The sequence below is a fragment of the Oryctolagus cuniculus genome, unplaced genomic scaffold (genome assembly GCF_964237555.1).
Source record: "Oryctolagus cuniculus unplaced genomic scaffold, mOryCun1.1 SCAFFOLD_129, whole genome shotgun sequence".
NCBI classification, from domain to species: domain Eukaryota; kingdom Metazoa; phylum Chordata; class Mammalia; order Lagomorpha; family Leporidae; genus Oryctolagus; species Oryctolagus cuniculus.
In genome coordinates, this window is record NW_027208247.1 from 34,739 (window position 1) to 106,827 (window position 72,089).

The 72,089-nt window shown below is 40.9% G+C and overlaps 1 long non-coding RNA gene across 1 annotated transcript; it reads right to left on the reverse strand.

Annotated features, from left to right (window-relative positions):
• Positions 1-16,121: 16,121 nt before the first annotated feature.
• LOC138848075 (uncharacterized) lies at positions 16,122-40,898 on the reverse strand. The gene is made up of 3 exons (XR_011385929.1): positions 40,544-40,898; positions 39,666-39,801; positions 16,122-16,253 (listed from the first exon to the last, which is right to left on the reverse strand). It is a non-coding gene; the product is annotated as an uncharacterized lncRNA (long non-coding RNA).
• Positions 40,899-72,089: the final 31,191 nt, after the last annotated feature.

Here is a 72,089-nt window from a genome sequence, read left to right on the forward strand (position 1 = left end):
TTGCTCAGTCATGATGACTTTTACTACCTTCAGTTCTTTTTCAAAAGATTTATTTATTGGAAAGACAGAAAGAGGAGCTGGTGGTTGTGGTGCAGTGGACAAAGTTGCTATCTGTTACATTGGCATCCTGTATGTGCACCAGTTCAAGTACCAGCTATTCCATTTCTGATCCAGCTCCTTACCAATGGACTGAAAAAGCAGGGAAAGATGGCCCAAGTGCCTGGGATGCTGCCACACACATCAGAGGAAAAGGTCCTGGCTTCAACCTGGCCACACTCTGGCTATTAAAGTCATCTCAAAAATGAATTAGGTGGTGGAAGATTTCTGTCTCTCCCTCTCTCTGTAACTCTTTCAAATAAGTAATTAAATATTTTAACATGATAAAAAAGGCAGAGAGACACAGAGAAAAAGAGAGAAGGAAAGAGAAGCAGAGAGGTCTCCCACCTGCTGGTTCACTTTCTATATGGCTACAACTGTGCAAGACCAGGTTTCAAATCCCCATTGAGTTACAGTTCTCCAAATTAGATGACAGGAAGGAAAGTATTTGAGCTATTATCCGTTGCTTCCTAGGGGTATTAACATGAAGCTGATTTGGAAGTGTAGTACCCAAAACTCAGATTAGCACTGCAATATAGGATGTGGGCATCTGTTGTGACTGCTAACAAATTGGAAATCCTAGAGGAAAAATCAACAGATTCCTGGACATATACAATATACCAAAATTGAGTCATGAAGACACATAGAAAAGCTAAACAAACCAAAAACCAAGACAGAGATTGGATGAGTAATAAAGACCCTCCCAACAAGCAAAAGTCCAGGATCAGACAGCCTCACTATTGAATTCTACAGGACTTTTAAAGAGCTAATGCTTCTCAAACTATTCAACTCAATTGAAAGAGAGACAATCCTCTCAAACTCCTTCTATTAATCCTGCATCACCTTAATTCTTCAACTAGAAAAAGATACAGTGGAGAGAGAGTACTATAGAAAAATATCCCTGATGGGGGCCAGTGCCATGGCACACTGGGTTGATCCTCCACCCGTGGAGCCAGCATCCCCTATGGGTGCCAGTTCTGGTCCCGGTTGCTCCTCTTCCAGTCCAGCTTTCTGCTCTGGACTGGGAGGGCAGTGGAGGATGGCCCAAGTGCCTGGGTCCCTGCACCCACTTGGGTGACCAGGGAGATGCTCCTAACTCTGGCTTCCGATTGGACCAGCACCACCTGTTGTGCCATATGGAGAATAAACAAGCAGATAAAATACTTATGTCTCTCTGCCTCTGCCTCTGCCTCTCCCTATAAGTAACTCTACCTTTCAAATAAATAATTCTTTGGAAAAAGTCAACAAACAATAAAGGATGGTGGAGAGGGAGAGAAAAAGGTACCCTAACCCACTGTTGGTGGGAATGAAGCTAGTACAGCCATTATGGAAGGCAGTATCAAAGTTCCTCAGAAATCTGAAAACAAACATACCATATGATCCTGCCATCTGACTCCTAGGAATTTATCCACATGAAATGAAATAGAATATGCATAGGCATGAGTTATCTGTACCTCATGTTTATTACAATTCAATTCACAATAGCTAACATGGAATCAACCCAGAAGTCCATCAACTGGTGACTGGAAAAAGAATATGAGCTATAAATACAGTGTAAAATACTATTCAGCCATAATTGTGAATGAAATCCTATCTTTTGTAACTAAATGGATGAACTGGAAAAAAGTATGCTTCATGAAAGAAGCCAGTCCCCAAAAGACAAATACCATATGTTTTCTCTGACTGGTGGTAATTAATATATAGACAACGAAAAGTAGCATATGAGTTAATATGACATTTTGAGATTTGAGTATTGTCCATAGCACTTTTCTGTACTCTTTCATAGAGTACACAACATATACTCATTGATATTTCTGCTACTACTTGCTGAATTCTTTACTTTGTAGAGGGTTAAAGCTTGTGATTCTAAAATAAAATCAAAGCATGCAGCTGTCAAAATTAAAAGAAAATAAAACGAGAAGGAGGGAGTTGGAAATATGAGACCAAGGGAAGATAGGATAGGATGTTATCAGTTTGCTCTTCAAACTGTATATATAAATTACATGAAATTTGTTCACTTAATATGCATTTAAAAATATAAACTTAACACTGGAAGAAAAAACCTGGGATCTGTGTTTTCTGGATCACCACTAATAAATTTTAGTCTTCATTTATGTCTGACCATATTTAATTTCTTATTTATTTATTTTATAAGAAAATTAACATCACCATTCCTAACAAGTCCATCCTGCTTCATCCATATCTATCAGTTCCCACTATGCTAATAATTTCTCATGAACTTAAATCCATATCATCTTAAAGTGATGTAATGTGGGGCTGGTGCTGTGGCATAGCAGATAAAGTTGCTGCCTGCAGTGCTGGCAAGCCATATGGGTGCCAGTTCAAGTCGTGGCTGCTCCACTTCTGAACCAGCTCTCTGCTATGGCCTGGGAAAGCATTAGAAGGTGGCCCAAGTCCTTGGGGCCTTGCACACATGAGAGATCCGGAAGTAGCTCCTGGCTTCGGATTGACACAGACCAGCCATTGCGGCCAACTGGGAGTAAACCAGCAGATGGAAGACCTCTCTGTCTCTGTCTGTCTGTCTGTCTGTCTCTTTCTCTACCTCTCCTCTATTTGTGCAGCACTTTCAAATAAATAAATAAATCTTTAAGAAAAAAACCTGATTCATGTTATTATTTATGTGTTTTAGAGGCTTTCCAGATGTTGATTACATGTGCCATGGAAACCCATTAAAATGCAAATCCTATAAGAGGCAACCCTTATAGGTAAAATCCAGTGGATGTGTTGAGAAAAACACACTAGCAATACATTTCAAAAAGCTGTAAAATGTTATAAGTTGCTGTCAAAAGCTAAAAATCTGACAATGACTCATTATGTCATTTAGTACATAATGCTGAGAAAATCAGAAGTATTTGTTAAAACTTCTGCTAAAATGCACTAGATTTATAATTTTTAAATGCATCTTTCCTAGATATAATGCAGTCCTGTACTACTTTAGAGTATCAGAAATTTAAAATGTTGGACTGGTGCTGTGGTGGAGCAGGTTAACACCCTGGACTGAAGTGCCAGCATCCCATATGGGGGCCGGTTCAATACTCAGCTGCTCCACTTCTGATCCTGCTCTCTGCTATGGCCTGGCAAAGTAGTAGAAGATGACCCAAGTCCTTGGGCCCCTGTACCCATCTGGGAGACCTGGAACTAGCTCCTGGCTCCTGGCTTCAGATCAGCACAGCTCTGGCAGTTGCAATCAATTAGGGAGTGAACATCAGATGGAAGACCTCTCTCTTTCTCTCTGGCTCTCCTCTCTGTCTGTAACTCAACTTGTAAATAAATAAATAAATGAATCTTTAAAACAATTAAGAAATTTAACATGTGAAAGGTTTTTAAAAAATGTATTTCTTTATTGTGAGGCAGAGTTACAGATATAGAGAGGAAGAGAAAGAGAGGTCTTCTATCGACTGGTTCACCCCTAAATGGCCAGAATGGCTGGAGCTGGGCCGTTTGGAAGCCAGATGCCAGAAGCCAGGAGCCAGCAGCTTCCTCCAGGTCTCTCACATGGGTGCAGGGGCCCAAGCACTCAGGGCATATTCCAGAGCTTTCCTAGGCCATTAGCAAAGAGCTGGATTGGAAGTGCAGGAGCAGGGACTCAAACTGGTGCCCATGTGGGATGCTGGTGCTGCAGGTGGATGCTTAATCTACTATGCCACAGAGTGGGCCCAGGGAAAGGTTTTAGGAAGACATCTTTCATGTAGACTAGGCTGCAATATTGCAAGGTAAGGTTTAGCTTTTATTTCCACACATCAGTATTCATCTTTTAGCAACTATAAATACTGAATATCATACATATAGCCATAAATATAGGTAATTGCAGATTTTGTTGTCATTCTTTCTAATTCTTTTTTTAATGTCTCCTAATAGGCCATCTTATGGATTATTATATTGATGTTACCTGTACACAACCATCAGGCATTTCCACTGTTGAATGTGTTTATGTGTACAGGTAGTTTTGTTTGTGTGTACATGAATGCACATTTGATGGAGATAGCAGACAGTAATACTGTGAGAATTCCTAACGCTGATTTTAAACTTTCTGTCCTCTGCAGAGATGGCTGTCATTGAAGTAGACCACAGGGCCCCTTTTGCTGTTGTGAACTGAAATGTAGATTAAATGATAGATGTGTCTGTCACATCGGAGAAATACTTCTGAAAAAATCGAGCCTATTTAAGCACCCTGATCTACATTTTCAACCTCCACAACTCTGAGAAGTAAAATTCCATGATTTACATCATATTTTCTGTGGTATTTTCTTAACAAATTTATATATCCTCATTTCTGCCAGCATTTTCTGCTGTCATCTAGAAGGTCCTTGTGAGTAGCAGAGAAATATAGAAACTAAAAACTGTGATTTTAGATTACCAAGTATCTACTAACACAAAAAAGATATCCCAGAAGCAACCTACTACCATCCTCCAGGACCCAGAAAAAAAAAAAAGGAATGAGTCAAGATGCAGGGCAGTAGAAAAAAGTGAATAATGAAAGATCACATCAGAAGTAAATAAGGAAGGGTTTGATGCTGTGGTGTAGTGGGTTAAAGCCTTGACCTGCTGTGCATGCATCCCATATGTTGCTGTTAGGAGACCAGGTGCTCCACTTCCAATCCAGCTCCCTACTAATGCACCTGGGAAATTGGTGGAAGATGGACCGTGTTCTTGGGTGCTGGCACCCACATGAGAGACTTGGAAGAAGCATCTGGCTTTTCCAATAAATAAATAAATCTTAAAAAAATAGAAGCAGTGTTAGCACTGTTGGAAAAACAGACACATAGTTCAATGGAAAAGAATAGGCAGCTGAAATTTACCGACTTTTCTACAGGCAACTCCTATTTAACAAAGGAAAGAAAACAAACAGGAGAAAGAAGAATCCCTTTCGCAAATGGTTTAAAGGAAAGTGATTATCCATATGTAGAAACCTGAAAAGATACCCCAACACCTTATACACTATGTAAAAGCAACTCAAGGTGAATTAAAAGTCTCAATATAAAACCAAAAACTAAGTAAACATATGAGAAGCTGTAAAACATTAGCATAGACAACAGTTTTGGGTCAGATTCCAAAAGCACAAGTAACAAAATAAAATATAGAAATTTGAGCATATCAAATTAAGATACATCTTCACAACAAAGTAATCAACAGAGTGAAGATACAATGGACAGAATGGCAGGAAACATTGAAAACTCTGACTATGACAAAAGATTGATAGCCAAAACATACTTATATAGAACTGGAAAAACTCCAAACAAGAAGCAAAATGTACAGTTCAGAAATGGAGAATGATCTGAATAGATGTTTCTCAGAAGAAGAAATCTCAATGGTCAAGACATAGATGAACATGCCCAATATCACTAGCCATTAGGGAAATGTAAATCAAAACCAATAGCAGACTCCATCTGTGGGAGAAGACAATGCTTGGGCTTTCATTTGTGCAACAAGTGGGTTTAGAGGACCCTGTTCACCATTAGAGGGCAGAGTCTACATGGAAGTAAGGAAACCTTAATGTTTTCCTAATGGGCTTGTTAACTTCTTGACCAATGCCTATTACTTTTGCCACAAACTTTCCAGTCTCACTACTTTCCTGCTTCTTCCTCTTCGCTGTGGCTTGCAAAAACAGTATACCTTCTATATACGGAGGATACTTTTGTTTTGTTTTATTCCTTCTGTCTCATGATGTTCCTCTAAGAAATCACAACCCTCCAAGTATTCATTCATTTATGCAGTCTGTAGTTTTCATGGGCTACTACATGGCAAAGTACTAGGTTAAAGGAAAGGTATAGGTCAGGAACTGAGCAAAGTTCACAATGATGAAGCCATTGGGGAAATGAACCTGATGGAAGACCTCTCTCTCTCTCTCTCTCTCTCTGCCTCTCCTTCTCTCTCTGTGTAACTTTGATTTTCAAATAAATAAATAAATCTTTAAAAACTAACTAAATATACTAATAACTTGGTGGCAACACCTTTCTATCAGAACATGTGAAGCACTCAAACACAGTTTGTCCCAGAAAGTCAGCCATAGTTTTCAAGGGCATGTCTTCTACTCCATTTGTGGACACCTCTGTGTGGCGTAAGGGCACTTATTTCTTCCCTTCTTCTTTCTTACCACTCTCACAGTTATAACTTCTATCAATGCTTCCACAGACCAGTCTCTATGAAATTGTAGAACTAATATCCTCCCATGTCAAAAATGTCATGGGTTTAAACACAGAACCCAAAATAAGACAAGTAACTGACCTTCTTATTTACACAGTGTGGAAAGTAAGATTCTCAGTGGATCACTGGGTAACTGTAAAGTACTGCGCAGAGAAAAACTGTAACTTATCTGTATTTATGATGCTGTAATTCTCCACTTTATGCATACTCAGATTAAATGAGCTCCCGTTAGTGGGCAGCACTGTTGCATAGTGGGTAAAGCTACTGCCTGCAGTGTCAGCATCCTATATGGGTGCCGGTTATGATCCTGGCTGCTGCACTTCCAATCCAGCTCTCTGCTGTGGCCTGGGAAAACAGTAGAAGATGGCCCAAATCCCTCATCTCCTGCACCCACCTATGAGACCTGGACAAAGCTCCTGGCTTCTGGTTGTGGATCCAAACAGCTCCAGCCATTGATCTCTGTTTCTGCCACTCTGTAACTCTGCCTTTCAAATAAATAAATAATTATTTAAAAAAACAGCTTCATCCCAGAAGAAGTTCCTGGCTACTGGCTTCAGACTGGCACAGCTCCAGCTGTTGCTACCAATTGGGGAGGGAACCATCGGATGGAAGATGTCTCTCTCTTTCTCTCTCTCTCTCTCTCCTCTCTCTGTGTAACTCTTTCAAATGAATAAATAAATCTTTAAAAAAGTAGCTCCAGTTATTGACAACACAGTAGACTTGCATTAATTTTAATTCCCTTCTCACTTTGCAAAGGGATCAGTGGCAGGTCAAAACAGTTGAGAGCCTTGCTAACAGGAGAAGAAATAGCTGAAGACAGAAAATGAAAAGCAGCCAAATACATCATCAAAGAAAGAGAAGTGGACCTCATCCAACACAAACCTTTAAAAGTGGATGCTCACAATTAACGAGTGAAACAGCTGCCCACTGAAATCTTATCTAGGGAGGGAAGATGTCCTAAGTTCTGCTTCTGTAAACTTCAGTCATAAATCTGTCCTAATAAATCTGTCCCCAGCATCTCTTTTACAATCATACTGGACCCACTGACCATTGGAAATGTGGTCCTAAGTCATGTAGGCTGCCATTTAAACCCACCAATGCTGTAACAGCTAAGAAACTTGAATTTGATGCTCAGTTCTCAGGAAATCATTCCAACTGAGCCTAGGGCCATTAATAGAAACTCCTTGGATCCTCCACTGTCTCTGTGCCTGTTTGAAAGAAGAGAGTTTTCCCACCCCAGGTTTCTGGAACAGCTTCAAATTCCACATTGGAAAAATCTGATAACTAATATGAGAGGGATCAACACACAAAGCAGCTATTCATGCTTCACACTGCTCCCCACCAGGAAGATGAGATGCAGGATGAGAGCAGTGGGGCAGATCCTAGTCAGATCCTTCTTCCCACCCCTCTGCTGCCCCAGGCTCCCTGCTGAAGGCCATCCTGCCCCACCCTGCAGAAACCAGCCCAGGAAACATCAAGAGGCCCAGCCCAACTGTATTCTAAGACCACCCACAGTGGGAACCCAGCTTATTTAACTGTGGAGAGCCAGAGTCTTTCCGCCTTCCTTCTCTGCGTGTGCAGGTTTCCAGAACGCTGCCCTCTCTCTCCTGTAACCACTAGATTAAGCACATTAGGGACAGTTTGGGTGAGGTTCTGCAGGAGAGAGTCCAGGCACTGGGAGCCTGAGAAGCAGAGGTGGGAGACAGAACAGCCCAGGTCCCAGCCCTGACCTCGGGGGAAACTGCCAGGATCTCTGGTGCCCTGGCACCCACCCTTCTCCCACACATGTCCCCACCCCATCCTGCACACCAAACCTGCAGCAGAAAGTCCCCGAGCAGGTAAGCTTTCTTCCAGAAACACGGGGAGCAAAGCAAGGAGTGTGGGGAACAGAGTCCCTGGTAACTGGGACCCACAGGTGGACAATGAAGAGGGAAGAAGCAGCAGGAGGCAGGCTCAGGTGAGCACTTGGAAACTGCCTGGGATTGCACGTGCAGAGCAGGTGATGCAGTAAATGAGAGAGAAGGAGCACCACAGCCCCCAGGGCTGACCCTGATCAGGGAATGAACTCCCTCTGGTCCAACTCAGACCCCCAGGGACTGGCAGTTTTACACACATGTGCACAGGCATTCGGGAAGCAGAATATGTTGGAGCTCCTGGGAACTCTGGGAAATGGAGTCCAGTCCGCAGCATCCATAGAGACACCAGCTGGCCCTCCCCAAAGGCTGCAGTCGGGGGTGGGTGCCCACAACCAGAGGGCATTTCCTTTTGTTCAGTCCCTCCTTCCTTTCCTTCCCAACCCAAAATCTCAGGGATCAGTTGCTGTTCTTCCTTTCCTGAATCAAATCTGAAAGAGTGACACTCACTGCTGCTAACTGACCCCAAGTCCTGGCTCCCTCATAACCTCTGTCTCTTCCAGAAAAATCTTATTTACTACTTTGGCCCTAGAAATCATAAATGACTATGATAGAATGTAACTTTTAACAGAAGTGAGGAAGGCATGGTTTAATATCCAGTTTTGAGAATACAATTTTCATTTGTGTTTTATTGATGTTTATAGTTCTTTTAAGATTTGTTGATTTATTTGGAAGTCAGAGTTACAGAGAAGGAGAGGCAGAGAGAGAGAGAGAGAGAGAGGTGTTTTCCATCTGCTGGTTCACTCCCCAATTGGCAGCAGCACCACAGCGCTGACCCCTTATAGTTCTTTTCAAATCATTTTACACTTTCTTTTTATTCATCTAGTACAGAGACAGAAGAATGGACACAGAGCTAACATAGCTGAGTATTCAAGGAGACAGGTTAAGGGGTTAAATGCCTCATATCATATCATTTATACCTTAGATTAATTCTGGGGACAGTATTATCTGGAATTTACAAAGTAGAAACTGAATGGAAAGAGCTTAGAAAAATACGGTGTTTTTTAATATCATTAAAAAGTCTAAGATAAAGGCTAACCAAGGGGCCAGCACTGTGAAATAGCAGGTAAAGCTACTGCCAGCATGGACATTCCATATGGGTGGAGGTTGAGCCCGGCTAGTCTGCTTTCAATCCAACTCTCTGCTATGGCCAGGGAAAGTGGTGGAAGATGGCCGAAGTCCTTGGGCAGCTGCACCTGTGTGGGAGACCCAAAAGAAGCTCCTGGCTGCTGGCATTGCAGCAGTACAGCTCCAGCCATTGTGACCAACTGCTGAGTGATCCAAAAGATGGAAGATGTCTCTCTCTCTCTCTCTCGCCTTCTACTCTGTGTAACTCTGACTTTCAAATAAATAAATAAATCTTTTTTAGAGAGCCAATCAACATATAACACTAGCATAAAAATGTTTCTTTTGTCTTGGGTCTCAGTTTTTATAATCTGATTTCTCAAATGGAAAAATGTGAGAGAGATGAAGTGTACCTACAAAAATAATTTACTATACTTATTTACTGTAATAATTTACTGTAATGATGTACTGTAATTTACTGTAATAATTTACTGTAAAGAACCACATAGGATTATAACTTGTCTAGAAAACAAAGGAGATTCAAAGTTGCTATTATTTAATGGTTATTTTTTCTTATTTTTAATATCAAGATAGTATATAAATATTATGCACTCCTGGGTATTTCTGTGTTGTTTGATATGTTTTATTTTTAAGCAGAAATTCAAAGAGATAACTGGGTAACATGGAGTTCTGTGTTTCTGATTACTTCTCTCAATTAGAGATCATGGGATTAGAGTTGGTGCTAGATTAAGAATGCTTCAATCTTTATCCACTGGCTTCACACCAGCATTTACTATGTTAAAAAGTATTCTTTGGGTAGATTGCTCTTTCTTGCCAGACTGTAAACTTCATGGGGTCTAGAAACATATTTGCTTTGACACTAAAACTCAGCATCTTGACAGTCAGTCTTTTAGTTGAATAAATACATGATATACAAAATAAATATTTCTGCCCCTCAAGAACTGCCTAAGAGAGAAGAAAATAGAAATCAATTTGATGACTCTCAGTATTAGGTGAATATATAATTTGTCGTTCTGACATAAGCTTGGTCATAAAAAGGGAATATGAATAATTACACACAGTTGAAGTGTATGAACACCTAGGGCCAGCGGGTTAAATGTTCACCCTAGCAATGTAAGGCATTCCATGTCAATAGGAGAGGAAGGAGGAAGAGGGGAGGGGGTGTAGGTGGGAAGGTGGTTACGGAGGGAAGAATCACCATGCTCATTACTTAGCAGCAAAGAGAGAATCTGTGATCATTTGTTGCTTAAGAAAGGGTGATAGGCATTATTTAATTATAATGCAGGCATCAGTGTTTTCCTGTCTCTGAAATAGGAAGTCTATAACTCAGAATTCCTTGCTGTTTCATCAAAAACAATTCAAAACAAAAACCTAATTAAGCATAAGAGGAAGTTACGCATTAGAAGTCTATTCTAATCTCTAGGAGGTTCAGGGGTTGGAAAATTCATCCAAAATCTTGCTGCCAAATGTCCCATACATTTTCCATGACCACTACCCATCAGCATAAGCTCTTTTAAAAAAAAGAAAGATTTATTTATTTGAAAGTCAGAGTTACACAGAGAGAAGAGAGGCAGAGAGAGAGAGAGAGAGAGAGAGAGAATCTTCCATCTGCTGGTTTACTCCCCAATTGGATGCAATGGCCAGAGCTGAGCTGATCCAAAGCCAGGAGCTAGGAGCTTCTTCCAGGTCTCCCATGTGGGTTCAGGAGTCCAAGGATGTGGGCAATATTCTAATGCTGTCTCAGGCCATAGTAGAGCTGGATCAGAAATGGAGCAGCGGGACTTGAACCAGTGACCATATGGGATGCTGGCACTGCAGGCGGCAGACTTACCTGCTACACCACAGCACCAGCCCCCATAAGCCCTATCTTCTGCAGAACCAGCACCCCAGACACCAGCCACCACATGGCATCCCATGGCACACTCACCCCTGGCAATGTGCTGCAGCTCCTGCTCCTCTCCACTTTCACTGGAAGAATCTGCAACTCCTTGTTTTCATGCAAGTAATTCTGATTCAGATGATGACCCTGACACAATTGGCTGGCAAGTGCCATGGCATGTGTCCATGGCCTAGCTAAATGCAAAGCTGGAACATTTTAAACTTTTCACTGCCATGGTGAGACACGGACTCCATCTAATGAAGTAGGGGATTTTTCAGGGAGTCTAGAGAATCAAATATGACAAAATGACAAATCTTAACCAAAGAGTGCCGTGGTACAGATGAAGAGAACCCAAAATGTATTTTTCTATCTTTTCTTTTCTGAGTTAAGTGCCTAAAAACAAAGCCAATGAGGGTTAAACAGACCCATTCTGAAAATTCCTTAACATCTTCATTTTCATCCAAATTAATATATTGCTTGAAGAAAATAAATTTTACATAAATGAAAATGCAGTACCACAGACAAGTGTACAGAACATAGGCCCTCAGTTAGCTTCAAACCATCTGGGTCCATTAATGTGTTCTTCCAGAATCAAAGCTGCAGTACAATAGAACCACAGCCTCTGACATTCCTCCTCCACCCCAATGGATCTTGGGTTTTCCTCCCACCTCCCCTCTCCTGTGAATACATCAGTAGCAGAACAAATGGAATCCAAAGATACGATGATGTTATTTAACATGGAATAAACACAGTGTTTTAGTCAGTATAATCCTCAATACTACACTAATAATTCCGAGTTCACTGATTATGAAAGTAAGTATAAGAAATCTCTTCCTAAGTAATCATAACATCGAGAGCTGAATGTAGACTTTCAAAGTGAAAGAGAGAATAGTGTAGAGATGTGTATCTCTATAATAGAGATTTACCGCTGTAATTTATAGACAGTACACCATGTTTGTATTTTTTTTTGTAGTCCTGCATATTTTATTACATGCAGCTTGTCACTTTGGAAATTTTATGATTAGACACTAATATGCAACAAATTTTGAATCCTTACAGATAATATAGAGCACCCTAGGCCCTCCCAAGGGCAGAAAACAGACCAAGAGCTCATAGACTGGCTGCAACTGCAAGAAGCAGATGAAGATATCGTCAGAAAGATACATATTCCTGCAGTGTGGCTGCTGAGCAGTTCTGCCCTTATGGATCTCATCTCTGTTTCAGATCGTTAAAGAAAGTTACATGCTTTCTGACATTTCTAAAGATTTCACTAATGAGAATCTAAGATATCTTCACTACGCTAAGAGCCTCAGAACAGCCCAAAGACTTGGGCCATCTTCTACTGCTTTCCCAGGCCATAGCAGAGAGCTGGATCAGAAGAGTAGCAGCCGGGACTAGAACCGGAGCCCATATGGGATGCTGGCATTCAGGCCAGTGCTTTAACCTACTGTGCCACAGCACTGGCCACAACATAGTATTTCTAATAGAAGAGATGGTTAAGTCATTAACTCCTCTAAAATACAAGTTAAGTATTAGTTTTGAAACTCTGATTCATTCATGAGAAAAACAAAAGGTTAATTTTCTCTCTTTGCTTCTGGGTATGTAAATTTTCTTCTAAGAAATTAATCATGACTTTTACATCTCAGACCCTATTATGAGTAAGTAGAGAATATTGTGGGGTCATACGCTCATTCTATCAAAAGAACATTTCTCCAATTAAAGAAAACATTATGGGAATCCCATATGGGAACTGGTTTGAGTCCTTGCTCCTTGCTGCTCCACTTCTGATCCAGCTCCTTGCTATGGCCTGGGAAAGCAGTAGAAAATGGCCCAAGTGCTTGGGCCCATGCACATGCATGGGAGGCCAGAGCTATGGCCCAGCAGATTAACACCCTGGCCGGAAGCACTGTCATCCCATAAGGGCACTGGTTCAAGACCGGGCTGCTCAACTTCTGATCAAGCTTTTAGCTTATGGCCTGGGAAAGCAGTAGGAGAAGGCCCAAGTCCTTGGGCCCAAGCCTAAGTGGGAGACATGGAAGAAGTTCCTCGTTCCTGGCTTCAGATCAGTACAGCTCCAGCCATTACAACCAGTTGGGGAGTAAACCATCAGATGGAAGACTTCCCTCCCTCTCTCTCTCTTTCTCTCTCTCTCTCTCTCTCTGTGTGTGTAACTCTTTCAAATAAATAAACAAATCTTTAAAAAAAAAAGCCAGGAGTCAGGGAAATTTCATCCAGGTCCCTTGCTTGGGTGCAGGACCCAAGGATTTACCATATTCTGCTGCTTTCCCAGGTATGTTAGCAGGGAGCTGGATCAGAAGTAGAACATGCAATTGGTGCCCATAGAGGATGCTAGTGCTGCAGTTGTTGGTATAACCCATTTTGCCACAGTGCTGGCCCCATAACAATTTATAATTCCTAGTAATTAACAGGGAAGAAAGAAGTATGGCAGGATACCTTTTTTTTAGAAAAATTATTTTATTTATTTGAAAAAGTTATATAGATAGGGAGAGAGAGAGAGAGAGAGAGAGAGAGAGAATCTTCTGTCTGCTGGTTCACTGCCCAAATGGCTACAATGGACAGAGCTGAGCTGAACTGAAGCCAGGAGCAAGGAGTTTCTTCTGGGTCTCCCACATGTGCAAAAGGTCTCAAGGACTTGGGCCATCCTCTACTGCTTTCCCAGGTGCATTAGCAGAAGGCTGGACTGGAGGTGGAGCAGCCGGAACTCTACCAGCACTCATATGGGATGCCTGTATTTCAGGCCAGGGCTTTAACCTGATGTGCCACAGTGCTGGCTCCAACAGGTGACCTTTTACTCTCAATAATCTCCTCTTGGTATTGGCAGCAGTTTGTAATTTTTTGTTTATTTGCCTTCTTCTTAATCTATATTTTTAAAAAATTACAAAATGTTCCAGCACCCTGAGAACCTCCATCACAAGGGCATACCATCAGATGTTTGTCCAGAAAAGGGTGGTGTAGATGCAAGGTGGAAAATGCAAGGTGAGTTGATTCATCTTTCTCAGGCTGTGGTTTCCATGGGCAACTTTTACAACCAACTGCCTTATTTGTTCCTCTTCCACAGAGTGGAACACATGTTAAGTCATCCTATTTAGCCAAAAGCCAGTGGCAGCACTTCAATATGTCATCAATCCAGGGACAGCATTGTGGTACAAAGAGGTAAGTTGCCAACTGCAACAGCAGCATGCCTTATGGCACTGCTTTGAGACTCACCACCTTCACTTCTCATTCAGCTCTTTGCTTGGGAAAGCAACAAAGATTGCCCAAGAGTTTGGGTTCCTGCACCCCCATGGGGGACTGGGACAGAGTTCCAGGGTCCTGGCTTCAGCCTGGCTCAGCCCCAGCTATTGTGGCCATCTGGAAGTGAGCCAGCAGATGGAAGATAGAGATCTCTCTCTCTATTACTTTTACCTAAGCATACATTACATACATAAATGAAGATGCATCAATATAGCAACTTGTTGAGGAAAAGTCTTCTGATTATTGCAGGTTTTGTTTGAATGCAGAAAAATCTTCAGACACAAAAATTATAAACTGATTTATATTTATATTTCTCAACCACATACTTTTCAGAAAAAATTGTCTGCCACTCAGCATCAGGTATCAGTCTGAAAGCATTCATTAAAAAATCAAGTAATTTTACTAAGCACAAAAACCTCTAGTATAGACTGCATATAAACCAGTGGCTTCCATGGGTATACACAGATTGATTTTTGTTAATTTACGGGGATCACTGCACTTCCCTGGCATGGAGCTGTCTGAAGAGTTTAAACACTGATGGGTGTGGCATTATTTCTGATATTTGCTTATTATCCAGAGTGCATTTATTAAATATCTATCTTGAACTCCACACTCTATAAATCTATTTCAAATATGTAGATATTTAATGGTACTTACACATTTACAAACTGAGCTAATCCTCCTAACTTCTCTCTGGAATAGCTATGCCTTTGACATTGCCTTTTTTCACACATATGGAAATGCATAATATGCTTCTGTATGGTACTTCAGAATTTATAAAAGGCTTTTCAGGTAAGATTTACATAACATCATGTGAAAGTGGCCAAAGGACACAGTCTTCTCATTACAGAGGGGAGAGGTATGAAGTCACTCTCTGAACAGTTACTCAGATTCTATCAGTCAGGTTCAGAATCTTATTAGGTATCAGATACACATCTAGATTTTTTTCCCTACTGTCTCTTTGTCAGAATTCCCAGCCTATGAGTGAACTTCATCTGAATGAATGCTAATATTCAAGGTTCTAAGTGAAAAAATTACTGAGGTTTGTATTGGTGAGTAAAGCATGTGTCTAAATGTTACATGTATTTAATAATAAATATTGAATCATATGAAACTGAATATAAGATTATGCAAATTTTTAAGATAAAGAGCATATATTTAAAACCACATTCTTACATTTTGCAAACGTGTTGAAACAGCTTACTGGAGCATGTGTTTGGCATAGTGGTAAAGCCTTCCACATCCCAGTCAGAATGCTCAGGGCTCAAGCCCTAGCCCTGCTTCTGCTTCTGGCTTCCTGCTAACAGAACCCTGGGAGGCAGCAGCTGATGGCTCAAGTACTTGAGTCCCTGCCACCTGTGTGGGAGACCCACACTGAGTTCCTGGCTTCAGCCTGACCCAGCTCTGGTTGGTGCAGACATTTGAGGAATGAGCAGGAAATGGAAGGGCTCTCTCTGCCTTGCAAATAAACAAAAATAACTATACAGACCTTTTCTTAAGGTGTCTTGTTCACATCTAAATGATTTCCCTTTTCACAGTAAAATGCCTAACTGTCCTCTTTAGTAACAATGCATGTTTTGCTCTCCATGTCCACTCCTGAGCTCCAAGTACTGGCAGCTCACCCTAGCATGCTGACTGGTTCCAATGTTCAAGTACTCATCTCCCATTCTCTTTTGGTGGGTCTACCAGAAAGAAAGGAGAGTATCTACAGTAATTAATATCTTACTGTGGCTCTTGCTGTCCACCTGCAGGCCTGAAGGATGACCACCTGAATACACACTGTGATGTTCTGGACGTAGTTTTCAAACTTCAGTCACTTTGCAGCTGAGGGACTCTGTCCTCGTCAATCACTTGAAAGCCTGCAGGAGTAGGGAGAAGCTGTGTTTGAAGAATTCACAAATACAGTGCATTGAAGCCAACCACTACCACCCCCACCACACCCCTACTTCAGGGTTCTGGCAAATCCCAAACCAGGAGTTTGGGACCAGCAGTGGTTCAGGAGGTGACCTCAACTCCTTACTCTGAACAGCTCCAAAGAGCCTGGTGCACCCAGCGGGAGCTCAGCACCTCGAACTCCCACCCTCCTGCCCTTGCCACCAGGATGCCCGGCTCCCAGAGCCTCCAGGAGGCCTGCAGCAGACCCGCAGGTCCAGGTGCACTGGGATGTGCGTCCAGAACTAACCCAAAATACAGGCCCAGCTTAAGTGTCACCTCCCCACAAAGTCACTGTCACCTACTCCCTCCCGGAAGGCTGCAGGCCAGCACCCGGTACCGGGTGTCATGGCATTTGGGGTTCACCCGCTCTCCCTCAAAGGAAGATGCCCCCGTGGGAACCCCGCTCCACCTGCGGCAGGGCTGGGGGTGGAAGGGCCGAGCCAGCCTCCACCCTAGGACTGCAGCCTGGGAAAGTCCAGGGCCCCAGTGCCCTTGCCAGGCATAGGGTCTCTCTAAGTGTACTCTGAGCCAGGGCCTCAGCCATCAGCAGCTCTCTTGCTTCCAGAATCTGCTGCAGGGCAGTTCAGGCTCAGTCCAGCAGGGGGCCTCAGGACAATCGTTGCTGCCCTGAGGCAGGACCAGTGCTGCAAGACCCGCCCCATGCTAGGCTGGGTATAGAGGCTGTGGACATTGGTGGGCAGCTGGTAGTTGCAGTGTGTGCACATGACATGGGTGGTGTTAGGTTCTTGGCTGTCCCGTTTCGTGCCTTGGGGCTAAAATGCCGGTGGTGGCCCCTGAGTCAGGAGGGGCAGGAGAAGAAGAGACAGACCTGGTGAGTGTGACTGCCCACCTCTCCTGCCAGCCCTGCTGGCTGAGGCTTGCAGCACGTGCTGCACTTGGGGAAGCAATGAAGGCCAAGTCTCAGCAGGAAAACCAAGTGCGCGGTGCTGATTTACTCACTGACACAGCATCTGTGTGGTCTGCATGGGCAGACAGGGGGAAGGGTTTGGTAGAAGGGTGCTGGAGGTGCACTGGGCCTTTGTGCTGCTGCCTGCTGTAGGCATCCAGGGCAGCAGAGTCCTGCGGGGTCCCTAGAGATCCTGGCCATGCTGTGCCTTCCATCATCCACCCTCCTGCACTGATGCTGGGGGAAGTGCTTCTGTGGTTGATATCTCATTGGAATCCATGGTCATTTTCTCATGATGGGCTGATCTCACACAGTGACAATCATGGAACAAATCACTGTTCTGTGGCATCTGCCTCCCAGGAGCATTGCAGGTGGACAGGGGGAAACGGGTGACTGGTGGCACCTCCTGTGCATGGTCTCTGTCCCATCCTGGACCGAAGGTGGAAAGGGAAGGAGAGGAGCTGGCTCAAAGCAGTCCCGCTGCGGGTTCCATTAGGTGCAAAATGTCTCCCGATTGCGGTTAACCTTGCAGAGAAACTGTCTCCTTTTGTGGGCAAGTGACAGCATCTGCTTTATTAGCTGTGCAGTGTATTGATAATTAAAATTTGGGCATCCCTATCTATAGTCCTCACAGCATAGTTACATTCTGAGGAAGTGATGAAACTGCTCAGTACTTCGGGGCTGAGTGTAATATTAGGTGGGCAAGCCTGTTGTTGGCTTTTGGTTTATAGCTATTGGGCGACTTTATTTGGTAAAAATGCATTCAGGCTCAGTAGTGTATTCAAGGATGACCACTTACTGAATTGTCTTTTTTTTTTTTTTTTGTAAGAATAAGAGTATTGAAGACTGGGTTGAGCTACCTATGGCAAAACTCCACCATTCCTGGGAAGGCCACAATTGGCAAGAAAAGCAGGTAGCAAGCTTTCACCAAGTAAGTTGAGATTCCTGTGTTTGCAATCTGAAGAGCTCACTGCTGAGCTGGGAGGGGAACTGCTCTGAGCACAACTCATTAGAGAACTGTTCTTGCAGACCTTCCCCGAAGGAAGCACTGTTGTGGTCAGAAGCATTCCAGGAGCTGCTGGCCAGCAATTGTGAATTAGGCTTGAATTGAATCCACTGCAAGTATCACAAGAGTGCAGAAAGGCTGTGTCCTCAAATCAGCAGCTCACCAAGGAGAATTTGACTTAACCTAGAAGGTCTGTTTATCTCCGCTTATTTCTCAACATATTCACACCAGGTGGGGAAGATAAATCACCCTTCAGCTCTGCAATGGCAGTGCTCTTGGTTGAGGCTGAGGATGCTTTTCATTGCATGCAGTGTTTGCAAGAGACTTAGTTCCCTGAGGATTTATGCCTCTCCTGTAAATACATTTTTGGCATTAAAACAAACTGAAGTATTTCTGTTTTAGTAGTATGGAACCAACTTAAGTATATTGCCTACTGGCATCTTTGTCTTTAAAGAGCTAAATCCACAGGATTACAGGATTGAGTAAAAACAAGAGAATAGCTAATCCTAGTACTAGAAAAGCACAAGGGAATGTTTGATCATTAGCTTCCTTATATTCCTCATGTTTCTTTTTATTTTTCTGCCTGCTCTTCCCTACATACAGATGGTCTGGCTGTATTGGAAGCTTTTTTAAAAACTGAATTCTGTGAAGAAAATATAGGCTACTGGCTAGCTTGTGAAAACTTCCAAAAAAATCCACCCACCCCAGAAGCTATCCTTATATGCAAGAAAAATATATACACTCTGCTTAGAAAAAGGCCCAAAAGAGGTTAGACACAATTCCTCATTTCAGCATAAAGTGTACACTCTTGACATCAAGAAGCAACAAAAGAAGTAAAGACATAAGACTAAAGCAAGGGCCAGGGAATCTGAAAAGCTTCCTCTCCTGATGCCCTGACTTTCAAATAAGTCTCCCCAGACCTGGCAGGTGGAGCTCATCACACATTACAGCTTCTGATTTCCACTTTCAAAGAGAAGAGCCCCCTTTTCTAACAAAGGATAATGAGTGATCTTTGTTTCAGATGAACATGCTTTCAAACCAAAACTCTTATTATCCAAAATATAAGAGAAGCTATGACTCCCAGCTTTACAACTGCCTCGAAAAGGGTGTATTGCTTGATGGAGAATAACTTTCTGAAGTTGTATTTATTGGCAAGGCAGAGTTACAGAGAGAAAAAGAGAGGGAAAGACAGCGGTCCATCTGCTGGCTCACTCCCTAAATGGCCACAATGGCCAGGGCTGGGCCAGGCTGAAGCCAGCAGCTTCCTCCAGGTCTCCCATGTGGGGGCAGAGGACCAAGCGCTTGGGCCATTCTCTGCTGCTTTACCCAGCAAGGAGTTGTGGAAGAAGTAGAGCAGCTGGGAGTCAAACCGGCATCCATGTGGGTTGTTAGTGCTGCAGGCAGCAGTGTAACTTGCTATGCCACAACACCAGCCCCCAGAAAGAACTCTTATCCCTGGTCTTTCTTTTGAGTCAGAATGCTCCCAGGACTTGTGTTGAAAACCACAGATCACCACAGAACCCCATGAGAAGAAAAAGGAGTCCCAGAGTAGAGGACATGTTCTGTTTCCTACGGCAGAAGTTTTTGACTGCCAGAGACGAACATTCAATTCAGCCTGGGTGTTTGGGAAATATACCTCGCAACTGGGGATTCCAGTTCAGGTAGTAAATCAGGAAGCTGGTGACTGTCCAGGAGATGCCTGTATGAGAACAGCTTCCACCACCGTGAAGACACAGGCAGGAAATACGTGGTCTGAGTGGGGTGGGTCTCACTGGAAAAGCAGGACTCTGAGATGGAAGATAATGCAATGGAATGCTGTTGTTCCAGACTCACTTAAAATCAATAGGTCTGGGATTCTGTAGCCTTAGCTACCTAGCTCTACATCTTTCCTTAAATCCATCCATATTACCACATGGTTTTAATTCTAGGTTTTAAGTCCAAACTAATGTAACATGTTTATTATGTAGAATCATCCATTCTATTGTTGTGTATTGCTGAAGCTGAAGTGATGTTTGAATTGTTAAATGGTATATAAAATAGTGAGTGCTCATGTGTAGAAAACCACAGTGGCTGTTCCAAGTGCCAAACACTCTTGAAGGCAGTTAAGCTTTGAAGTGGTCTTTGAATATTTGAATACATTTATTTTGATAACTAATGTCATTGAATACTCAGAGTCCAGGTGTGAGTTGATTTGATTTTTGTAACTGGAAATATGACCAACATAAGATCTTTGTAGTAGAGAAGAAGCATGCATTACTGAATCTGTGCAGGGAGAACTGACAGCCCCCAGAGCTGAGATGAGGGTGGCAAGGAAGATGCTCTTTTCTAAACCTAAGTCACAGCACATCTTTAGAACGACCCAGGGTTAAAATTACTAACAGAATCTTTAATTAAACATTAAGGTATTTGATGAGAATAGAACATTGACCTAAATCCCTTCTTGAGGATTAAGAACCAGCTAAATAGGAGGCTGCGGTGGTGACCTCGAAGGGGTTGGAGCCTGGGGTCAGAGGTCGTGGGTCCCAATGGCTGGTCCAGAATCATCACGGGCTACCTGGGTCGTGGGCCAGCACCATGGCTCGGGGCTCCAGAGGTCGGGGGAAGCCTGCTGGGCCCCTTCTTGCTTCCTTCTTTGGGCAGAAGTCAGGCATCACAAAGTGACCTAAAGTGACCAGTTTGGTGCCGAAATCCCTGAGGCACCACTGGAGCCCGGGGCCAGGCCTGCAGGCAGGGCAGAAGCAGAGGGGAGACACCGGGACCTGGGGGCCAAGGCTTCAGGTGTTTCTGTTGGCCCCCAGGCACCCACGGGGCCTCAGCCTCTCTCACAACAGAAATGTGCATGCACCTCAGACCATTTTTACCCTTAATTCCACTTTAAAGAAAGGTTCATCGAGGACGGACTCATGGCATGGGGGTGCAACCACAGCCTGCATGGCCCACATCATGGGCACCAGTTCCATTCCCTGATGCCCTACTTCCTCTCCAACTCCAGCCAACGAGTGCAGTGGTGATGGACAGGTGCTTGGACCCCACACCACATGGAGATGGGAGGGGGCTCATGGGCCTTCAGCCTCACCCAAACATTGGGGAATCAAACCAGCAGATCGAAGACCCCTGTCTCTATGCCTTTCAAATAAATCTCTTAAAATAAATAAAAAAGAAATGCAAATAAAAAGAACCAGCTAAATAGACATGAACTGTATGGAGACAAACACCAATATTACATTACTCAACTCTCCACTGCTCCAATGAACAAAGAAAACAAATAAGAGGGATATAGGCCTCCCCTTTTTTGTTATCCTTCCCTTGGTTCCAACTAGCATGGGCTTCCAGAAAATGCGCAAGGAATCCATTCTCTTCTATGGTCAATACATGATCTCAGAATTTCCCTTATTCATTTGCCTAACAGATTTTGATTATGTCACTCTAGGTAAAGGGAAGGCAAGAAAACTGCCCTTTTCCCCCATTTTTAAAATCTATTATTTATTTGAAAGGCAGAGTTATAGAGAAGGGGTAGAGACAGATCTTCCATCTGCTGGTTCACTTCCCAAATTGGCCTCAGCTGAGCCAATCTAAAGTCAGGCGCTTCTGCCAGGCCTCCCACATGAATGCAGTGGTTCAAGCACTTGGGCCACCTTCTGATGCTTTCCCAGGCACATTAGCAGGGAGCTAGATTGGAAGTGGAGCAGCTGGGACTTGAATCAGCACCCATATGGGATGCTGGCACAGCAGGCCATGGCTTTACCCACTGTGTTGGTACCGTGTGTTTGTGTGTGTGTATGTGTGTGTGTGTATGTATGCATGTATTTTTATTTCAAAGACTCATTTATTTATTTGAAAGGCAAGGTTAGAGAGGGAGAGACATAAGAAGAGAGATCTTTCAACCTCTGGTTCACTCCCCAAATGTCCACAACAGCAGAGGCTGGGCCAAGCCAAAGCCTGGAGGCTGAAAAGCAGATAATCTTTAGTTATTAATTTAAAATGAATAGGCTGTAGCTGGTACTGTGGCATATAAGGTAAAGCCACCACCTGCAGTGCTGGCATTCCCTATGGGCACTGGTTCATGTCCCAGCTGCTCTGCTTCTAATCTAGCTCCCTGCTAATGTGCCTGGGAAAGCAGCAGGAGATGGCCCAAATACTTGGGTGCCTGAATCCATGTGAGAGAGCTGGAAGAATCACCAGGCTTTGGATTAGCCCAGCTCCAGCTGCTTGCAGCCACATGGGGATTAAAACAGCAGACAGATCATCTCTATTTATGTGTCACTCTTTATAATGCTGTCTTTCACATAAATAAATAAATAAACCTTTAAAAAAGGTTTATTAATGTATGCTATAATCCAATCCAGGAACAGTAAGAGAAGCATTAAATATTGCTACCTATATTTTTATTTTTTAATTTTTTTAAACTTTTATTTAGTGAATATAATTTTCCAAAGTACAGTGTATGGATTACAAAGGCTTCCCCCCATAACTCCCCTCCCACCAGCACCCCGCCCATCTCCCACTCCCTCTCCCATTCCATTTACATCAAGATTCTTTTTCAATCATCTTTATACAAAGAAGATCGATTTAGTTTATATTAAGTTTTCATCAGTTTGCAGCACACAGAACATAAAGTGTAAAATACTGTTTGAGTACTAGTTATAGCATTACTTCACATTGGACAACACATTAAGGACAGAGATCCCACATAAGGAGTAAGCACACAGTGATTCCTGTTGTTGACTTAACAATCTGACACTCTTGTTTATGGCATCAGAAATCTCCCTGGGCTCTAGTCATGAGTTGCCAAGGCTATGGAAGCCTCTTGAGTTCACTGACTTCGATCTTATTTAGACAAGGTCATAGTCAAAGTGGAAGTTCTCTCCTCCCTTCAGAGAAAGGTACCTCCTTCTTTGATGGCCCGTTCTTTCTACTGGGATCTCACTCACAGAGATCTTTTATTTAGGTCCTTTTCTTTTCTTTTTTTTCTTTTTTTTGCCAGAGTTTCTTTCCATACCTAAAATACTCTCATAGGCTCTTCAGCTAGATCTGAGTGCCTTAAGGGCTGATTCTGAGGCCAGAGTGCTGTTTAGGACATCTGCCATTCTACAAGACTGCTGTGTATCGCACTTCCCATGCTACCTATATTTTATATAGTCTGAGTATTGTATAAACTAAAATATACAACACTAGGAGTATGCTATCAGTAATTACACTGCCAATCTCAGTGATTATAAATAAGAATTTTAGCAACTATACTGATTCTGAACAGTGATTCAATGATTCTGTTTTTAAATTTAAAAATGCCCATGAACTTGAATGTTTCTGTGTAGCTCCTCATAGAACTACAAGCTTTAGAATTTCTATGCTGTTTAGCATTTCATCTTCAGTGCGAACTTGATTATTACACTGCCAGTTTATAAAACACTTCACAGTCATGTGAGCCTAACCATAAGATAGGACTGTGTAGAATAAATCCTTTAACTATAAAGACAATCTTATCTCACAAGGGAGGAAGATCCAGAGGGGTCAAATGACTTGCTAATGTCACTTAGCTCTGTCAGCACAGAAACAAGGAAAGCTCTCAGCTTCCTGCCACCTCCCCTTACACCACCTGCCTCAACTAGATGAACCTGTAATTTTAAGGACACTCAGGCACCATGAGTTTAAATGAATTTTTCAAGGTTACATGACAAGTACCAAAGCCAGAAGCAAAAATTATTGCTTCCATCTTTCTCTTCCTTGTCCACAATGGAAGTCCGATGTACAGTTATGCATTATTCTAATATCACAACCAAGAAGCATTATTTTTCCCCAATTTAACAATGAAACTTTTTTTCCATTGAGGAAGTTATTTTAATGGATGATAGAAACATACTTTTTTGTTTTTTAATTGGAGATGCAAAGAAATGAACAAGTAGACAGAGAAGTAGTATTCACCCTCTAGTTCACTGCTGAAATGTCCCCAGTGGCCAGGGCTGTCCCAGGAGTAGGGAACCCAATCATCTGAGCCATTTCTTGCTAGCTCCCAGGGTCTACATTATCAGGAATTTGGAGGCAGGTACTGGAACCAGGAATCAAACCAAGAAACTCCAATATGAGACATAGGCATTTGAACCACAAGGCTACACCCTGGCTTCCAGACTTGTTTTTTCACCAGTCCTCTGAAAAGGAAAGTTAATTACAACCTGAAATCCAAGACTCTGGAGTCCTCAGGTGTGTGCTTCTATGCAAGTTGATGCATTAGAGTTACATATGTTGCCCAAGAGTCTGCAGTTTAGAGAGAACAGAAGAGTGAAACATGTGTCAGAGGATGTCAGCATTGGAGAGGTGGCTGTGCTCTAGTCAGAGGCTGAGGAGGACAAGTCCACAGGGAGCAGCAGCTTGATTTAGTCACAAGGAAACCGGCTGTTTCTGGATTCATCCACCCCTCCCAGCTGACTGGCTGTGGAATTCTGATTGAATTCACCTGAAAATCCCACTCCCACTCGATTTGGAGGGAATTAATATCTGTCCCCTAAGTAAAAGGGTTCCATTTCTTTTTCCAAACCACAAAAAATCATGTTGGTTGCGTTGCCTGTAAATTTCTAAGCATGAAACACCAATTTTTTTTTTTTAATTTCATAATAGCTACTCTGTCTGAACTCTTGTTTGTATTGCATCAGAATACAAAATCTTGGGAGGAAGAAGGCAAAACCAACTCAGACCCAGAAAACATTTAGAAAATTGCTGCTTAAGTACCAAAATTAGCAGAGGCACACAAAACAGTGACAGAAAGCCAGAATTGGAGCAAGCCAACAGCTATGCCCTGATTCAAAAAGACGGTTCCTGCTGTACCCTGAACTCCTTATTCCAGCCTCCAAACCAAAGCTAACATCAGAAAATTCATTACAAACCATGATAAATAAGAAAACTGTGAAAAAAGCCAAAGAAATGCAAGAGTCCTTAGTGATATTGGGCTTGATTTAGTCACAAGGAAACCGGCTGTTTCTGGATACATCCACCCCTCGCAGCTGACTTGCTGTGGAATTCTGATTGAATTAACCTGAAAATCACAGTCAAACTCGATTTGGAGGAAATTAATATCTGTCCCCACAGCAAATTGGTTCCATTTCATTTTCCAAAACACAAAAATTCATCTTAGTTATCCTGCCTGTAGATTTCTAAGCCTGAAAAGCCAATTTATTATGTTTTTTATTTCATAATGGATCCTCTGTCTAACTTCTTGTTTGTACTGCATCAGAATACAAAATTTGGGATGGAAGAAGGCAAAAGAAACTCAGACCAAGAAAACATTTAGAAAATTGCTGCTCAAAACCAAAAATTGGCTGAGGCACCCAAAACAATGACAGCAAGCCAGAATTGGAGCAAGCCAACATCTGTGCCCTGATTGAAAAAGACCATTCCTCCCGTGCCCTGGACTCCATATTCCAGTCTGAAAACTAAAGCTCACATCAGAAAATTCATTACAAATCATGATAAATAAGACAAATGTGAAAAAAGCCAAAGAAATGCAAGAGTCCTTTGTGATATTAGGCTTGATTTAGTCCCATGTAAACTGGCTGTTTCTGGATTCATCCACCCCTCCCAGCTGAATGGCTGTGGAATTCTGATTGAATTCACCTGAAAATCGCACTCACACCTGATTTGGTGGGAATTAATATCTGGTGCTGGTTCTGCGGGCTGGGGCTTTAACCCACTGTGCGATAGCACTGGCCCCTGTAAGTGGTTTTCTTAATTATTCCCAGCTTTCTGTCTGTTTTGTTTTTAGATTTATAATAATTTCTTAATGAAAATGGATGTAGGAAGGTAAATTTTATTCTCAGGGAATATATAGAAACAAGATGTATGATGAATTTGTCATGACTATCAATCATTGCATTTATCCAAGAAAAGGCAATGTCATCTCTCATTTTCTGTTGCCATAGCAAAATATATATTTGTTATATGATTTCAATTGAAGTCAAGGATAATATTCTAAATTTTGGGGTCATAATGTCCAACACATTCTTTAGTGTTATACAGATGATGTAGTGGGCAGTGTTTTAGTTCCACCCTGGAAATAAACACTTAGCATTCTGCAAGAGAATTACTTACCTAGGGCTAAACCACAAATCAGTGACATTTATTATTTTTTTTGACAGGCAGAGTGGACAGTGAGAGAGAGAGAGACAGAGAGAAAGGTCTTCCTTTGCCGTTGGTTCACCCTCCAATGGCCACCATGGCCGGTGCACAGCAGCCGGCCCACTGTGCTGATCTGATGGCAGGAACCAGGTACTTATCCTGGTCTCCCATGGGATGCAGGGCCCAAGGACTTGGGCCATCCTCCACTGCACTCCCTGGTCACAGCAGAGAGCTGGCCTGGAAGAGGGGCAACTGGGACAGAATCTGGCACCCCGACTGGGACTAGAATGAAGTGTGCCAGCGCCACAAGGTGGAGGATTAGCCTAGTGAGCCGCGGCGCTGGCTGCATTTATTTTTTTTAATTGTTAGAGTAATGCAGTCCTTAATAGTTTGAGGAGATGAACTTGATTCCCAGCTAGAGTAAGAACACTGTGGGGAAAATAATCTACTGCATGTTCTTTCACGTTTTAAGATTGTATTTAACAATTTATTTATTTATTTAAAAGAGTTACACAGAGAGAGGAGAGGCAGAGAGAAAGAGACAGAGGAGAGATCTTTCATTCAACATTTCACTCTCCAATTGGCTGCACTGGCCGGGCTGCACCCATCTAAAGCCAGGAGCCAGGAGAATTTTCTGGGTATCCCACACGGCTTCAAAGGCCCAAATCCTTGGGCCTTCTTCTACTGCTTTCCCAGGTCATAGCAGAGAGCTGGATCAAAATTAGAGCAGCTGGGTCTTGAAACGGTGCCCATATGGGATGCTGGTGCTTTAGGCCAGGGCATTAACCCACTGTGCCACAGTGCCAGCCCCAAGGTTTATTTATTAACTTATTTGAAAGGCAGAGTAATAGAGATAGGGAGAGATGGGTAGTGAGAAAGAGATATCTTCCATCTGCTGGTTCATTCAACAAATGGCCACAATGGTTGGCCAGGCCAAAGCCAGGAGTCTGGAACTCTATCTGGGTCTCCCATATTTGTGGAATTGGCCCAAATACTCAGGCCATCTTTCACTGCTCTTTCAGCCACTTTAGCAGGGAACTCAATTGGAAGTGGAGCACCAAGGACTCAAATTGTCTGTCCACATGGGATGCCTGAATTGCAGGTGGAGATCTACCTGCTGTACCACAATGCTGGTGCCTACTGCAGGTTCTCAAAGCTCTCTGTATTTCCCTCAGTCACAAATGCAGATTATAGTACAGAATTTCTCAGGTTCTGTTCTTGGGTAAATAACTCCATAGCTTTTACTTTAATTTGTTATCATGTTATTTCAGTTCTTTAAATGTTTATGAGTAGAATAATTATAGAAAAAGCAAAAGCTACTTTCTATTCTTTCTTGAATCTCCTCCCTTACTTAAAATATTTATGAGCCTGATAGAGAAAGAAATTGATGGAGTGAGAGAAAGCTAGAAAGCTCCCATGCACTTCTTCACTGCCTAAATAAAAATATCAAACAGAGGTGGGGCACAACTGAAGCCAAGAGTCAGGAATGGAATCTAGGCCTCCCTCTTGGTTGGCATCACCATTGCTTCCCCTGGTCTGCATTAGCTGGGAGCTGGAAACTGGAGCTGGCACTGAAATCCAACTTTGGAAATTTGATGCAGAGAGAGAGTATCTGAGCTGGCATCATAAACACTAAGTTAAATGCCTACTGTCTCTTTTAAAAATTTTTTTCTCTGCCATAATTGCATTGACTGTGTATAGTGTTTTTCTGGAAATTCTTCATTGTTCAATCCCTTCATAACTTCCCTGATGGTTTCTTGTCTTTTTTCCTGAATACTTCTACATTCTTCTGAACACTGCTCATTCCAGAGTGACTCTTGTCCCCCTTTCAGCCTACTGTGCAATTGCCCTTGACATAGTCTGGCCTTTGTGAACAGAAATTCCTGTTTCCCTCCAGCTTGGGCAATTTTCACAGCCTTTATACCATAGGTTTGATCCCCTGTGGAATGCTTCTGTGTGGCTGCCCAAATGCTCATAAATCTGAAATGAAATGGCATTCTTGCTTCTTCATCCATACCCATGTAGAAGATATACAACTGCCATTGTTTGTTAGGTGACAGAGTTGACATGTTGACCAGGAGTGTTCTGTCACAGGGGATGATAGCATTTGAAGACCTGGCTGTGTACTTTACCTGGGAGGAATGGCAGAACATGAACCAAGCTCAGAAAATCCTGTACAGGGATGTGATGCTGGAGACCTACAGCAGCCTGTTCTCCCTGGGTGAGTGACACTCATCACATGCCCAATGGTAACATTTTCTTGCTATTTGACAACTAAGTGAGCACTATTCATAAAGTTGAATGAGGGACAGGTATAGAATTTGAGTCCATGAAGAATCTGAATATCTATCACCTGGGAAGGATTTCACATTGGAACATTTGTTGCATAGCTCCTGGACCAAGCTGTACTCCTTTCATTAACCCAAGATAGTGATTTCACAAAGTCTATATTGTTTCCATTAGTAGGGCACTGCAGGACCAAACCTGACTTGATCTTCAAGTTGGAGCAAGGAGCAGAGCCATGGATGGGGGAAGAATGCCTACATCAGAGCCTTCCATATCAGTGTGTACATAACGGGCAGGGAGGCCAAAGCAGAAGCAGTGCAACAGATATTGACTGGTGTTCTTTCCACGAGTTTTTCCCAAGTCTTACTCCTGAAGACAGCTGGTCCTGTGATTCAGACACAGACATTCTACAGTATCTATGGAGATCAGTATCTCTGGTAAAGGCAAAGGAAATGAAGTTTTCTGTGAAAATCAACAAACCTCCAGAAACTCAAATTATCACAGAGGAGTGTTTATAGAAAGAAACAAGAGGAGGCAACCAGGGCTGATGTCTTCACAATGAGTTAGAAATCAATTTTCAATAATTGAGCAGACTCTGGGTTGCAGGAATAAATTATTTCAACTGGTGGGAATGTATAGCCAAGGTGGTATATTGGAACTTTCTGTAACTGTTGTAGTTATTAGAAGATTAGGATGTCAGGTTTCCTTAGAAATATGGGGAAACTATAATAGTGCAGATAAAACAGAGATTTTCATTAGAAAAATCCCACAAATGCTGTTTGCCTGGGAAGACAGAACACAAGACAACCACATATTCAAATCTTGTCCCATGAATGTGATCCTGCTTAGAGTATAGACACATTTCACTCTTTACCTTCAAGGAAATGATCTAGTAAAACTTCCCCATATTTATGGTTGAAATATCACAGAAGTACAAAACCCACAATTTTTCTAAAAATGAATTGAAAAAGGGGCTGGCACCGTGGCTCACATGGTTAATCCTCCCCCTGCAGCACCAGCATCCCATATGGGCCCCGGGTTCTAGTCCTGGTTGCTCCTCTTCCAGTCCAGCTCTCTGCTGTGGCCCGGGAGGGCAGTGGAGGATGGCCCAAATGCTTGGGCCCCTGCACCTACAATGGAGATAAGGAGGAAGCACCTGGCTCCTGGATTTGGATTGGCATAGATCCAAATGTATTTGCCATTTGAGGGGTGAGCCAATGGAAGGAAGATCTTTGTCTCTGTCTCTCACAGTCTAACTCTCACAAATAAAGAAATAAAAATACATTAAAAAATGAACTGAAGAAATGGACAGGGAAAAATTGGTTTCTAGATTACAGGTGAATATATTTATTAAATATTAGTCCATTCTGTGAAGTCTTATTCATTTTTGTGAAAGTAGAAAGTGAGAGAGAAACAGTGAGGAATAGATTTTCTATTAACTCTCTCCCCAAATACTATCAACAGTTATGACTAATCTGAAGCCAGAAGCCTGGAATTTCACCTACTCATCTCTATCACAGGGTCCCAAGCACATGAACCATTATCTGCTGCTTTCCAGTATCTATTATCTCAGAGCTGTATTGGAAGCAGAGTAGCCTCGGCTTAAACTGGCACTGTTTTGAGATACAGGCATCCCAAGCAGTGATTTAAGACATCTTACCACAAAAACCATTCAATCATACTTGGAAAAAATTCTGGTAGTAAACAGGATCATGGATGAACATTGGAAAATCTATGGATACAATTTAATATATTAATGTATAATGGAGAAAACCTGTATATTCATAAATATGTATCTTCTAATCATTTTTTGAAAATCTTATGATGGAATGAGGATATAAGCCTGAGCCATTCTCCCTCATTGCCCAAAGTAGATAAACTTTGGAATGTATTCCTTGCCCTTGAAACTCAATTGGGTCTCACAGCCTATTGCCTTCATACCCCACCCTGCATTATTTTCCAGGTTCCTAAGGCCCCCACCCAGTTCCTGGAATTCCCCTCCACTGCTGCCCCCTACCCTCATGCCCAGCCTTAGCCCTCCTCAAAAAGGTCTGGCCCCTGGGAATTGGGGCCTTCATGCTCCATCTTGTACAGGCAGTTGGTCACCCACCTCTGTGGATTAATTTTCTCTGAATAAATTCTGTCTGGCTGTAAATTCATACACTTTCTCCTCTATTCTACAACTCTTTTCCTAACATTTTGGTGCCCTGTGTGAGGAGGCACAAATGCAGAACTTTTCCTAACATCTTATCCCTCTTAAATACAAGTAACTTCATTCCTTTTACACGAGTATGCTAGAAGAAACAATTATATTTGATGTAGTGACATCATTTTTTTCGCACTTCAGTTGCCATGAAACTGGATGAACTGATTAAGACCAACCAGAAAAGTCTGGAGAAAAATCTGCATCAGGATGTTATGACAAATAATAAGACATTAACTCCCAAGGGAGTTGAATTCAGAAAAACACTTAATTTAAGTATAAGCCATATTCCAAAACTGAGTATCAAAAAGAGAAACTATTCAGGAATAAAACCTGAAGAATGCAGTATATGTCACAATATGTGTCCCCATTGTGGGCCTGATCAACTACAAGCTGGAGAGAAATTTTGTGCTACTAAGGTACCTGGGAACACTCTCCAGTTCTGTGAACCTCTTAATCAACAGCACAATATTCAGATCAAGGAGCAGGCACTTGAACAAATTGGACAAGGGAAAGTCTTCAAAAGCAAGAATATATTCTGTGAATCTGAGAAGCTTTTTATGGTAGAAACCTGTAATAAGTCAATTGCCACTATTGGCAAGACAACTCAAATAGTACAAGATTTCCATAAGAATTCTAACCTCAGTATACATCAACAAAGTCCCAAAAGAGAGAACGTTTATAAGTATATTGGGCCTGTGGAACCTGTTATTTACCAATCACATGTTAGACTGAATCATAGACCAAATATAGGGAAGAAATCCTATGCATGTAAACCTTGTGGGAAGTCATTCAGTATTAAATTCTGCCATACCCTCCATCACAGCACTCATATAAGTGGAAAACCCTCATGTGTGTAATGATTGTGGAGAAACCACTCACCAGAAGTCAGATCTCATTAGACATCAGAGAATTCACACAGGGTTGAAATCTTATAAATGTAATGACTGTGGGAAGTTCTTTGGCCAGAAGAAACACCTCATAAATCATCAGAGAATTCACACAGGTGAGAAACCTTATGAATGTAATGACTGTGCAAAATCCTTTGGCCAGAAGGCAAACCTCCTAAATCATCAGAGAATTCACACAGGGGAGAAACCTTATGAATGTAATCATTGTGGAAAAGCTTTTGGCCAGAAATCAACACTCACAAATCATCAGAGAAGTCACACAGGGGAGAAACCTTATGAATGCAATGACTGTGGAAAAACCTTGGGCCAGAAGTCAAACCTCATAAATCATCAGAGAAGTCACACAGGGGATAAGCGTTTATGAGTGCAATGACTATGGAAAACTCTTTGGCCAGAAGCCACACCTCATAAATCATCAGAGAATTCACACAGGGGATACGCCTTATGAATGCAGTGACTGCAGAAAAGCCTTTGGCCAGAAGGCAAACCTCAGAAAGCATCAGAGAATTCACACAGGGGAGAAACCTTATGAATGCAATTACTGTGGAAAAACCTTAGGCCAGAATTCAAACCTCAGAAAGCATCAGAGAATGCACACAGAAGACAAGCATTATGAATGCAATGCCTGCGGAAAAAGCTTTGGCCAGAAATCACAACTCAAAATGCATCAGAGAAGTCACACAGGGGAGAAACCTTATGAATGCAATAATTGTGGAAAAGCCTTTGCTGAGAAGTCAAAGCTCACAAAGCATCAGACAATTTGTACTGGGGGAAACCTTATGAGTGCAATGACTGTGGAAAAACCTTTGCTGAGAAGTCAAACCTCAGAAAGTATCAGAGCCTTCACACCATGGAGAAAGCTTATAAATGAAATGACTGTGGAAAAGCCTTTGGTCCCATCCTTGCATACCAAGGATAAATCCCACTTGGTCTGGGTGGATGATCTTTCTGATGCATTGTTGGATTCAATTGGCCAGAATTCTGTTGCAGATCTTTGCATGTATGTTCATCAGGGAAGTTGGTCTATAATTACTTTCTTTGTTGCACTTTTTTCAGGTTTAGGAATGAAGGTGATGCTGGCTTCATAGAAAGAATTTGGGAGAATCACCTCTCTCTCAATTGTTTTGAATAACTTGAGAAGAATTGCAGTTAGTGCTTTAAATGTCTGTTAGAATTCAGCAGTGAAGCCATCCAGTCCTGGGGTTTTCCTGGCGGCGAGGATCTTTATTACTGATATCATTTCCATCCGGTTATGTGTGTGTTTACGTTTTCTATATCTTTGTTGCTCAATTTAGGTAGGTTTTATGGATGGAAGGATGGTGGAAAGCCTCTTTGCTGTACTTCATAACTCATAAGATATCAGAGAATCCACACAAGGAATTTTCTACATGACCTTTTTGTGCAAGTTATATCTCATGAAATATTAGAGAATTCACCAAGGGGAGAAATGCATGAATGTAATACATGTGAATAAGCCTTTGTGGTGCAAATCAGACCTCATCAAACATAAAAGAATTCTCATGGGGAGCAATTTTATGAATGTAATGACTCAGAGCCTTTTACCATAATTCAGCCCTCATTGTACATCATCAAATTCATATAGGGAAAAACTCCTTTGAAAGTAAAATCCCTTTAATTAGAAGCCATACCTCATAAGACAACAGGGAATTCACATGGGAGAGAAACCTTATGGGTGTAATGAGTGTTGGAAAGCTCTGCCCAAATCTCTCCTTATATCAGAATGCACAACATATATATCTAATGAATGAAATAAATGTGAGAAAGTCATTTCACATAGGTAATGCCTCATAATCCATCATGGAATTTGAACAAGGGAGAGACCTTAACAATATAATGAATGTGGAAGAGCTTTTCTCCAAAATTCATGTAAGTATTGTGACAAAACCTTTTGCTGGAAATCACATCCTATCCAACAGAGACTCATGTAAAGGAGAAAGCTTATAAATATTATTAGTGTGAAAAGGTTGTTTGTCAGAAGTCAATGGTACATCAGAGAATTGACACAGGTGGTTTCTTAGGAGTATACCGATTGTGTAAAAACATTTTCTTTATTTCAGGCTTGTATAGATACAGAATTCACAAAAGGTGATAGTCTTTGCATGCTGTAAATACGATAAAACCTTTAGCCAGAAATTAGACATCAACAGACTTCAGAGAATTCATAAGGAACAAAAGTCTATGCAATGAATTTGGAAAAAGTATTTCTGCTATAAATCAGTCTTCAATTCCCATGAATAGACTCACAAATGAGAAAACATGCATGCATACAAAAGTTTTGTACCATAAATTATCTCTAGATGGTAAACTAATATATCACACAAAAGAAAAATCATGAGTATAATGGAATTGGGAATCGCTTTGCTATAAGGCAGAGTTCCAGAAAGCTTAGCAAGATTACAGAAAAGTCTCTGAAAATGTAACATGTCTGAAAGATTTGTTGGCATCACAAACTGGAGGATAGCTCAAGTGCATGTGTTTTTGTGACCTGGCATCCAAATTGATATCTCTTTTTCTTTGATGAATTCCTTGTTTATTTATTTAGCAGATTTAGAGACAAAGGATTCCTGTCCATTGATTTACTACTATATGCCCACAATTGCCATGGTAAGGTCTATGGCAAAAACTGAGTGCTGGGGGCTGTGAATCTGATTCATCACTGATAACATTGAAGACATTGGTTCCTGGTTCTTATGCTGCTATGCATGGAAATGTTTCTCTAATTTCATTTTCAATTAGTTCATTGTTAATATAAAGAAATGCTTCTAATTTTTAAAATTTCATTGAAATAATTTGTGATTAATGTGTCCTAGTCATGCATTATTACAGGGTGTAGTGCAATATTTGCACACATTTATGCAGTAAAAAGTGATCAAGCTAAGCAACTACAGTTTTATTAAGTTTTTAAAGAGTTATTTATTTGAAAGACAGAGTTACAGAGAGAAGTAGCAGCAGAGAGAGAGAGAGGTCTTCCTCTGCCGGTTCACTCCCCAGGTGGCCCAGTGGCCAGAGCTCTGCCAATCTGATGCCAGGAACCAGGAGCTTCTTCCAGATCTCCCACTTGGGTGCAGGGACCCAAGGACTTGGGCCATCTTCTACTGCTTTCCCAGGCCATAGCAGAGAGTTGGATCAGAAGAGGAGCAGCCAGGACTAGAACTGGTACCCACATGGGATGCTGGTGCTTCAGGCCAGGGTGTTAGCCCACTGTGCCATAATGCTGGCCCCCAAGCAACTACAGTTTCTAATTCTTCTCCATGATTTGAGACTACCAGTTCCTCTCTTTCAGTTCTTTACACAGAACCTAATATGGTTGAATGTAGTCATCTCATTATATTATGGGGCACCAGAAGTTCTTTCTGCCTCTTTGTATTTTGTTACCTATTATCCAATCCCCCTCTATCCCTAGCTGCTTCCCTTCTCAGCCTCTAGTAATCACAGTTCTGTGTTCAGATCCATTATTTTCTCTCACTTCCACATGTGACAAGGACCAGGTGACATTTGTGTTCCTGCTTCTGGCTTATTTCAATTAATTTAATAATATTTGGTCTTTTTTGAATCTAAATGAAGTTCCCCTGTCCATTTTTTTCATTGATGGATAGCTAGATTGGTTTCAAATCCTGGCTGCAGTGAACTGTGTTATAGTGGCTGTGTTATGGGAAAATTGCTGTATCTTTGATATGCTCTTCTCCTTTCCTTCTAATAAAAGTTCCTTATTCTATATAGCCAAGAGCAAGATAACTCTCACATGGTAGGTCAATTTTTATCTTATTTTAAATTTTTGTTATTTATTTGAAAGAGTTACAATAGAGATAGGGACACAGAGAGGTCCTCCATTAGCTGGTTCGCTCTACAGATGACTACAAAGGCCAGAGTTATGCCATTCTGAAACCTGGAGACAGGAGCTTCCTCTGGGTCTCCCACATGGGTGCATGGGCCCAAGGACTTGGGCCATCTTCTACTGCTATCCCAGGAGATAGCAGAGAGCTGGATTGGAAGAAGAGCAGCTGGAACTAGAACTGGCACCCAAATGGGATGCTGGCCCCTCAGGCGCTGCACAACAGCACCGGCCCAATTTTTATCCTTTTTAAGGAATGGCCATACTGTTCTGCATAACATCTGTACTAACTTGTGTTTTCATCCACCATATATGATGGTTTTCTTTTCCCATGTGCTCTCTAGCATTTGTTATTTTTTATCAGTTTGGCATCAAGATGATATAGTATTGTTCATGTTTTTGTGTATTTTGAAATCAGTTAATTTGTTTATTAAATCTTTGTTTATTTGAAAAGTGGATTTAGAGAGAGGAGGAAAGACAGAGATAGCTTTCATCTGTTGGCTCACACCCCAGAGAGTTTCAAAGTTGAGCCTGGGGCATGCTGAAGTCAGGAGCTTCATCCAAGTCTCCCACATCAGTGGCAAGGACCCAAGTCCTTCGTCCATCTTCTGCTGATTTCCCAGGTGTTTAGCAGTGAGCTAAATTGGAAGTGGAGATTCCTAAGCTCAAAGTGGAACTCACATGATATGCTGGCCTCACAGATTGCAGCTTACCCCACTTAGCCACAATGCCAGCCCCTCTATCAATTTAATTCCTCAAAAATAGGTCAGTAATGTTGGCATCTATCTCATTTTGTTTTTTCTCTGTTATTATTCAACTTATTGATGTCTTATTTTTGTTCACATTATTCCTCTCAATTGCTCTACCTGAGGTGAGTAGGGCTGCTGTGTTGCTTGAATGAAGTGTATGCTTTAGATTACTCATTTACTGAGTGCATGTCATTCACATAGCACTTCACCGAAATTCTACTATGTCCCAAATCCTCTTCTAGGCACAGAATTCAGACCACTTTTCTCTTAGGCCTAGATCTTGCCTTTAACATACTATTTGGAATTTAGTAGCTCATGAAATCTGCAGACTGCATAAATGAATGAATATTTTGAGGGCTGTGTTTTTGTGGAGGAACTTCATAGGAGACCGAAGGAATAAAATAAATCTAAAGTATCCACAGTATACAGAATGTATACTATTTTACAAGCCACAGAGAAGAGGAAGAAGAAGGAAAGTAGTGAGACTAGAAAGTTTGTGGCAAGACTAACAGGCACTGGTCAAGAACTTAATAAGCCCATTAGGAAAGCAGTAAGGTTTCTTTGTCTCCCCGTAGACTCTGCTCTCCAGAGGTGAACAGGGTCCTCTAAACCCACTTGCTGCACACACAAACACCTGAGTGTTGTATTCTCCCACAGGTGTTGGAGACTGATATGGTGTTCTGATTTATATTTACATAATGGCTAGTGACATCGGGCATATTCACATGTTTTGACCATTTACATTTCTTCTGAGAAATGTCTATTCAGATCCTTGCCTGTATTTTTTGGAGTTTTTCCAATTCATGTAAATGTTCTGGAAATCTGTAAACATTCAGAGTTTTAATTTTTCCTGCCATCTGTTCATTGTATCTACACTCTGATGTTTACTTTGTTGTGAAGAAGTATCTTAGTTGGATATACTCAAATGTCTCTGTTTTTATTTTTGTGACTATTGCTATTGGAATCTTACCCAAAAGCTATTGTGTGTTGACAATATTTAGAGTTTCCCTATGTTTACTTGGGTTTGGGTCTTATGATTAGATTTTTCATTCACTGTGAGTTCACTTTCACATAGTGTAAGTGATGTTGGAGTCTATTTTCAGGCTTCTACATTTGGATCATCAAGTTCCTCTGCACCACTTGTGAAAGAGATTCTTCTTTCTCCAGTTCATTTTAGTTCCTTTGTTAAAATTGAGTTGCTGGTAGAAATTTGGGTTTATTTCTATGCTACCTAGTTTTTTCCATTGAACTATGTGTCTGTTATTATATCAGTGCTAACACTTCTTCTTTTTGTGTTTTTTTTTTTTTTTGCAGTTTATTTATTTATTTGAAAGGCAGAGTCACAGAGAGGTAGAGGCAGAGAGAGAGAGAGGTCTTCCATCCACTGGTTTACTCCCCAAATGGCCACAATGGCCGGAGCTCTGTTGATCTGAATCCAAGTGTCAGGAGCTTCTTCCAGGTCTCTATGCAGGTGCAGGGGCCCAAAGACTTTGGCCATTTTCTACTTTTTTCTCAGGCTATACCAGAGAGGGGTATACGAAGTGGAGCAGCTGGGAAACATACTGGCACCCATATGAGATACCGGCACTGCAGACGGTGACTTTACCTGCTTTGTCATAGTGCTGACCCCTGTAATATGTCTTAAAATATGGTGTGATGTCTCCAGCTTTTTTTTGCTTTATAATATTTCTTTAGATGTTAAGCATCTCTCATGTTTCTATATGAATTTTAGCATCATTTTTTCTAGCTCTGAGAACATCGTTGGTATGTTGATTGGGATTGCATTGAATTTGCAAATTGCTTTTGGTAGTATGGACATTTTGATATTATTCTTCCCATTCACAAACATAAGTTTTCTGTGAGACTGTTAAAAAGCCTTGACAAAAATTGGACTTTATTACACAAAAATTCATCACTTTTTGGGATCATTTAAATCCATAATTTTGCACTAATATTTGATAAATAATGAAAGACTTTCTCTGAGCATTTTAGTAGGAGAAATTAAAATATTTATTTTATCAATTTCTTCAAATATTGTTTAGATGTGATATTCAAATATTGTTTAGAGCCATTGTCTGTATTCCCTCTAAATTACGATCTTTCTGCTTTTTGCCTGTTAAACTTGTCCCTTGATTCAACAACCCTTTTTAATGTAATGTAAATGGAAAATGTCATTTCATAAGCTAAAAAAAAATGACAAAGAAGGAAAAAGAAGGGAGGGAGGTTGAATATATAATTATGTTCTCTTAATTTTTTCTATGAACCGTACTGAATCTTTTAAAAGCTAATGAAAATTAAAACTCTAAATTGGACCATTATGACCAATATTTAAAACAAGTGATTAAAAACTGTAGATGTCTTCAATTTTGATTATCATTCTTATTTAGAATATCTGAAAGAAATCCGGCTTCTCACTTAAAATATACCAGTGTTTTAGAATTCAGTATTAAATGACTTTGTTTAAAAGTGTTATTTAATCTATTGCTTTAAGTGGTAATACTATGGCCATTGTAAAACAAAATCCTTATCATTTTCCATAAAACAGAAAGGGCCTTTAAAACATCATCACTAAAAATATTAAGAGACCTAAAATATAACATTCTTAAAACCCAAGTGATACCATTCAAAATTTTCAAATATGCAGGGATAGTTCATGTCAAGTAACTAAATAATTGTGAAGTGTATATATGGAATAGCTTCTATAAATTCTTTTGGCAAGGGCTGGCACTGTGCCATAGTGGGTGAGGCTGCCACCTGCAGTGCTGGTATTCCATAGGGGCATCAGTTCAAGACCTGGCTGCTCCACTTCCTATCCAGCTCTCTGCTATGGCCTGGGAAAGCATTATAAAATGGTGCAAGTCCTTGGGCCCCTGCACCTGCATAGGAGACCAGGAAGAGGCTCCTGGCTCCTGCCTTCCAGTTGGCACAGCTCCAGCCATGGAGGCCAACTGTGGAGTGAACCAGTGAATGGAAGACCACTCTCTCTGCCTCTCCTTCTCTGTCTGTGTAATTCTGACTTTCAAATAATATAAATAAATCTTTAAAAAATTCTTTTGGCAAATAGATGAAGCTACTTGTTGTACATTTCAAATAAATAGCAAACATACTAGAAAAATATATTGAATAAAATTTAAGCAACTCATAGCTATACACAGAAATTTCTCACCATAACAACATAGCAACCACTAAATTTCCAAACTTAATTTTCCACAACTTAGAATCTTTAACTCCAGAAGGAGTATGAAATTGACAGAACAGTGGCCTATGTATCAGGATACCTAATGCTAATACAGAATTATCCCTGCTACAACTTACCTGTGTGACCTTGAACAATTCACTTTACTTCTCTGGGCCTTGGCATTTAGCATCCTCATGTGATAAAGGAGGCTTGGATAAGATCAGTTGTACTCTATCTTGAGACTTCAACGATCTCTCAGTTTCGAACAGGCACCTTAGGGGAAAGTAAACCTTTAGATCAAAGCTTACATTTTTAAATCTAAATATATTTTAAACTCTTTCTACAACTAGTACAAAACAACACATTCAAATGTGTACCATGCCACTTTTCAATATTTGGGAATAATTAATGCATCATTTTAGAGCATTGTCTTGAGGCCAGTGCTGTGGTGTAGCCAGTAAAGCCACTGCATGCAGTGGGGGCATCCCATATGGAGGCTGGTTCAAGTCCCAGCTGCTCCACTTTCCATCCAGCTGTCTGCTATAGCCTGGGAGAGCAGTAGGAAGTTGGCCCAAGTCCTTGGGCCCCTGAATCTGCATGGGAGACCCTGAAGAGGTCCTGGCTCCTGGCTTCAGATTGGCATATCTCTGACCTTTTAGGCCATCTGGGGAGTGAACCAGCAGATGGAGGACCTCTCTCTCTCTTTTCCTCTTGTTCACTATCTGTGTAACTCTGACTTCCAAATAAATAAATAAATAAATCTTTTAAAAAATCAAAAGAATATTGTCTGGCACACAGTGAACCACTAAGTATAAGATATTATTAGTAATATTAGATTGAAATGTTGAAATAAACTAGGCAATAAGCCTTAAATGCAAATTAATACCAAGAAATATAATCTCAAATTTCTGTGTTCAACAAGGTAGTCTCTTTTTCACTACTAACTTTATACTGAATAAGATATTTTGATATTTTGTTAAAAGTAAATTTATCGGAGGCCAGCGCCATGGCTTACTTGGTTAATTCTCTGCCTGTAGTGCGGGTATCCCATATGGGCAAAGGGTTCTAGTCGTGGTTGCTCCTCTTTCAGTCCAGCTCTCTGCTATGGCCCAGGAAGGCAGTGGAGGATGGCCCAAGTGCTTGGGCCCTGCACCCAGATGGGAGACCAGGAGTAAGCACCTGACTCCTGGCTTTGGATGGGCACAGCTCCAACTGTGGCAGCCATTTGGGGAGTGAACCAACGGAAGGAAGACCTTTCTGTCTTTCTGTCTATAACTCTACCTGTCAAATAAAAAAAATTATTAGTTTTTCATAAAAACTGCAGTATTGAAAAGGTTCTAAAATCCCTCTAATTCTAAATGTCTGTGACTGCTAACTCATTAGCACATATTGCATTCTTTACATCTGGGTAATCATGATAATTCACTTTTAAATGATTAACAGATCTGCTGTTATATATAAATACATGCTTTTCCAAAAATCATACAATAAGCAGGCTACATAATTTACTTCAAGTAAAATTGCCATATCCAGTCCTACAATTGTAAATAAGACAGTTTCAATTGTTCAGCATTATCAATTATAAATTCCAATAGCGTAGCAATAGTCATAAAAATAAAGGATCCGATGCTGTGGTGTAGCAAGTAAAGCTGTGGCTTGCAGTGCTGACATCCCACATGGGTGCCAGTTCAAGTCCTGGCTACTCAAATTACTATCCATCTTTTTAGGCAAGTAAGACTTACTATCCAGCAGTAGAGGATGGCCCAGGCCCTTGGGCTCCTGCACCTGCATAGGAGACCCAAAAGATGCTGCTAGCTCCTGGCTATGGATCGGCACAGCTCCAGCCATTGTGGCCAAATGGGGAGTGAACTAGCGGTTGGAAGACTGCTCTCTCTCTCTCTCTCTCTCTCCTTCTCTGTGTGTGTAACACTGAATTTCAAGTAAAATAAATGAATCTTTTTTTTAAAAAGGACGAAATAAAAAGGAAGATGAATATTATAAAATTGTTTAACTTTTATTTAATAAATATAAATTTCCAAAGTACAGCTTTTGCATTACAGTGGGTTCCCCTACCCCATAACTTCCCTCCCACCCATAACCCTCCTATTTCCTGCTCCCTCTCATATCCCAGAATATTACAAAATTGTATAAAAGACATTTGTACAGTAAACAAATATACTGATTTCTAATGTAATATTTGAATACTTGAAGCAGCAAGGCTAAGTACTTCTTAGCCAAAATAACATGTTTTGTCCAGTGTAAAACCCATTTACCATCCCAATACACAAAGGGATTTGGGGCAATAAGGAAAAAAAGAAGTCCACACATGCAGAAATTTTAAGCAAAACAAAATAGAGAATGTATTTAGTTTCATGAAAATCACATGAGAATTAATAGTATTCCACTCATTTCCAATAAATATTTTTAAGTTTAATGAATGAATGAATTTTCAGTTACATAGCAGAAAGCTTCTACCCTCTCCCATAAAACTGAAAGAGAAACTTTTTAAAAGTAAAAACTGATGAAAGAATTCTGCAATACATGTTAATGTTAAGTAGCCCAGCAGAGTTTATTTAGAAATACAAACACACACACAGAAAATAAATACATTAAAATCTTACTGAATAGGTCAGTAATAGTTCAGGATCCAATATAGTGTGCAAAAGATTCTGGATTTCCCAGTCACTTTGTATAGGAAATGATGTGCTTTGCTATGTAGCATGTACCTGTAGATTCCTGAACACCTCCACTTTGCTTCTTACCCTGAGTCCTAGCAAATACAGGAACACAGCTGTTGAGTCATTCATTTTCTGGATTTGGGAATATCAAAGAATTAAGCAGTATAGAAAATTGTACAGCAGAGACCAAATATCCAAGGGAGTTCAGGAAAATGAATTGAACAAGTCAAACTACTATGAATGTATACTGAATGCTCTGTTTTAATATGTCTTACTTACCTAAAAAGACATGAGGGCTATTGCTCTCTCTCTCTTAATACAACTAAGGAGAAGATATCACCAATGCTCAAGAAAAATGAATAGACAGCAGAGCTAATACAAAATCCCAAAAATCTAAAATAGAAAAACTGGATATGCACTCTTTACACATACAATGAAGTGACAATGAAGTAGAACAAATCTAAAATTAGAAAAACTTCTTTTTTTAAAGATTTATTTATTTATTTGAAAGTCAGAGTTACACAGAGAGGCAGAGAAGAGAGAGGGGTCTTCCATCCACTGGTTCACTCCCCAGTTGGCTGCAATGGCCAGAGTTGCTCCGATCCAAAGCCAGGAGCAAGGAGCTTCTTCCAGGTCTCCCACATGGGTGCAGGGGCCCAGGACTTGGGCCATCTTCTACTGCTTTCCCAGGCTATAGCAGAGATCTGGATCCATATGAGATGCCAGCACTGCAAGTGGTGGCTCTACCCACTACGCCACACCGCTGGCCCCAAAAATTCTTGTCAAATTAAGAACATTTAACCTTTGTTTTAGAATGAATTATTAAAATATCTAAACTGGGGGAATACATAATTTCTTTCTTTAGAAATCAGAAGAGAAAAAGAACACTTCAAGGCTACTGTGACACCACACAGAAGGAATGGAGAATCATGACCTCAATTAGCCTAGGGACAGAATAAAAGGGAGGGAAACAGGAACAACAGAATTAAGATGAATAAGCTTTGACAGCTGAGAGAATCTGAATGTAAAGAAAAGGCATCCAGTTAACTGAACCAATAGAGATAAGTCTGAGAGGAAAAAACATTGTTAAGACATATTAATGGGGCCAGAGCTGTGGCTTAGTAAAGTCAAAAAAAATCAAAAATTTGTCGTTAAATTATATAATTAAAAAAGATAAAAAAAGATATTCAATCTTAAGTCTCTATAGCATAAGATATACATCAATTTTCCCAGGTTCTATTTGCATTTATTAACAACGTTACATGGGTATAATCACTACAGTGACTCCAATAGGTCTTTTTATAAAAATTATTTTTTATTTTGACAGGCAGAATGGATAGTGAGAGAGACAGAGAGAAAGGTCTTCCTTTTTTTCTGTTGGATTACCCCCCAGTGGCTGCTGCAGCCAGTTTGCTGGACTTGAAGAGGAGCAACTGGGACAGAATCTGGCACTCCCAGCAGGACTAGAACTCGGTGTGCCTGTGCTGCAGGTGGAGGATTAGCCTATTGAGCCATGGCACCAGCCTCCAATAACTCTTAACCTGAGATGCAACTAAACTTAACAAGGATACTCAATAGGAATTTTAGAAGAATTCCAAAATATGTATCAGAATAAAAATAAATACTTTTCTTGGTACATCTCTTTTTAACTATACTATTGTCCAAATTTCCAATTGTCAGAATTACAAAAAAAATCCCAGAAGCAGCAGAGTTGGTCCAACATGATGAGGAATACAATTAAGTTTTTCAGTTACAACTTACCTAGAGAAAATGAGAATTCTCAGATCCCAGATTAAAATAACCAAGAAGGCCCAATAAAAGAAAACTCAATGTCTTCATACACTAACATTTATTACCCCAGATGTGTTTAACAAAAAGGTGATTATTCCAGCTATATCCCATTAGGTAACCCAATTTTAGCTGCTAAATCCAATTAAAAAAAAAGCACCTCATGATATATTACTAAAATCATATTGCTATATACCATCCACAATGTCCACTGAACCTTGTACCTAATGTTAACAGATCTGATGAAAATCAATAGATAAATGATGTGTCTTAACCAAGTGTGGCAAATGCGTTTTGTTCAAAGTTTTTCCAAAAATCCTGAGTCTCAGTTTGCCTTCACCTTGAAAAGAAACTTTTGAGGTTTACAAATCAGTCTAGCTTCTTTGGGCCTCACTCCAATGCAAGGGGCTAAAATCCATCAAAATAAACTCTAGGCACTGTCCTTGTGCTCCCAGTGACTTTTTCACTCTAGGGGCTCACAAACCTTCTAAATTCTTTAGATCACCTGTGATGTCCATTAGTTCTCAAAGACTACGATGCAAGTAATTTCCCCTCTTGGAACCTTGTTATTAACTGTGCTGTATGAGAAATGAAGTCTCCTACACACCTTGTGCTTACGATTCTCCAAACCATGTTGTCTGCTAGGACTTTGGCCATGAATATAGGACAGCAATACCTGAACATGATTACTGAGATCTCCTTAATAAAGGATAGACTGGGGCCAGCACTGTGGTGCAGTGGTGTAATCCTTTACTTGCAATGCTGGCACCCCATATGAGCACCAGTTCTAGTCCCCATTTCTCCTTTTCCCATCCAGCTCTCTGCAATAGCCTGGGAAAGCAGTAGAAGCTGTTCCAAGTGCTTTGGTCCCTGCCAAAATATGGGAGACCTGGAAACTGCTAGCTCAGATTGGCCCAGCTGCAGACATTGCAGTCATTGGCGGAGTAAATGAGCATATGGAAGACCTTTCTCTCTGTCTCTTTCTCTCACTGTCTGTAAGTAAACCTGTCAAATACATAAATAAATTCTTTATATATATATTTACATTTATTTATATATATTTATGTATATAAATATATTCATATATAAAATATATTATAATTTAGCATATAATATCTTATATGTGTTAATTAAAAATAGATAATATTATATAATTTATTATAAGTATTATATATAATATATATTTTTTAATAACTATTTTAACAAAATTTCTCAGAACCCATCTAATCCAAACCTAGGACAATTGGGAGCTGTTGTACTTGGCCCACCCATAATTGAAATGGATTCTAAATCCTTCAACTGCAAGGAGAGTATCATAGACATTAATGCTCCAAACGGATCCAGTTCCCTGCTAATGTGTCTGGAAAAGCAGCACAGGGTGACTCAAATATTGGGGCTCCTGCACCCTTGTGAGAGACCTGGAAGAAGCCCCTGGCTCCTGATATCAGTCTGGCCTAGCCGCAGTCATTGCAGCCATTTGAGGAGTGAACAAACCAGGAGGAAGATCAATCTCTCCCATTCTCTCTTACTAGTGCTGCCTTTCAAATTCATAAAAGGATCTTTAAGAAAATAGATCACTTCAATAAATTTGCCATTGCTCAGTCATGATGACTTTTACTACCTTCAGTTCTTTTTCAAAAGATTTATTTATTGGAAAGGCAGATAGAGGAGCTGGTGGTTGTGGTGCAGTGGACAAAGCTGCTATCTGTTACATTGCCATCCTCTCCGTGCACCAGTTCAAGTACCAGCTATTCCATTTCTGATCCAGCTCCTTACCAATGGACTGAAAAAGCAGGGAAAGATGGCCCAAGTGCCTGGGATGCTGCCACGCACATTGCAGGAAAAGCTCCTGGCTTCAACCTGGCCACACTCTGGCTATTAAAGTCATCTCAAAAATGAATTAGGTGGTGGAAGATTTCTGTCTCTCCCTCTCTCTGTAACTCTTTCAAATAAGTAATTAAATATTTTAATATAATTAACAAAAAGGCAGAGAGACACATAGATAAAAAAGAAGGAAAGAGAAGCAGAGAGATCTCCCATCTTCTGGTTCACTTTCTATATGGCTACAACTGTGCAAGACCAGGTTTCAAATCCCCATTGAGGTTACAGTTCTCCAAATTAGATGACAGGAAGGAAACAATTTGAGCTATTATCCGTTGCTTCCTAGGGGTATTAACATGAAATTGGTTTGGAAGTGGAGTACCCAAAACTCAGATTAGCACTGCAATATAGGATGTGGGCATCTGTTGTGACTGCTAACAAATTGGAAATCCTAGAGGAAAAATCAACAGATTCCTGGACATACACAATATACCAAAATTGAGTCATGAAGACACATAGAAAAGCTAAACAAACCAAAAACCAAGACAGAGATTGGATGAGTAATAAAGACCCTCCCAACAAGCAAAAGTCCAGGATCAGACAGCCTCACTATTGAATTCTACAGGACTTTTAAAGAACTAATCATTCTCAAATTATTCAACAAAATTGAAAGAGAGACAATCCTCTCAAACTCCTTCTATTAATCCTGCATCACCCTAATTCTTCAACTAGAAAAAGATACAGTTGAGAGAGAGTACTATAGAAAAATATCCCTGATGGGGGCCAGTGCCATAGCACACTGGGTTGATCCTCCACCCGTGGAGCCAGCATCCCCTATGGGTGCCAGTTCTGGTCCCGGTTGCTGCTATTCCAGTCCAGCTTTCTGCTCTGGACTGGGAGGGCAGTGGAGGATGGCCCAAGTGCCTGGGTCCCTGCACCCGCATGGGTGACCAGGGAGATGCTCCTAACTCTGGCTTCCGATTGGACCAGCACCACCTGTTGTGCCATATGGAGCATAAACAAGCAGATAAAATACTTCTGTCTCTCTGCCTCTGCCTCTCCCTATAATTAACTACACCTTTCAAATAAATAATTCTTTTGAAAAAGTCAACAAACAATAAAGGCTGGTGGAGAGGGAGAGAAAAAGGTACCCTAACCCACTGTTGGTGGGAATGAAGCCATTATGGAAGGCAGTATCAAAGTTCCTCAGAAATCTGAAAACAAACATACCATATGATCCTGCCATCTGACTCCTAGGAATTTATCCACATGAAATGAAATAGAATATGCATAGGCATGAGTTATCTGTACCCTCATGTTTATTACAGCTCAATTCATAATAGCTAACATGGAATCAACCCAGAAGTCCATCAACTGGTGACTGGAAAAAGAATATGATATACAGTGTAAAATACTATTCAGCCATAATTGTGAATGAAATCCTATCTTTTGTAACTAAATGGATGAACTGGAAAAAAGTATGCTTCATGAAAGAAGCCAGCCCCCAAAAGACAAATACCATATGTTTTCTCTGACTGGTGGTAATTAATATATAGACAACGAAAAGTAGCATATGAGTTATATTGATATTTTGAGATTTGAGTATTGTTCATAGCACTTTTCTGAACTCTTTGATAGAGTACACAACATATACTCATTGATATTTCTGCTACTACTTGCTGAATTCTTTATTTTGTAGAGGGTTAAAGCTTGTGATTCTAAAATAAAATCAAAGCATGCAGCTGTCAAAATTAAAAGAAAATAAAACAAGAAGGAGGGAGTTGGAAATATGAGACCAAGGGAAGATAGGGTAGGATGTTATCAGTTTGCTCTTCAATCTGTATATATAAATTACATGAAGTTTGTTCACTTAATATGCATTTAAAAATATAAACTTAACATTGGAAAAAAAAGACCTGAGATCAGTGTTTTCTGGATCACCATTAAAAAAATTTAGTCTTCATTTATGTCTGACCATATTTAATTTCTTATTTATTTATTTTATAAGAAAATTAACATCACCATTCCTAACAAGTCCATCCTGCTTCATCCATATCTATCAGTTCCCACTATGCTAATAATTTCTCATGAACTTAAATCCATATCATCTTAAAGTGATGTAATGTGGGGCAGGCGCTGTGGCATACCAGATAAAGTTGCTTCCTGCAATGCTGGCAAGCCATGTGGGTGCCAGTTCAAGACGTGGCTGCTCCACTTCTGAACCAGCTCTCTGCTATGGCCTTGGAAAGCAGTAGAAGGTGGCCCAAGTCCTTGGGGCCTTGCACACATGAGAGATCCGGAAGTAGCTCCTGGCTTCGGATTGACACAGACCAGCCATTGCGGCCAACTGGGAGTAAACCAGCAGATGGAAGACCTCTATGTTTCTGTCTGTCTGTCTCTCTCTCTACCTCTCCCCTATTTGTGCAACTCTTTCAAATAAATAAATCTTTAAGAAAAAAGCCAGAATCATGTCATTATTTATGTGTTTTAGAGGCTTTGCAGATGTTGATTACATGTGCCATGAAAACCCATCAAAATGCAAATCCTATAAGAGGCAACTCCATGTGCACTAAACTGGTAAAATCCAGTGCATGTGTTGAGAAAAACACACTAGCAATACATTTCAAAAAGCTGTGAAATATTATAAGTGGCTGTCAAATGCTAAAAATCTGACAATGACTCATTATGTCATTTATTTATACATAATGCTGAGAAAATCAGAAGTATTTGTTAAAAATTCTGCTAAAATGCACTAGATTTATAATTTTTAAATGCATCGTTCCTAGATGTAATGCAGTCCTGTACTACTTTAGAGTATCAGAAATTTAAAATGCTGGACTTGTGCTGTGTTGGAGCAGGTTAACTCCCTGGCCTGAAGCACCAGCATCCCATATGGGGGCCGGTTCAATACTCAGCTGCTCCACTTCTGATCCTGCTCTCTGCTATGGACTGGGAAAGTAGTAGAAGGTGGCCCAAGTCCTTGGGCCCCTGTACCCATCTGGGAGACCTGGAACTAGCTCCTGGCTCCTGGCTTCGGATCAGCACAGCTCTGGCAGTTGCAATCAATTAGGGAGTGAACATCAGATGGAAGACCTCTCTCTTTCTCTCTGGCTCTTCTCTCTGTCTGTAACTCAACTTGTAAATAAATAAATAAATCTTTAAAACAATTAAGAAATTTAAAAAGGGAAAGGTTTTTAAAAATGTATTTATTTATTGTGAGGCAGAGTTACAGATATAGAGAGGAAGAGAAGGAGAGGTCTTCTATCGACTGGTTCCCACCTAAATGGCCAGAATGGCTGGAGCTGGGCCGATCTGAAGCCAGGTGCCAGAAGCCAGGAGCCAGCAGCTTCCTCCAGGTCTCTCACATGGGTGCAGGGGCCCAAGCACTCAGGGCATATTCCAGAGCTTTCCTAGGCCATTAGTAAAGAGCTGGATTGGAAGTGCAGGAGCAGGGACTCAAACTGGTGCCCATGTGGGATGCTGGTGCTGCAGGTGGATGCTTAATCTACTATTCCACAAAGTGGGCCCAGGGAAAGGTTTTAGGAAGACATCTTTCATGTAGACTAGGCTGCAATATTGCAAGGTAAGGTTTAGCTTTTATTCCCACACATCAGTATTCATCTTTTAGCAACTATAAATACTGAATATCATACATATAGACATAAATATAGGTAATTGCAGATTTTTTTGTCATTCTTTCTAATTCTCTTTTTAATGTCTGCTAATAGGCCATCTTATGGATTATTATATTGATGTTACCCGTACACAACCATCAGGCATTTCCACTGTTGAATGTGTTTATGTGTACAGGTAGTTTTGTTTGTGTGTACATGAATGCACATTTGATGGAGATAGCACTGACAGTAATACTGTGAGAATTCCTAACGCTGATTTCAAACTTTCTGTCCTCCGCAGAGATGGCTGTCATTGAAGTAGACCACAGGGCCCCTTTTGCTGTTGTGAACTGAAATGTGCCTCCCTAAAACTCAAACACTGAAGTGCTAATCACCAACATGACTTTACCTGAGGAAAGTAGTTTTAAGCAGATCAAATGATAGATGTGTCTGTCACATCGGAGAAAGGCTTCTGGAAAAATCGAGCCTATTAGCACCTTGATCTGATATTTTCTACCTCTACAACTCTGAGAAGTAAAATTCTATGATGTAAATCATATTCTCTGTGGTATTTTCTTAGCAAATTAATATATCCTCATTTCTGCCAGCATTTTCTGCTGTCATCTAGAAGGTCCTCGTGATTAGCAGAGAAATATAGAAACTAATAACTATGATTTTTGATTACCAATTGTCTACTAACACAAAAAAGATATCCCAGAAGCAACCTACTACCATCCTCCAGGACCCAGAAAAAAAAAAAAAAAAAAGGAATGAGTCAAGATGCAGGGCAGTAGAAAAAAGTGAATAATGAAAGATCACAGCAGAAGTAAATAAGGAAGGGTTTGATGCTGTGGTGTAGTGGGTTAAAGCCTTGACCTGCTGTGCATGCATCCCATATGTTGCTGCTAGGAGACCAGGTGCTCCACTTCCAATCCAGCTCCCTACTAATGCACCTGGGAAATTGGTGGAAGATGGACCGTGTTCTACAGTTCTGGCACCCACATGAGAGACTTGGAAGAAGCATCTGGCCTTTCAAATAAATAAATAAATCTTAAAAAAAATAGAAGCAGTGTTAGCACTATTGGAAAACAGACAAATAGTTCAATGGAAAAGAATAGGCAGCTGAAATTTACCGACTTTTCTACAGGCAACTCCTATTTAACAAAGGAAAGAAAACAAACAGGAAAAAGAAGAATCCCTTTCGCAAATGGTTTAAAGGAAAGTGATTATCCATATGTAGAAGCCTGAAAATATACCCAACACCTCATACACTATGTAAAAGCAACTCATGGTGAATTAAAAGCCTAAATATAAAACCAAAAACTAAGTAAACATATGAGAAACTATAAAACATAAGCATAGACAACAGTTTTGGGTAAGATTCCAAAAGCACAAGTAACAAAAATAAAATATAGAAATTTGAGCATATCAAATTAAGATACATCTTCACAACAAAGTATTCAACAGAATGAACATACAATGGACAGAATGGCAGGAAACATTGAAAACTCTGACTATGACAAAAGATTGATAGCCAGAACATACATATATAGAACTGGAAAAACTCCAAACAAGAAGTAAAATGTACACTTAAGAAATGGGCAATGATCAGAATAGATGTTTCTCAGAAGAGGAAATCTCAATGGTCAAGACATATATGAACATGCCCAATATCACTAGCCATTAGGGAAATGTAAATCAAAACCAATAGCAGACTCCATCTGTGGGAGAAGACAATGCTTGGGTTTTCATTTGTGCAACAAGTGGGTTTAGAGGACCCTGTTCACCATAAGAGGGCAGAGTCTACATGGAAGTAAGGAAACCTTAATGTTTTCCTAATGGGCTTGTTAAATTCTTGACCAGTGCCTATTACCTTTGCCGCAAACTTTCCAGTCTCACTACTTTCCTGCTTCTTCCTCTTCTCTGTGGCTTGCAAAAACAGTGTACCTTCTATATACGGAGGATACTTTTGTTTTGTTTTATTCCTCCTATCTCATGATGTTCCTCTAAGAAATCACAACCCTCCAAGTATTCATTAATTTATGCAGTCTGCAGTTTTCATGGGCTACTACATGGCAAAGTACTAGGTTAAAGGAAAGGTATAGGTCAGGAACTGAGCAAAGTTCACAATGATGAAGCCATTGGGGAAATGAACCTGATGGAAGACCTCTCTCTCTCTCTCTCTCTCTCTGCCTCTCCTTCTCTCTCTGTGTAACTCTGATTTTCAAATAAATAAATAAATCTTTAAAAACTAACAAAATATACTAAAAACCTGGTGGCAACACCTTTCTATCAGAACATGTGAAGCACTCAAACACAGTTTGTCCCAGAAAGTCAGCCATAGTTTTCAAGGGCACGTCTTCTACTCCATTTGTGGACACCTCTGTGTGGCGTAAGGGACACTTATTTCTTCCCCTCTTCTTTCTTAGCACTCTCACAGTTATAACTTCTATCGATGCTTCCACAGACCAGTCTCTATGAAATTGTAGAACTAATATCCTCCCATGTCAAAAATGTCATGGGTTTAAACACAGAACCAAAATAAAACAAGTAACTGGCTTTCTTAATTACACAGTGTGGAAAGTAAGATTCTCAGTGGATCACTGGGTAACTGTAAAGTACTGCGCAGAGAAAAACTGTAACTTATCTGTATTTATGATGCTGTAATTCTCCACTTTATGCATACTCAGATTAAAAGAGCTCCCGTTAGTGGGCAGCACTGTTGCATAGTGAGTAAAGCTACTGCCTTCAGTGTCAGCATCTTATATGGGTGCTGGTTGGGATCCTGGCTGCTGCACTTCCCATCCAGCTCTCTGCTGTGGCCTGGGAAAACAGTAGAAGATGGCCCAAATCCCTCATCCCCTGCACCCACCTATGAGACCTGGACAAAGCTCCTGGCTTCTGGTTGTGGATCCAAACAGCTCCAGCCATCTATCTCTGTTTCTGCCACTCGGTAACTCTGCCTTTCAATTAAATAAATAATTATTTAAAAAAACAGCTTCATCCCAGAAGAAGTTCCTGGCTACAGGCTTCAGACTGGCACAGCTCCAGCTGTTGCTGCCAATTGGGGAGTGAACCATCGGACGGAAGACGTCTCTCTCTCTCTCTCTCTCTCTGTCTCTCTCCTCTCTCTGTGTAACTCTTTCAAATGAATAAATAAATCTTTAAAAATGTAGCTCCAGTTATTGACAACACAGTAGACTTGCATTAATTTTAGTTCCCTTCTCACTTTGCAAAGGGATCAGTGGCAGGTCAAAACAGTTGAGAGCCTTGCTAACAGGAGAAGAGATAGCTGAAGACAGAAAATGAAAAGCAGCCAAATACATCATCAAAGAAAGAGAAGTGGACCCCATCCAACACAAACCTTTAAAAGTGGATGCTCACAATTAACGAGTGAAACAGCTGCCTACTGAAATCTTGTCTAGGGAGGGAAGATATCCTAAGTTCTGCTTCTGTAAACTCCAGTCATAAATCTGTCCTAATAAAGCTGTCCCTGGCATCTCTTTTACAAACACACTGGACCCACTGACCATTGGAAATTGTGGTCCTAAGTCATGTAGGCTGCCATTTAAACCCACCAATGCTGTAACAGCTAAGAAACTTGAATTTGATGCTGAGTTCTCAGGAAATCATTCCAGCTGTGCCTAGGGCCATTAATAGAAACTCCTTGGATCCTCCCCTGTCTCTGTGCCTGTTTGAAAGAAGGGAGTTTTCCCACCCCAGGTTTCTGGAACAGCTTCAAATTCCACATTGGAAAAATCTGATAACTAATACTTGAGAGGGATCAATGCATAAAGCAGCTATTCACGCTTCACACTGCTCCCCACCAGGAAGATGAGGTGCAGGATGAGAGCAGTGGGGCAGATCCTAGTCAGATCCTTCTTCCCACCCCTCTGCTGCCCCAGGCTCCCTGCTGAAGACCATCCAGCCCCACCCTGCAGGAACCAGCCCAGGAAACATCAAGAGACCAGGCCAGACTGCATTCTGAAAACACCCACAGTTGGAACCCAGCTTATTTAACTGTAGAGAGTGGGAGTCTTTCTGCCTTTCTTCCCTGCATATGCAAGTTCCCAGAACGCTGCCCTCTCTCTCCTGTAACCACTAAATAAAGCACATTAGGGACAGTTTGGATGAGGTTCTGCAGGAGAGAGTCCAGCCTGAGAAGCAGAGGTGGGAGACAGAACAGCCCAGGTCCCAGCCCTGACCTCAGGGGAAGTTGCCAGGATCACTGGTGCCCTGGCACCCACCCTTCTCCCACACATGTCCCCACCCCTTACTGCATGTCAAACCTGCAGCAGAAAGTCCCTGGAGCAGGTACGCTTTCTTCCAGAAACATGGGGAGCGAAGCGGGCAGTGTGGGGAAGAGAGTCCCTGGTACATGGGACCCACAGGCAGAAGATGAAGAGGGAAGAAGCAGTAGGAGGCAGGCTCAGGGTGAGCACTTGGAAACTGCCTGGGATTGCACGTGCAGGGCAGGAGTTGCAGTAAATGCCAGAGAAGGAGAAGCACAGCCCCTAGGGCTGACCCTGATCAGGGAATGAACTCCCTCTGGTCCAACTCAGACCCCCAGGGACTGGCTGTTAGCAGGCACATGGGCACAGGCATTTGGAAGGCAGAATAGGTCGGAGCTCCTGGGAACTCTGGGAAATGGAGTCCAGGCTGCAGCATTCATAGAGACACCAGCTGGCCCTCCCCAAAGTCTGCAGTCGGGGGTGGGTGCCCACAACCAGAGGGCATTTCCTTTTGTTCAGTCCCTCCTTCCTTTCCTTCCCCTCCAAAAATCTCAGGGATCAGTTGCTGTTCTTCCTTTCCTGAATCAAATCTGAAAGAGTGACACTCACTGCTGCTAACTGACCCCAAATCCTGGCTCCCTCATAACCTCTGTCTCTTCCAGAAAAATCTTATTTACTACTTTGGCCCTAGAAATCATAAATGACTATGATAGAATGTAACTTTTAACAGAGGTGAGGAAGGCATGGTTTAATATCCAGTTTTGAGAATACAATTTTCATTTGTATTTTATTGATGTTTATAGTTCTTTTAAGATTTATTGATTTATTTGGAAGTCAGAGTTACAGAGAAGGAGAGGCAGAGAGAGAGAGAGAGAGAGAGAGGTGTTTTCCATCTGCTGGTTCACTCCCCAATTGGCAGCAGCACCACAGCGCCGACCCCTTATAGTTCTTTTCAAATCATTTTACACTGTCTTTTTATTCATCTAGTACAGAGACAGAAGAATGGACACAGAGCTAACATAGCTGAGTATTCAAGGAGACAGGTTAAGGGGTTAAATGCCTCATATCATATTATTTATACCTTAGATTAATTCTGGGGACAGTATTATCTGGAGTTTACAAAGTAGAAACTGAATGGAAAGAGCTTAGAAAAATACGGTGTTTTTTAATATCATTAAAAAGGCCAATCAAGGGGCCAGCACTGTGAAATAGCAGGTAAAGCTACTGCCAGCATGGACATTCCATATGGGTGGAGGTTGAGCCCGGCTAGTCTGCTTTCAATCCAACTCTCTGCTATGGCCAGGGAAAGCAGTGGAAGATGGCCCAAGTCCTTGGGCAGCTGCACCTGTGTGAGAGACCCAGAAGAACCCCCTGGCTGCTGGCATTGGAGCTGTACAGCTCCAGCCATTGTAACCAATTGGTGGGTGAACCAAAAGATGGAAGATGTCTCTCTCTCTCTCTCTCCCTTTCTATTCTGTGTAACTCTGACTTTCAAATAAATAAATAAATCTTTTTTTAGAGAGCCAATCAACATATAACACTAGCATAAAAATCTTTCTTTTCTTTGACCTTGTCTAAACAAGATAAAAATCGGAGAACTCAGAGGGCTTCCATAGCCTTGGAAACTCATGACTGGAGCATAGGGAGATTACTGATGCCATAGACAGGAGTGTCAATTGGTAAAGTCAACAACAGGAGTCACTGTGCACTTACTCCTCATGTAGGATCTCTATCCTTAATGTGCTGTACATTGAGATTTAATGCTATAACGAGTACTCAAACAATATATTTCACTTTTCACTTTGTGTTTCTATGGGGGTGCAAACTGTTGAAATCCTTACTTAATGCATACTAAACTGATCCTCTGTAAAAAAAAAAAAAAAAAAAAAAGAAATTATCAATTCCCAACTTGACTCTCACTGGGATTAAACATGACAATAGGTCTGCTCTGATTTCATCATCATTTTAAAAAATCATCTATTATTTTTCACTTTATGTTTCTGTGTGGGAGCAAACTGTTGAAATCCATACTTAATGTATACTAAGCTGATCTTCTGTATATTAAGATAATCGAAAATGAATCTTGATGTGAATGGAAGGGGAGAGGGAGTGGGAAAGGGGAGGGTTGTGGGTGGGAGGGACGGTATGGGGGGAAAGCCATTGTAATCCATATGTCGTACTTTGGAAATTTATATGCATTAAATAAAAGTTTAAAAAAAATAATAATAAAGTAAAAAAAAAAATCTTTCTTTTGTCTTGGGTCTCAGTTTTTAAAATCTGATTTCTCAAAGGGGAAAAATGTGAGAGAGATGAAGTATACCGACAAAAATAATGTACTGTAATTATTTACTGTAAATATATATTGTAATGATGTACTGTAATTTACTGTAAAGAACCACATAGGATTATAACTTGTCTAGAAAACAAAGGAGATTCAAAGTTGCTATTATTTCATGGTTATTTTTTCTTATTTTTAATATCAAGATAGTATATAAATATTATGCACTCCTAGGTATTTGTGTGTTGTTTGATATGTTTTATTTTTAAGCAGAAATTCAAAGAGATAACTGGCTAACATGGAGTTCTGTGTTTCTGATTACTTCTCTCAATTAGAGATCATGGGATTAGAGTTGGTGCTAGATTAAGAATGCTTCAATTTTTATCCACTGACTTCACACCAGCATTTACTATGTTAAACAATATTCTTGGGGTAGATGGCTCTTTCTTGCCAGACTGTAAACTTCATGGGGTCTAGAAACATATTTGCTTTGACACTAAAACTCAGCATCTTGACAGTCAGTCTTTTAGTTGAATAAATACATGATATACAAAATAAATATTTCTGCCCCTCAAGAACTGCCTAAGAGAGAAGAAAATAGAAATCAATTTGATGATTCTCAGTATTAGGTGAATATATAATTTGTCGTTCTGACATAAGCTTGGTCATAAAAAGGGCATATGAATAATTACACACAGTTGAAGTGTATGAACACCTAGGGCCAAGCGGGATAAATGTTCACCCTAGCTATGTATGGCACTCCATGTCAATAGGAGAGGAAGGAGGAAGAGGGGAGGGAGTGTAGGTGGGAAGGTGGTTACGGAGGGAAGAATCACCATACTCATTACTTAGCAGCAAAGAGGGAATCTGTGATCATTTGTTGCTTAAGGAACGGTGATAGGCATTATTTAATTATAATGCAGTCATCAGTGTTCTCCTGTCTCTGAAATAGGAAGTCTATAACTCAGAATTCCTTGCTGTTTCATCAAAAACAATTCAAAACAAAAACCTAATTAAGCATAAGAGGAATTTATGCATTAGAAGTCTATTCTAATCTCTAGGAGGTTCAGGGGTTGGAAAATTCATCCAAAATCTTGCTGCCAAATGTCCCATACATTTTCCATGACCACTATCCATAAGCATAAGCTCTTTAAAAAAAGATTTATTTATTTGAAAGTCAGAGTTACACAGAGAGAGGAGAGGCACAGAGAGAGAGAGAGAGAGAGAGAGAGAGAATCTTCCATCTGCTGGTTTACTCCCCAATTGGATGCAATGGCCAGAGCTGAGCTGATCCAAAGCCAGGAGCTAGGAGTTTCTTCCAGGTCTCCCATGTGGGTTCAGGGGTGCAAAGACGTGGGCCATCTTATATTGCTTTCTCAGGCCATAGCACAGCTGGATCATAAGAGGAGCAGCTGGGACTTGAACCAGTGACCATATGGGATGCTGGCACTGCAGGAGGCAGCCTTACCTGCTACACCACAGCACCAGCCCCCATAAGCCCTATCTTCTGCAGAACCAGCACCCCAGACACCAGCCACCACATGGCATCCCATGGCACACTCACCCCTGGCAATGTGCTGCAGCTCCTGCTCCTCTCCACTTTCACTGGAAGAATCTGCAACTCCTTGTTTTCATGCAAGTAATTCTGATTCAGATGATGCCCCTGACACAATTGGCTGGCAAGTGCCATGGCATGTGTCCACGGCCTAGCTAAATGCAAAGCTGGAACATTTTAAACTTTTCACTACCATGGTGAGACACGGACTCCATCTAATGAAGTAGGGGATTTTTCAGGGAGTCTAGAGAATCAAATATGACAAAATGACAAATCTTAACCAAAGAGTGCTGTGGTACAGATGAAGAGAACCCAAAATGTATTTTTCTATCTTTTCTTTTCTGAGTTAAGTGCCTAAAAACAAAGCCAATGAGGGTTAAACAGACCCATTCTGAAAATTCCTTAACATCTTCATTTTCATCCAAATTAATATATTGCTTGAAGAAAATAAATTTTACATAAATGAAAATGCAGTACCACAGACAATTGTACAGAACATAGGCCCTCGGTTAGCTTCAAACCATCTGGGTCCATTAATGTGTTCTTCCAGAACCCAAGCTGCAGTACAATAGAACCACAGCCTCTGACATTCCTCCTCCACCCCAATGGATCTTGGGTTTTCCTCCCACCTCCCCCTCCTGTGAATACATCAGTAGCAGAACAAATGGAATCCAAAGATACAATGATGTTATTTAACATGGAATAAACATAGTGTTTTAGTCAGTACAATCCTCAATACTACACTAATAATTCCGAGTTCACTGATTATGAAAGTAAGTATAAGAAATCTCTTCCTAAGTAATCATAACATCGAGAGCTGAATGTAGACTTTCAAAGTGAAAGAGAGAATTGTGTAGAGATGTGTATCTCTATAATACAGATTTACCGCTGTACTTTATAGACAGTACACCATGTTTGTATTTTTTTTGGCAGTCTAGCATAGTTTATTATATCCAGCTTGTCAGTTTGGAAATTTTATGATTAGACACTAATATACAACAAATTTTGAATCCTTACAGATAATATAGAGCACCCTAGGTCCTCCCAAGGGCAGAAAACAGACCAAGAGCTCATAGACTGGCTGCAACTGCAAGAAGCAGATGAAGATATCGTAAGAAAGATACATATTCCTGCAGTGTGGCTGCTGAGCAGTTCTGCCCTTATGGATCTCATCTCTGTTTCAGATCATTAAAGAAAGTTGATGCTTTATGAAATTTCTAAAGATTTCACTAATGAGAATCTAAGATATCTTCACTATGCTAAGAGCCTCAGAACAGCCCAAAGACTTGGGCCATCTATTGCTTTCCCAGGCCATAGCAGAGAGCTGGATCAGAAGAGGAGCAGCCGGGACTAGAGCCGGAGCCCATATGGGATGCTGACACTTCAGGCCAGTGCTTTAACCCGCTGTGCCACAGCACTGGCCACAATGTAGTATTTCTAATAGAAGAGATGGTTAAGTCATTAACTCCTCTAAAATACAAGTTAAGTATTAGTTTTTAAACTCTGCTTCATTCATGAGAACAACAAAATTTTCTCTCTTTGCTTCTGGGTATGTAAATTTTCTTCTAAGAAATTAATCATGACTTTTACATCTCAGACCCTATTATGAGTAAGTAGAGAATATTGTGGGGTCATACGCTCATTCTATCAAAGGAACATTTCTCCAATTAAAGAAAACATTATGGGCATCCCATATGGGCACTGGTTGGAGTCCTTGCTGCTCCACTTCTGATCCAGCTCCTTGCTATGGCCTGGGAAAGCAGTAGAAAATGGCCCAAGTGCTTGGGCCCATGCACATGCATGGGAGACCTTGAAGCTCCTGGCTCTTGGCTTCAGATGAGCCCAGCTCCAGCCGTTGCAGCCAACTGGAAAGTGAACCAGCAGATGGAAGACTTCTCTCTCTCTATGCAACTCTGCCTTTCAAATAAATAAATCAATCTTTGGGAAAAAAAAGATGTCCAAGTCTTACATCAGAGTACTGGGCTTCAGTGCCTAGCTCTGGTTCCTAACTCCAGCTTCATGCAAATACTGATCCTATAAGGCAGCACTGATGGCTCAAGTATTCAGGTTTCTGCCCACACATGGGAGATTAAGAATGAGTTCATGGGCTGGCGCCATGGCTCACTTGGTAAATCCTCTGCCTGCAGCACCAGCATTCCATTTGTGTGCCGTGTTCTAGTCCTGGTTATTCTTCTTCCAGTCCAGCTCTCTGCTGTGGCATGGGAGGGCAGTGGAGGATGGCCCAAGTGCTTAGGCTCCTGCACCTTCATGGAAAACCAGGAAGAAGCACCTGGCTACGGGCTTTGAATTGGCATAGTGCCAGCTGTAGTGGCCATTTGGGGAATGAACCAGCAGATGGAAGACCTTTCTTTCTGTTTCTCTCACTGTCTTTATCTCTACCTGTCAAATAATCAAAAAAATTGAGTTCACACTCCTGGCTTCAGCCTGACCCAGTTCTGGCTGTTGCAGGCATTTGGGGGAGTAAAGCAGAGAATCAGAGTGCATTTTCATTCTCTCTCCCTCTGCCTCCTAATTAAGTAAAAAAAAATTAAAGACACTCAAACTGGACTAAAGGAAATAATATAGGTAAGTGTCCCACTTCTTTCATATGACCAACAACTAGGTACTAAAAGTTTTCAGTTTTTCCACTCACCACATCCTTTGCCCATGGCATTTAATTTCCTAGGTTTTAATTTTTCTTTTCCCTAGGTAAAATGTGACCACTTGGTGCCAGTGCTGTAGCATGAGGTAAGACACTGCCTGCAATGCCGGTAACCCATATGGGTGCTATCTGAGTCTCAGCAGCTCCCCTTCCAATCCGGCTTCCTGCTAATGGTCCCAGAAAAGCAACAGAAGATAACTGGGGCCCTGCCACCCACATGGGACACCCAGATGAAGTTCCTGTCTTCAGTCTGGCCCAGCCCAGGCCACTGCAGCCACCTGAGGAGTAAACCAGCAGATAGATAATCTGTCTCTTCCACTCTGCTACATTTTCAAATATATGCATCAATCTTCCTTTAAAAAATAAAAACAAAAACCATTTAAGCTTTCAAAGGTATACAAGAAAGAAGTTTACAGCACTGATAAATTCAGGACCTAAACCATCTTCATGAGTGAAAAAAGCAAAGCAAAGAGCAATATACAGAATGATACTGAGTGGGTTTTTAAAAGCATATATTTTGATCCCTAAATTTCTAAACCATGAACATGATTATTACATAAATATATTTATATATTTTTAAGAATTGTTTTATTTACTTGAGAAAGGTCTTCCATCTGTGGCTTCACTCCCCAAATTACTGAAAACCTGGGGCTGGGCCAGGGCAAAGCCAGGAGTAGGGGCCAATGCTATGGCACAGCAGATTTACAACCTTAGCTTGAAGCACTGGCTCCCATAAGGGTGCTGGTGAAAGACGGGGCTGCTCCACTTCTGATCAAGCTTACAGCTTATGGTCTGGGAAAGCAGTAGGAGATGGCCGAAGTCCTTGGGCCCCTGCACCTAAGTGGGAGACCTGGAAGAAGCTCCTGGTTCCTGGCTTCAGATCAGCACAGCTCCAGCCATTGCAACCAGTTGGGGAGTAAACCATCAGATGGAAGACCTCCCTCTCTCTCTCTCTCTCTCTGTGTGTGTGTGTGTGTGTGTGTGTAACTCTTTCAAATAAATAAACAAATCTTTAAAAAAAAAAGCCAGGAGTCAGGGAAATTTCATCCAGGTCCCTCGCTTGGGTGCAGGACCCAAGGATTTGTACCATATTCTTCTGCTTTCCTAGGTATGTTAGCAGGGAGCTGGATCAGAAGTAGAACATGCAATTGGTGCCCATAGAGGATGCTAGTGCTGCAGCTGTTGGTATAACCCATTTTTGCCACAGTGCTGGCCCCGACAATTTTTAATTCCTAGGAATTAACAGGGATGAAAGAAGTATGGCAGGATACCTTTTTATCAGAAAAAATATTTTATTTATTTGAAAATGTTATATAGAGATGTAGAGAGAGAGAGAGAGAGAAAGAGAGAGAGAATCTTCTGTCTGCTGGTTCACTGCCCAAATGGCTACAATGGACAGAGCTGAGCTGATCTGAAGCCAGGAGCAAGGAGCTTTTTCTGGGTCTCCCACATGAGCAAAAGGGCCCAAGGACTTGGGCCATCCTCTACTGCTTTCCCAGGTGCATTAGCAGGAGGCTGGACTGGAGGTGGAGCAGCTGGAACTCTACCAGCTCTCATATGGGATGCCTGTATTTCAGGCCAGGGCTTTAACCTGATGTGCCACAGTGCTGGCTCCAACAGGTGACCTTTTACTCTCAATAATCTCTTCTTGGTATTGGCAGCAGTTTGTAATTTTTTGTTTATTTGCCTTCTTCTTAATCTATATTTTTAAAAAATTACAAAAAGTTCCAGCACCCTGAGAACCTCCATCACAATGGCGTACAATCAGATGTTCATCCACAAAGTGTGGTGTAGATGCAAGGTGGAAAATGCAAGGTGAGTTGATTCATCTTTCTCAGGCTGTGGTTTCCATGGGCAACTTTTACAACCAACTGCCTTATTTGTTCCTCTTCCACAGAGTGGAACACATGTTAAGTCATCCTATTTAGCCAAAAGCCAGTGGCAGCACTTCAATATGTCATCAATCCAGGGCCAGCATTGTGGCACAAAGGAGTAAGTTGCCAACTGCAACAGCAGCATGCCTTATGGCACTGCTTTGAGACTCACCTCCTTCACTTCTCATCCAGCTCTTTGCTTGGAAAAGGAGCAAAGATTGCCCAAGAGTTTGGGTTCCTGCACCCACATGGGGGACTGGGACAGAGTTCCAGGGTCCTGGCTTCAGCCTGGCTAGCCCCAGCTATTGTGGCCATCTGGAAGTGAGCCAGCAGATGAAAGATAGAGATCTCTCTCTCTCCCTCTCTCTCTCTCTCTTCCTTTTACCTAAGCATACATTACATAAATAAATGAAAATGCATCAATATAGCAACTTTTTGAGGAAAAGTCTTCTGATTATTGCAGGTATTGTCTCAATGCATAAAAATATTCAGACACAAAAATTATAAACTGATTTATATTTATATTTCTCAACCACATACTTTTCAGAAAAAATTGTCTGCCATTCAGCATCAGGTATCAGTCTGAAAGCATTCATTAAAAAATCAAGTTATTTTACTAAACACAAAAACATCTAGTATAGGCTGCATATAAACCAGTGGCTTCCATGGGTATACACAGATTGATATTTGTTAATTTACAGGGATCACTGCACTTCCCTGGCATGGAGCTGTCTGAAGAGTTTAAACACTGATTGGTGTGGCATTATTTCTGATATTTGCTTATTATCCAGAGTGCATTTATTAAATATCTATCTTGAACTCCACACTCTATAAATCTATTTCAAATATGTAGATATTTAATGGTACTTACACACTTACGAACTGAGCTAATCCTCCTAACTTCTCTCTGGAAAAGCTATGCCTTTGACATTGCTTTTTTTCACTCATATGGAAATGCATAATATGCTTCTGTATGGTACTTCAGAATTTATAAAAGGCTTTTCAGGTAAGATTTACATAACATCATGTGAAAGTGGCCAAAGGACACAGTCTTCTCATTACAGAGGGGAGAGGTATGAAGTCACTCTCTGAACAGTTACTCAGATTCTGTCAGTCAGGTTCAGAATCTTATTAGGTATCAGATACACATCTAGATTTTTTTCCCTACTGTCTCTGTCAGAATTCCCAGCCTATGAGTGAACTTTAGTCTGAATGAATGCTAATATTCAAGGTTCTAAGTGAAAAAATTACTGAGGTTTGTATTGGTGAGTAAAGCATGTGTCTAAACATTACATGTATTTAATAATAAGTATTGAATCACATGAAACTGAATATAAGATTATGCAAATTTTTAAGATAAAGAGCATATATTTAAAACCACATTCTTACATTTTGCAAACGTGTTGAAACAGCTTACTGGAGCATGTGTTTGGCATAGTGGTAAAGCCTTCCACATCCCAGTCAGAATGCCCAGGGCTCAAGCCCTAGCCCTGCTTCTGCTTCTGGCTTCCTGCTAACAGAACCCTGGGAGGCAGCAGCTGATGGCTCAAGTACTTGAGTCCCTGCCACCTGTGTGGGAGACCCACACTGAGTTCCTCGCTTCAGCCTGAACCAGCTCTGGTTGGTGCAGACATTTGAGGAATGAGCAGTAAATGGAAGGGCTCTCTCTGCCTTTCAAATAAACAAAAATAACTATACAGACCTTTTCTTAAGGTGTCTTGCTCACTTCTAAATGATTTCCCTTTTCACAGTAAAATACCTAACTGTCCTCTTTAGTAACAGTGCATGTTTTGCTCTCCATGTCCACTCCTGAGCTCCCAGTACTGGCAGCTCACCCTAGCAAACTGACTGGTTCCAATGTTCAAGTACTCATCTCCCATTCTCTTTTGGTGGGTCTACCGGAAAGAAAGGAGAGTATCTACAGTAATTAATATCTTACTGTTGCTCTTGCTGTCCACCTGCAGACCTGAAGGATGACCAGCTGAATACACACTGTGAAGTTCTGGACGTAGTTTCCAAACTTCAGTCACTTTGCAGCAGAGGGACTCTGTTCTCATCAATCACCTGAAAGCCTGCAGGAGTAGGGAGAAGCTGTGTTTGAAGAATTCACAAATGCAGTGCATTGAAGCCAACCACTACCACCCCCACCACACCCCTACTTCAGGGTTCTGGCAAATCCCAAACCAGGAGTTTGGGACCAGCAGTGGTTCAGGAGGTGACCTCAACTCCTTACTCTGAACAGCTCCAAAGTGCCTGGTGCACCCAGCGGGAGCTCAGCGCCTCGACTTCCCGCCCTCCTGCCCTCCCCACCAGGAATTCGGCTCCCAGAGCCTCCAGGAAGCCTGCAACAGACCCGCAGACAGGAATGTGTGTCCAGAGCTAACCCAAAATACAGGCCCAGCTCAAGTGTCACTTCCCCACAAAGTCACTGTCTTCTACTCCCTCCCGGACGGGTGTAGGCCAGCACCCAGAACTCGCAGTTGCAGCATTTGGGGTTCACCCATTCTCCCTTGAGGGATGATGCCCCCGTGGGAACCCTGCTCCACCTGCGGGCAGGGCTGGGGGAAGAAGGGCTGAGCCAGCCTCCACCCTAGGAAAGTCCAGAGCCCCAGCGCCCTTGCCGGTCATGGGTTCTCCCTGAGTGTGCTCTGAGCCAGGGCCACAGCCATCAGCAGCTCTCTTGCTTCCAGAATCTGATGCTGGGCAGCTCAGGCTCAGCCCAGCAGGGGGCATCAGGCCAATCATTGCTGCCCTGGGGCAGGACTAGAGCTGCAAGACCCACCCCATGATAGGCTGGCTATGAAGGCAGTGGTCATTGGTGGGCAGCTAGTAGTTGCGGTGTGTGTGGGTGATGTGGGTGGTGTTAGGTTCTTGGCCGTCCCATTTTGTACCTTGTGGCTAGAATGCAGGTGGTGGCCCGAGAGTCAGGAGGGGCAGGAGAAGAAGAGAGAGACCTTGTGAGTGCAACTGTCCACCTCTCCCACCAGCCCTGCTGGCTGAGGCTTGCAGCATGTGCTGCAGTTGGGGAAGCAATGAAGGCTGAGTCTCAGCAGGAAAACCAAGTGCGTGGTGCTAATTTGCTCGCTGATGCAGCATCTATGTGGTCTGCATGGGCAGACAGGGGGAAGGGTTTGGTAGGAGGGTGCTGGAGGCACACTGGGCCCTTGTGCAGCAGGGGGGTGGTAGCTCATTGCCTCTTTCATCTCTCCATTCATGCAAGTCATTCATAAATCCCACATAGAGGAACAAGTGAGCAGGGGTCAGGAGCAGTGCTCTAATGTTTAGGCATTTTACTTTGTGGAGGGGGTTGTATCCTTGTCAGCCTACATTCAAAAAAGATACTCTGTCCCAGGAAAACAAGAAGACTAGGAAAGTCAGCATACCCAAATTGTTTCTTTTAATTTTAAAGACTCTCTTGTGTCCAACTGTGGTCACTATGTTAAAAGGAATATTTAGAAGACTGTGAACATTTTGAATGTTGAGCAAGGAGTTGCTCTCCTATGACATGGGTGAATCTATTGTAAGAACAATATGCATGAGTACATTCTTATAGAATATTTCTGCAGTGGTTTTTGAGTTCTTACAGATTTGAGTTTTATAAAATGATGCCAAATCATTATATTTACTTGTTTACTCAAGAGACACAAATATTTTTCTTTAAAGTGAAGAAACAAATTGTAAATGTTGAGAAGCAATTAATTTTGGGATGTGGTAATTTGCAATAACCAGTAAGGATGGCTAATATATATATATACATATATATATGTACAAATTTAAAATGCAAACCAAGAAGTGAAAAATGTTTTTGTTACTTTAAAAATGAACGTTATAAATTCTCTCCTTAAACTATGTTTCACCGGGTACGTGGCTCACAAGGCTAATCCTCCGCCTGCAGTGCTGGCACCCCAGGTTCTAGTCCCGGTTGCTCCTCTTCCAGTCCATCTCTCTGCTGTGGCCCAGGAGAGCAATGGAGGATGGCCCAAGTGCTTGGGCCCTGCACCCACATGGGAGATCGGGAGGCCATGGTGGCCATTTGGTGGGTGAACCAATGGAAGGAAGACCTTTCTCTCTGTCTCTCTCACTGTCTAACTCTGCCTGGCAAAAAATAAATAAATAAATAAATAAATAAATTTTGCCTTGTACACTCTCAGTTCTTATTCTGAAGATGTTAAAGTGTATCACATTTTTATTGAGAAGCAAAGAAAAATGTTCCACTTTAGAATATTAAAAACATACAATTTAAATTTTGCTGAACAGCTTGTAATAGTTGAATTTGTATTTTTAGGCATAAATGTGTTTTCTTCTTGATGTATTATGACAGATATATTATTTTCATGGTAGTGGAATGTATGAGGTAAATGATCCAACAGATTTGTTTTCATTAGATCAAACTTTCCATGGGGTACCTAAACTTAGAATGAGTTTGATATCACAACACTATTTACATTCTCTGTAAGAAAAATAAAGGACATTTGTCCCTAGATTTCAAATCACAGAATGAGATAGTCCAATTTATTTTTGGTTTTCCGTGATGTATTGCTGTGTTTTATAATACCATACATTCATGAAAAATAGATTTTTATTCAAAAGTTCACATTTGTGCCACTTTTTTTTCTGTAGGTCTAAAATTTTTCTAAAGGTCAATCTTTCTATAAAAAAGTTCATATGTGTTGCCTGATGTAATCAATTTCTTTTTTTCTAGATTTATTTTTATTTATTTGAAAGACAGAGTTATATAGAGAGGTAGAGACAGAGAGAAAAGTCTTCAATCTGCTGGTTCACTTCCCAATTGGCTGCAAAAGCCGGAGCTGAGCTGATCTGAAGCCCGGAGCCAGGAGCTTTTCTCAGGTCTCCCACACAGGTGCAGGGGCCCAAGGACTTGAGCCATCCTCTGATGCTTTCCCAGGTGCATTAGCAAGGAGCCAGATCAGAAGTGGAGCAACTGGAACTCAAACCAGCACCCATATGGGATGCTGGCACCCTAGGTTGGGGTTTTAACATGCTGTGCCACAGCACTGGCCCCTGTAATCAATTTCTAAAGTGTATACACTGACAAGAAGAATTACACAAAGTACACTCATCTAACAAGGCATATCTTTGCTAAATTTAAAGACAATGGCTTTACCTGCTACACGTAATGCTAGCCTCAAGTATTTGCTTTGGAGCAATACTCATCTGCAGTTTTCATAGGTTTTATCAGAAAGTATCATTTGATAGTAAATCCTTTTAGTGAATATATGAAATAGATCAAACATTGAATTTGTGAAAAAAAATGGCTGCCATTCAGATCATGCCAAGTCTAAGGCTTTGCCACTTCATGATTATATATCCTTGGGCAAACCAGTTACTTACCTCTTCATGCCTCAGTTGCATTTTCTTTAAAGTTAAAATAACAGGAGCTACCTCCATTTTTCTGGAAACATAAAATTCAGGAAACATCACCTGGTATAAAATAAATGTTAGCAATTATTATTATTATCTATTCACATTTTCCTAAATAAAGGTATTTAAATATCTGTGCCTTTATGCTTAATGTTGTAGTGTACACATTTAGATACAACTCAAAATTTATTTGAAATTATATACATTCAAGTTTTGTAAAACTTCATATTTTGCTTGACATGGTAACTCAAACTAGATTCAATTCCTTTTAATTTGATGAGTGAGCCATTTCTTATCTAATTCCCTGGATAATGTAACTTATTCACTCATTTGTGCTTTGTGATGATACCTGCCTCTTTGTCAAAACAGTAACTAAACTGCATCCTTTTTGGTCAAAAATAAATCAATAGAGTAAATTGGTATTTAAAGAAAGGGACTATTCTTTGGCAGTAATCTTAAACTAGCACATTGATGCACTTTGGTAAGTGCATTGGAGACTTGCTGATTGTGTATGTACATTTGTGAATGTATGTATGGTACATGGGTATGTGTGTGTGTGTGTGTGTGTGTGTGTGCTCAATTTAAAGCTACAATAAAATTGTAGCATTATCCAAAGAAATAATTCTAGAAAATCATAGTTTGCAATGATTTTTGCTCTTTGGAGATTATGATGTTTAGATGATGCCTAAAGTTTCTGTGAATTTTTTTCAGAATTCTAGTAATATACAACACTGAAATTCATAAAGAAGGGGAAAATAGTTGGGTTCAAAGATATCATTAGACTACAGAACCAATCAGCCATAATTCAGGCCTCCAAATTAAACTACTTGTATGAGAAAATTTAAGTAGTTGTATTGATGTCACATATTGTTTGCAAACAAATGTATCTTTTTAAAAATTATTTATCTATTTACTTATTTATTTGAAAGCCAGAGTTACACAGAGAGAGAAGAAGAGGCAGAAAGGAGAGAGGGAGGTCTTCCATCTGCTGGTTCACTCCCCAATTGGCTGCAATGACTAGAGCTGCACCGACCCAAAGCCAGGAGCCAGGAGCATCTTCTGGGTCCCCCATGCGAGTTCTGGGGCTCATGGACTTGGACCATCTTCCAGTGCTTTCCCAGGCCTTAGCAGAGAGGTGGCTCAGAAATGGAGCAGCTGGGACTCAAACTGGCATCCATTTGGGATGCTAGCACTGCCAGGCTGCAGCTTTACCCGCTATGCCACAGTGCCAACCCCAAATGTATATTAACATTACTGTATTTGGTAAACACATAACATTAGTGTTGAAAGAATAAATAATTATAAACCTCAGTGAAGGCAATTTGTCATTAGGTAACAAAACCATGCAATGCATTCAACTGAATTCTAGTCCAGATATTTTTTCATAAAGAAATTTTAAACAAAATTATATTGATGCCAAAATATTCACAATAGAATGATTCCCTGAAGTGCAAACATATGGTAATCATTTACATTGGATGATTGCTTGATAAAATACATCGATAAATTTCATGTAGTCTATCATTTAATAAATCCTTTAAATTAATTGAATTAGTTTGAGGATATGCTTTGAAGAGTGTCTATAAAAAGTGTAGGGCAATAATTTATACTGACAATCATAACTTCCCCCACCCACCCATAACCCTCCTATTTCCTGCTCCCTCTCCCATCCCAGAAGATTACAAAATTGTATGAAGGACATTTGTACAGTAAACAAATATACTGATTTCTAATGCAATATTTGAATACTTGAAGCAGGAAGGCTAAGTACTTCTTAGCCAAAATAACATGTTTTGTCCAGTGTAAAACCCATTTGCCATCCCAATACACAAAGGGATTTGGGGCAATAAGGAAAAAAGAAGTCCACACATGTAGAAATTTTAAGCAAAACAAAATAGAGAATGTATTTAGTTTCATGTAAATCACACGAGAATTAATAGTATTCTACCAATTTCCAACAAATATTTTAACTTTAATGATGAATGAATTTTCAGTTACATAGCAGAAAACTTCTACCCTCTCCCATAAAACTGAAAGAGAAACTTTTTAAAAGTAAAAACTGATGAAAGAATTCTGCAATACATGTTAATGTTAAGTAGCGCAGCAGAGTTTATTTAGAAATACAAACACACACAGAAAATAAATACATTAAAATCTTACTGAATAGTCCAGTAATAGTTCAGGATCCAATATGTGTGCAAAAGATTCTGGATTTCCCACTCACTTTGTATAGGAAATGATGTGCTTTGCTATGTAGCATGTAACTTTAGATTTCTGAACACCTCCACTTTGCTTCTTACCCTGAGTCCCAGCAAATACAGGAACACAGCTGTTGAGTCATTTATTTTCTGGATTTGGGAATATCAAAGAATTAATGAGTATAGAAAGTTGTACAGCAAAAACCAAGAATATCCAAGGGAGTTCAGGAAAATCAATTGAACAAGTCAAAATACTATGAATGTATACTGAATGCTCTGTTTTTAATATGCCTTACTTACCTAAAAAGACATGAGGGCTATTGCTCTCTCTCTTAATACAACTAAGGAGAAGATATCACCAATGCTCAAGAAAAATGAATACACAGCAGAGCTAATACAAAATCCCAAAAATCCAAAACAGAAAAACTGGATATGCACTCTTTACACATACAATGAAGTGGCAATGAAGTAGAACAAATCTAAAATTAGAAAAAAATCTTTTTTTAAAGATTTATTTATTTATTTTAAAGTCAGAATTACACAGAGAGAGGCAGAGAAGAGAGAGGGGTCTTCCATCCACTGGTTCACTCCCCAGTTGGCTGCAATGGCTAGAGTTGCACCGATCCAAAGCCAGTAGCAAGGAGCTTCTTCCAGGTCTCCCACATGGGTGCAGGGGCCAAGGACTTGGGCCATCTTCTACTGCTTTCCCAGGCTATAGCAGAGATCTGGATCCATATGAGATGCCAGCACTGCAAGTGGTGGCTCTACCCACTACGCCACACCGCTGGCCCCAAAAATTCTTGTCAAATTAAGAACATTTAACCTTTGTTTTAGAATGAATTATTAAAATATCTAAACTGGGGGAATACATAATTTCTTTCTTTCGAAATCAGAAGAGAAAAAGAACACTTCAAGGCTACTGTGACACCACACAGAAGGAATGGAGAATCATGACCTCAATTAGCCTAGGGACAGAATAAAAGGGAGGGAAATAGGAACAACAGAATTAAGATGAATAAGCTTTGACAGCTGAGAGAATCTGAATGTAAAGAAAAGGCATCCAGTTAACTGAACCAATAGAGATAAGTCTGAGAGGAAAAAACATTGTTAAGACATATTAATGGGGCCAGAGCTGTGGCTTAGTAAAGTCAAAAAAAATCAAAAATTTGTTTTTAAATTATATAATTAAAAAAGATAAAAAAGATGTTCAATCTTAAGTCTCTACAGCATAAGATATACATCAATTTTCCCAGGTTCTATTTGCATTAATTAACAAAGTTTCATGGGTATAATCACTAGAGTGGCTCCAATAAGTCTTTTTATAAAAATTATTTTTTAGTTTGACAGGCAGAGTGGACAGTGAGAGAGAGAGACAGAGAGGAAGGTCTTCCTTTTTCTGTTGGTTTACCCCCCAGTGGCCGCTGCGGCCAGTGTGCTGCGGCCGGCACACTGCGCTGATCCAAAAGCAGGAGCGGGGTGCTTCCTCCTGATCTCCCATGCAGGTGCAGGGCCCAAGCACTTGGGCCATCCTCCACTGCACTCCTGGGCCATAGCAGAGAGCTGGACTGGAAGAGGAGCAACTGGGACAGAATCTGGTGCTCCCACCAGGACTAGAACTCGGTGTGCCTACACCGCAGGTGGAGGATTAGCCTATTGAGCCATGGCGCCTGTCTCCAATAAGTCTTAACCTGGGATGCAACTAAATTTAACAAGGATACTCAATAGGAATTTTAGAAGAATTCCCAAAATATGTTATCTGAATAAAAATAAGTACTTTACTTGGTACATCTCATATTAACTATACTATTGTCTAAATTTCCAATTGTCAGGTGTACTAAAAAAATCCCAGAAGCAGCACAGTTGGTCCAACATGATGAAGAATAAAATAAAGATTTTCAGTTACAACTTGCCTAGAGAAAATGAGAATTCACAGATCCCAGATTAAAATAGCCAAGAAGGCCCAATAAAAGAAAACTCAATGTATTCATATACTAACATTTATTACCTCAGATTTATTTAACAAAAAGGTGATTATTCCAGCTATATCCCATTAGGTAGCCCAATTTTACCTGCTAAATCCATTAAAAGAAAAAAGCACCTCATGATATGCTGCTAAAATCATATTTCTATATGAAATCCACCATGTCCCCTGTACCTTATATTTAATGTTAACAGATCTGATGAAAATCAATAGATAAATGATGTGTCTTAACCAAGTGTGCAAATGCATTTTGCTCCAAGTTTTTCCAAAAACCCCTCAGTTTAAGTTTGCCTTCACCTTGAAAAGACACTTCTGAGGTTTACAAATCAGTCCAGCTTCTTTGGGCCTCACTCCAATGAAAGGGCTAAAATCCATCAAAATAAACTCTAGGGACTGTCCTTGTGCTCCCAGTGACTTTTTCACTCTAAGGGCTCACAAACCTTCTAAATTCTTTAGATCACCTGTGATGTCCATTAGTTCTCAAAGACTATGATGCAA